This window comes from Malania oleifera, chromosome 5 (assembly GCF_029873635.1).
Source record: "Malania oleifera isolate guangnan ecotype guangnan chromosome 5, ASM2987363v1, whole genome shotgun sequence".
NCBI classification, from domain to species: Eukaryota; Viridiplantae; Streptophyta; class Magnoliopsida; order Santalales; family Ximeniaceae; genus Malania; species Malania oleifera.
Genome location: NC_080421.1, coordinates 57090492 through 57162580, shown reverse-complemented (window position 1 = coordinate 57162580; position 72089 = coordinate 57090492). Strand labels below are relative to the sequence as shown.

The 72089-nt window shown below is 34.5% G+C and overlaps 2 protein-coding genes across 4 annotated transcripts; both read left to right on the top strand.

Moving 5' to 3' along the window:
* The first annotated feature begins 9350 nt into the window (after positions 1-9350).
* Positions 9351-9827, top strand: LOC131155979 (secreted RxLR effector protein 161-like). The gene has a single exon (XM_058109433.1). The coding sequence runs from the start codon at positions 9351-9353 to the stop codon at positions 9825-9827; it is 477 nt and encodes a 158-aa protein (XP_057965416.1).
* Positions 9828-24957: 15130 nt separating this feature from the next.
* On the top strand, positions 24958-46263 carry LOC131155450 (thiamine-repressible mitochondrial transport protein THI74). 3 transcript variants are annotated; one of them, XM_058108602.1, is made up of 5 exons: positions 24969-25143; positions 25245-25944; positions 26044-26464; positions 45726-46046; positions 46190-46263. In XM_058108602.1, the coding sequence occupies exons 2-4, from the start codon at positions 25381-25383 to the stop codon at positions 46004-46006; spliced, it is 1266 nt and encodes a 421-aa protein (XP_057964585.1). In that variant the 5' UTR covers positions 24969-25143; positions 25245-25380; the 3' UTR covers positions 46007-46046; positions 46190-46263. The 3 variants fall into 3 exon arrangements, with proteins under 3 accessions (XP_057964584.1, XP_057964585.1, XP_057964586.1); XM_058108603.1 differs by having other exon boundaries at positions 25003-25131; XM_058108601.1 differs by having other exon boundaries at positions 24958-25143; positions 45726-46263.
* The last annotated feature ends 25826 nt before the right edge of the window (positions 46264-72089 follow it).

Below are 72089 nucleotides of genomic sequence, written 5' to 3'. Positions count from 1 at the left end.
CACATCATATATATATATATATATATATATTTGCATATTACAAAAATCATATTGTGGTTGAAATTTTGGGAGAAACTTATTGATTTAGATCTTTATAATATTCAAGATAATTTTTTTAACAAGATCATATTTGATATTTTTGCATCTTGTCTTCAAAGCTATTACTCATACAAATATTTTGGGAGATTTGATAAAAGAGAAATTTGGTGAAGCATATTCATTCATTAATGATTGCATCGTTACATACATATTAAGCTTCAAGTTTTATTATATGGATATGTGTTAGGAATTTCAATTGTACTCACTAGCTTTGTTAGAAGCAAATCTTGAGTTGTTTTGCAGATTTGATATTATAATTGTAATCACGGTTCGGATTGTGAACCATGTGAGGAGGAAGTTGTGCCTCTTCTAAGCAGCGGATGTAAGTGAAGCTCCGTCCCAATTTAGGGAGCACGGATTTTAGTGGAATCCTTGAGTGGGTTGCTCAAGGAGAGGATGTAGGCCGAGTTGATTGAATCTCGTAAAAACTGTGTTTGCCTTCTCTCTTCCTTTACTCCTTTTAATTTACGCAACACATTTCACTACTTACATTGCATGTGTGTTTGTTGAATAACCTCACATGACCTTGATAAGTAATTTTTTAAATATAGAAATAGGGACTAAGTGGTAAATAAGTTTTAAAGAATTTTAAAATACCCAATTCACCCCCCCCCCCTCTTAGGATTACACCTAAATCAACATTTGGTATCAGAGCGGGTTTACGTAGACGTAATTGTTCATTTGTAAAACGAGCACATGGCACACATCGGTGTAACTCCATTCGGTGAGGGACACTCATCCACTAGACAACCAATCTTTTGTGGTGTAAATTACACCTATTCGAAACATAGGATGAGCATATACCTGTTAAATGTAGGTTGAAAGGTATGGAAAATAGTTACTAAGGGAAATCATGTTCCTATGAAAGTAATTGATAAGGTAAATGTACATAAAACTAAAGATGAGTATATAGAGGAAGACTGGAAATTAGTACAAATAAATGCTACTGGGATGAACTTGCTTTTCTGTGCACTAGATGTAAATGACTTTAATAGGGTAATGACATGTAACTCAGCTAAAGAGATTTGGGAAAAATTAGATGTTACATATGAAAGTACTAAGGAAGTAAAAGATAGTAGGATAGACATGCTCACCAATGAGTATGAAGCATTGAAAATGACTACTGATGAATCTATTCAATCCATGTGCACTAGATTCACACACATCACAAAGTATTTAAATGCTTTTGGTAAATTTTACCCTACTTATGAGTTGATCAAGAAAATATTTCGGGGACTACCTCTAGATTGGGAGGCGAAAGCTACAGCAATAGCAGAAGGGAGAAATCTTAAGGAGATATCCGTTGATGAACTAATTGGATTGCTCATCACCTATGAACTTGCAATAAATGAGAGGAAGAATGAACAAATTAAAGCAAAGAAACTCACGGCACTTAAGGCGTCATCAAACAACTTTAGTGAATGAAGTGATTTCGATACAGAAGATGACAAAGCTTTGCTAACAAAGAAGTTTGGGAAGTTCTTGAAGAAGAATAAGAAGTTCAACAGAAAATTCCGAAACTCAAAATCAGAAAGACGAGAGTCAAGCATGAAAAAAAAGAAGGAAGATCCACCAACTTGCTACAACTGCAGAGAGGTTGGACACAACAAGCCTGAGTGTCCCAAACTAATGAAAGCTTCCAAGAAAAAGAAGAAGGCGCTAAAATTCGATTGGGATACGCACAACACAAGTAATTCAGGATCTGAATCCAGTGATGACGAGATTGCAAATCAGTGTCTAATGGCACATAATGACTTTGGGATATGCTTAAGATCATCCTCCTTAAAAGACAGATGGTATATGGATAGTGGATGTTCATGTCACATGACAGGGGATAAAGCAAAGTTCACATCCATCACACCCAAGGATGGAGGATTTGTCACTTTTGGGGATAATGTTAAGGGAAGGATCGTAGGTGTAGGTAAAGTTGGTAACGATTCATCACTAATTATAGATGATGTTTTACTGGTTTATGGTTTAAAGCACAACTTATTGAGTATAAGCTAACTGTGTGATAAAGGTTACAGAGTGTCTTTTGAACATGATAAGTGCATTGTTGAACACAAAACTGATATTAAGATACTATTCACTGCTAAGCGCCATGAAAACATATATACCACCAGTTTTGATAACCTAACCTCATAGAGTATGACATGCTTTTCTACTATGAATGAAATTAGTTTGATTTGGCATAGGAGACTAGGACACGCAAACATGGACTTAATATTTAAACTAGTTAAGGGAGACTTAGTTAAGGGATTGCCTAAGACAAAATTCATCAAAGATAAAATTTGTGAGGCTTGTCAACTAGGAAAACAAGCAAGAATGAGCTTTAAGAAGAAGAAAGAAATCTCTACTACTAGGCCACTTCAAATGCTACACTTAGATCTATTTGGTCCAAACCCAATTTAGAGTTTAGGAGGAAAATCATACGCATTTGTCATAGTTGATGATTATTTAAGATATACATGGGTACTATTCTAGGTCACAAAGATAAAGCGTGTGAACAATTCATAAACTTGTGCAAGAAAATCCAAAATGAAAAGGGATATACTATCACTAAAATTCGAAGTGATAGAGGTAGAGAATTTAAAAATCAAGGCATGGAAGACTACTGCATTTCATTAGGAATAGCTCATAATTTTTTGGCTCCTCGAACACCACAATAGAATGGTGTAGTTGAAAGGAAGAATAGGTCTATACAAGGAATGGTCAGATCTATGCTTAATGAACCTAAACTACCTAAGTACTTCTGGGCTGAGGCAGTAAACACCACCTTCTATGTTCTAAATAGAGTTTTAATTAGACCATCTCTAAATAAGACTCTGTACGAATTATGGAATGGCCATAGACCAAACATATCATATTTTCATGTTTTTGGCTATAAATGTTTTGTGCTTAGAGACAATGAACATTTAGGAAAGTTTGATGTGAAATCAGATGAAGGTATCTTCCTAGGGTATGCCTTAGATAGTAATGCCTATAAAGTATATGATAAACAAACATTAACTATTATAGAATCTATTCATGTAGTGTTCGATGAGTCAAATCCCTTCACTAAAAGGACTGATGAAGATGAAATTGAGATAAATATGGAATTTGAAAAACAGTCCATTAAAAATGAGTCAGAAAAGAGAAATGAAATTTAGGAAACATCTTCTGAAACTAATCAAATTGAAAATGAGGATAATGCACTACCTAGAGAATGGAAGCACATAAAGAATCATCCCATCGATCAAATAATAGGTGAACCATCACGTGGAGTAGCCACATGATCCTCACTTAGGAATATGATTAGTCATTTTGCCTTTCTATCTCAAGAAGAACATAGGAATGTGAATGAAGCAATTGAGGATAAATCATGGGTGTTGTCCATGCCAGAAGAGTTAAAGCAGTTTGAGAGAAATAAAGTATGGACATTAGTTCCTAGACCTAAGGATAAGACAATTATTGGAACAAAATGTATATATAAGAACCAAAAAGATGAACATGGGATAGTTGTTAGAAATAAGGCTAGACTAGTAGCTTAGGGATATAACCAGGAAGAAGGAATATATTTTGAAGAAACCTTTGCTCTTGTAGCTAGAATGGAAGCCATTTGAATGCTTTTAGCATATGCTGCTTTTAAGCATTTCAAGCTATATCAAATGGATGTCAAAAGCACATTTTTAAATGGCTACATAAGTGAAGAGGTATATGTAGAACAACCCCCAAGCTTTGAAAACCATAAGAATCCAAATCACGTTTATAGACTAACAAAAGCCTTATACGGTTTAAAGCAAGCTCCTAGAGCTTGGTATGAGAGATTAAGCATCTTTCTACTAGATAATGGATTTATCAAAGGAAAGATAGACACAACACTTTTAATCAAGTCTAAGAAAGATGACTTGCTCCTAGTTCAAATATATATGTAGATGATATCATATTTGGAGCTACAAATAAAGACTTGTGTAATGAGTTTGCTATCACTATGTAAAATGAATTTGAGATGAGCATGATGGGTGAACTAAATTTCTTCCTAGGAATTCCGATCAAACAAGCGAAACATGGAATGTTTATAAATCAATCGAAGTACATTAGAGATCTACTCAAAAAGTTTAATATGGAAGATAGAAAAATACTAGGAACACCTATGAGCTCTTCATTGAAATTAGACAAAGATGAACAAGGTATACCAGTAGATGTCAAGCTTTATCATGAAATGATTGGTAGCTTATCTTACTGCCGGCAGACTTGACATAATGTTTAGCGTATGTTTATGCGCAAGATTTCAGGTGGCACCAAAAGAGTCACATTTGTTAGCTGTCAAACGAATACTTAAATACCTGATAGGAACCGTAGAACTTGGGTTATGGTATCCTAAGTATACATCTTTTGAGATTATTAGCTATTCAAATGCTAATTTTTCTAGTAGCAAAGTGGATAGAAAAAGCACGAGTGGTACTTGTCATTTCTTAGGACATTCGTTAGTCTCTTGGTTTTCCAAGAAGCAGAATTCAGTTGTTCTTTCGACAACTGAGGCATAATACATAGCAGCATGTAGTTGTTATGCTCAAACGCTATACATGAAGCAACAACTGATGAATTTTGGAATAAGTTATGAAACAATCCCTATAAGATGCGACAATACGAGTGCAATAAACATCTCAAAGAATCCCATATTACATTCACGAACTAAGCATATAAAAATACGACATCACTTTCTTTGTGATCATGTGCAAAAAGGGGATGTGACACTTGAGTTTGTATGCATGGATGAACAATGGGTAGACATATTCATGAAACCACTTACGGAGGATAGGTTTATCCAAATTAGGCATGAATTAGGCCTGATGCATAGTCGAGAGGTTGCTTAGAATTACATTAGATGACTTAATTCGGGGGGACCAACGTCACTTAATATTCAAAATTGATTAAAACTTTCAATTTTGGCTCATTTTTTCTCATTTGGTATCACATTAGTTAACATTTGGTATTACACTCCCATAATGATGAGAGCATATTAACTTTCACATGTTAATCCTTACATAATCATTGAAGTTTAATGACTGTGTTTGCTTATACATTTATATGACATTTATCACATTGTGTATGTTCACATTGAAATTTAAATTCAACAACAGAGTTGTTTGCAGTAGCAGGGGGGAGAAGTAAATTAATGTAACACAGGGAGACATGTTTCATAGTACAATCCTTTCATAGATGCTGGTTGAATAAGTTCAAAACTTTAAGAGTTAAAGGGGGAGAAAAATATAAGCCTATGTCCACTCATGTTTTTTTTTTTTTTTTTTGTAACACACCTTTTTGTTGATGTCAAAAGGGGGTGAAGAATCAGGGCAAAAATGGTTGAAAAAAATGGTTAGCAAAACTAGTTGTGTAAAAAGGGGATAAAAATATCATGAATATCATTTTATAGCAAAAGGGGAGAAGAATATCATGAATATCATTTTATAGAAAAAAAAAGGAGAAGAATATCATTTTATAGCAAAAATGTATGGCCAAGCAAATTGTATAATCATGGGCATATTTTCATTTGCTGAATATTTGATGCATTATTTAAGGGGGAGCCTTGTTAGGCATAACCCATTATATATTTTTGCTCGTGTATTTGTCATCATCAAAAAGGGATAGATTGTTGACTCTACGAGTCCAATCCTATTTTGATAATGACAAATCACTTGGTATTTGATTTATGCATTGAGATTGTGAACAGGAACAATATATAGCATGCACGGAAGGATGACTAGTCATAGAAGCCATGAAGATTAAAGCATACATATCTTAGCACAATCCATGGAACTAAAAGAGTAGAAGAATGAAGATGCAAGCGGCAAGCTCAAGATCGTCATGGGAAAGGGTACTTAGAACTTATGTATTCACATACTTCATATGATTTAATTTAAGGCTCAACATATACCCCAGAATGACCTTAGGACTCATGCATCTCATGAACATCATTAGTGGATATTTATGATCTTAGAAATATTTTTAAAAACCTCGAAAAATATTTTTATAAAAGAGCCAAGAAAAAAAGCAAAGCAGATTTTTTAAACTAAAAAGAAAAAATCCAGAAATAGGTTCAGTTCAGAAGACTGAACTTCAAGTTCAGTTGTCTGAAGATTGAACTTTAGAAGACTGAAGTTAAGCTTAGTCATCTGAAGAATTTCTTCAGAAGACCGAAGATTAAGTTTAGTCATCTGAAGAATTAATGGTGAAACATAGAACCTGACAGAAGCACCTCAGAAGACTAAACTCAAACTTCAGCCATCTGAACCCGACACTTCAAAAGACTGAACCCTAAGCTCAGTCATTTGACCCTATGTCCAGGTTAATTTTTTCGAAGCTCTAAGGAACTTTAGTCATCTAGGCCCTAACCCTCAGTCATCTGAATCTGCGAGAAAGTTTAAAAAAATTTTAATGAGAGAACTCGCAAAGTATTTTTTGATCAAACGGTTGAGATTCATTCTAAGGGCAAGACACCTATATAATAAACATCTAAACCCTAGTGTTGGAGCTAAGATCAACCAGAATAGAAGAGAACGTCTTTTTGGAATAAAATTAAGAGACTTGAACATATTGCTATACTATTTCCTACACTCCAACTTATACTCTTCAAGCTTGGGCAAATCAACTCAGAAAAACGAAGGGATTTCATATACACATCTTGATTTCTATTTGGTATTAAGGTTTGGTAAATCCATTTATTATTTTCAAGAGTTTCTTATCTCATCATTTATTATTGAATATTATTAGAGAGATTGATCTTGAGTGTTCATATACATATAGAGATTGTTTTGACAAGATCACTACTTGAGAAAGGTTTTGCCATTGGTTAAATAGTTCTAATTCAAGTGTGTATTTAGTTAAAGACTTGATATTTTTATACTTCAAAACCATTTGATTAAATATCCTTAGAAGTTCATAACTATATATATTATTGAGGGATATTTTCTGAAAAATCTTATATTAGGATTTGATCTTTGGAAATCACATCATATATATATAAATTTGCATATTACAAAGATCATATTGTGGTTGAAAATTTAGGAGAAAGCTTATTGATTTAGATCTTTATAATATTCAAGACAAATTTTTTAACAATATCATATTTGATATTTATGCATCTTGTCTTCAAAGCTATTACTCATACAAATATTTTTGGGAGATTTGATAAAAGAGAAATTTGGTGAAGCATATTCATTCATTAACGATTGCATTGTTACATACACATTGAGTTTCAAGTTTCATCATATGGATATATGTTAGGAATTTCAATTGTACTCACTAGCTTTGTTAGAAGTGAATATTGAGTTGTTTTGCATATTTGAAATTGTAATTGTAATCACGGTTTGGATTGTGAACTGGGTGAGGAGGAAGTGTTGCCTCTTGTAAGCAACGGATGTAAGGGAAGCTCCATCCCAATTTAAGGAGCAGGGATTTTAGTAGAATCCTTGAGTGGGTTGCTCAAGGCAAGGACGTAGGTCGAGTTAGCTGAACCTCATAAAAACTATGTTTGTCTTCTCTCTTCCTTTACTCCTTTTAATTTCCGCAACACATTTCACTACTTACATTGCATGTGTGTTTGTTGAATAACCTCACATAACCTTGATAAGTAATTTGTCTAATATAGAAATAGGGACTAAGTGGTAAATAAGTTTTAAAGAATTTTAAAATACCCAATTCATCCCCCCCTTCCTCTTGGGATTACACCTAAATCAACAACTAGCATAGCACATTTCCCTTACCTCATTGACTGGAAGGCCTGATTCCAACTTTATTCTTACGCCTACAACATACCAAACTCCAAAATCCTGAAATAATGTACATTTCCTAATTCCATCAACCCAAACTCAGAATAATAATTATACTTGCCTTTTCCTCAGGCTCACATATCTCTTTTATCCATAAAATTCTAAACTACTAATTATTTATCAATGTTACCTAAGTTCTTGAGAAAATGCCCACTGGGATCCTCAACCCATGCCTATGGTGTTTGGAAACCCAAACCCTAAAATCACAACACCCTAGTTTAATCAACTCAAATTTCAGTATATTTTCATCTAACACAAGATCTAGGTTCAGAAAAGCCTGATAACCATGAAAATCCTAAAATAACCTACTTACCCTGATTTTGGGATGGTGCCTAAGGACTTCAAATCAACATTCTGCTTTAGAAATCTTGTAGAGAATCACCCCAGGATCAACGTGGTAACTTCTGATCATCGGAGCAAGAAATGAAGAGAGAAAGAGAAAGATCTGAAATGTAGAAAAAGAGAGAGAGAGAGAGAGAGAGAGAGAGAGAGAGTGATTTTCTCGCCAAAATCTAAATTTTTGCATATTTATAGATGGCTGGCCACGTGGCTTCGTCAACAAGACACATGGACTCATCGACGAACTTATGAAGGGAGTTCGTCAATAAAGGTAATGAGTTCGTTGACGAACCAAGGTGTGAAATTTTCCCCTCTCAATATCTTTTCATTGACGAGATACTGAAGCTCGTCCATGAACCATATAAGGGAGTTTGTCGATGAAACCAGGTGGTTCATCAACGAACCCTGACTTTGCCCTTTCTCAATTTTCCTTTTCCTCCCATTTATCTTTCTTTCTTTCTATTATGCAATTGCTATTATTTTTCAAGTCTCTATAATTGCTTTGTAGGAGTAGAGTTAATATAGATTTGCATGCTTTCATTTAAATGCTTTTCAATAGTTTGTTAGTAAATCACCATTGAAAAATACCACCTTTTACTTCTTTTTTATAATAATTTTGTGATAAACTAATTTGGAAGTGGTCTCATAACTGCGCTTTAAGTCTCCGTGGATCAACACTCGACTTCCCCACTTTCTACTGAACTTGGGATTGTTAGGTAGTATAAATTTTATCTTTGGTAGTTAAGGACCCAAGCCTGGGCGAGCCTACCAACTATGGTAGAGGAGATGTAGTTGCTGCATAAGAATCAGATGTAGGAATTGGTGGAACTTCAAATAAGGAAGAGGGCAATAGGATGCAAGTGGGTTACTTTTCTATTATTTTATGTGAATGACATGTTAATTGCTGGGAAGACTTTGACTGAGGTTAATTAGTTGGAAACTTTGTTGAGAAAATAATTTGACATGAAGGTTTTAAGTACAGTCAAGATGTTTCTTGGGTTGGAGATTCACAGGGGCAGAGCTGTAGGAAGATTGTGATTATCTTAGGGTGGCTTTACGAACAAAACTATAGGGAGATTGTGGTTATCATAGGGTGATTTTATGGAGAAGGTGTTGGAGAGGTTTGGCATAGTTAATGCAAAGTTGGTCACCAACACATCATTGGAAAATTATTTTAAATTGTGTACCACTCGGTTCCCATGGACGGACAATGAGGTTCATGACATGTCAAAGGTCCCCTATGTTATTGCAATGGGATGTTTGATGTATGCTATGGTTAGTACAAGACCGGGTCTGGCACAAGATGTTAGTGTGAGTACTTCAGACTATGGCATCATGTTCGGCATGCAACAAAGTGATCCATCAGTTTTGGGTTTTGTGGATGCAGGCTATGTAGGGGACTTTGATGACAGGAAGTCTACAACAAGGTATGTTATGGGAGGACCTATTTGTTGGAAGTCTAGGGTACAGTCTCAGGTTGCACTATTTACAACTAAGCTAGGGTATATGGCAGTAACCGAAGTTACCATGGACAAGTTCAAGCATTGCTTGGACTTGGTTAATGTCTCCAATTTCTAGATGAGAGGAAGTCCCAGCCTATTGTCCCAAGTGGAGCAGCAGGTTATGTTTTTTAGTTTTCTCCTAAAGGGTATTTATGTGCCAGAGTGGAGATTGTTGTAATATGTGGCTCATATGTTGATTTGAATGCATGCCCAAGGAGAAAACATAGCTAAAAACAGAGTTGTTAGCCATGCAAGAGGAAACCGTCGACGGTTTCTTGAAATCGTCAATGATTTTTCCAGGTGTAGAAGAAACATTCAACTATTTTTGTCCTATTACATCAATTGTTTGGTCTCAGCTTTAAACCCTCAATAGTTTTGCTTGGTTACTCAGAGTTGGTTTTCAAATTTTGAATTAGGAAGTTGTATAGGTTGGGTTTCGAGGGGGAAACCTCCAGCAGGGTTATATATACATGTTGTATGATGCAACTCTATGTATTTTGGACACAAGATAGTAAATTTCATTGTTGTTTGCTCCTGTGGATGTAGGCATTGTCGAACAATGCAATTCTTCGTATCATTGTTTTATTGCTTTCATTATAATCTGCATGATTGTGTTTTCTATATATTTCACTGTTAACTACTGCATTGTGAGATCATTTGTTTCCGCTGCGCATTGATTTGCATAACATGTTATAGTTTTAGCTAATATAGACAATGAAGTATTTGATCAAGCTTGTAACTTTAATGTAATTGAGAAGTTTTATCTTTAGGTCTTATATTGTACCTTCTACTTACAAATTATGATGCAATGCAATACTTATTCAGTAATTAATAAAATGCAAGTTTCTTTCATTTATTTGAGTCTTTTGGTATTATATGACTTTGTTAAAAAAATTTATTAATTTCAAATTTTCATCTAGACTATGGATGGACTTGATCCTTCAAAAGGGGTACATAGGCAGTCTATTGAATGAAATGATGGGTTCAATCAAAGCAGTAATAAATTCAGATTTTTTAGAGAAAATAACTTGCATAAAGACAAAGGTTTCGGGTCAATTAAAGAATTAGGATAAACATTCTTCAAATAGGTTGGATTAATGCATTTTTGGACAACTTTTGAAAATATTAACATTGGGGCTGTTTTTTGAAGGGATTTTAAGAGTTTCTTAAAAGTGTTCTCAGTATTCTTTATTTTTCTATCACAAAGAGAAGTAAAATATTTTCAATGCAACCAACAATAGTCTCGTTCTACCTTTCCTTCATTAAATTAAACGTTTTTCCAAGTCATTTTCATCCAAATACATAACTTGTTCAACAAAAATTGTGATTAATGGTGCAAATCTTAGAAAGGATGAAATGGATAAAGAATTTGGTAGTTATAGCTAAGTTCTAGCTCAAGTAATGATTGGAATCAAATAGGGCAGCTCAATGTATATATTTCTTCAAGGAATGATTAAAAAAATGACATATCAATTTTTTCCTATTACTTTTATCCTAAAAATGTTAGCAAAAGAGGAATAACTGTCGATAGTCATTTTTTACCTAATAAAATAAAGAGATTAAGTTGAGTAAATGAAAAATTACGGAAAAAATACAAGGAAATAGAATGCAGCATAGAGCGATCAAGAGGAAATTTTTGGGTTGTTGACAAACACCTTTTATTCTTCTATAATTTGGCGCCACTCAATAGTGGTCAATCGGCTCTTGCAGTCAGTTGACCGATCCACTCAAATTTTCAAATTTTGAGTTGTTGACGTGTGATTGGCTTATGGATCTAGGCATGGCCCATGTCTTGAGAATTGGTACATGCTAGGAAAAACCTAGGGCAGTTGGTAGTTCAAATATGAATTTTTGAATGTCAAATTCAAATGAAGTTTCCCTCCATCCTATTAAAGATCTATAAATAGACCTTTTTTAAGGGAGTTCGGGGCACATCCAAGTGGGGGTAAGGAGAGGAAAATTAGTGTTTTGTGCATTCTTTGGCTTAGAATAAAGGGAGATTTGGTTTGAAGATTGAAGAGAAATTCTAATTCTCTTATTCTTTTTTCATTGGTTATTTAGGATGTGTGCGATCAATAGCATACCCTCCATTTGATCTAAAAAATTTTCTACAATATAAAGACAATATCTTAACATTCTATCTCGTTAAGTTTTAATTTGATTTTTTGCATGTTTTGTGATATTAGAGTTTTTTTCATACATTTTTTTTAACATTTCCTCAAGTAGATTATGCATGCTAGGGATGTAAGAATGTGTTAGTGTTTAGGTTTCATGAAAAATTTTGATTGACATTTCAAAAATCATAATTTTTCTCAATGTTGACATATAGACAATCGATTGTCCTATAGGTGTGGTCGACCGCCCTCTCTGTATTTGAAAAATTAGTTGTTCGGCTACTAGATAGTGGCTCTCTGTAGATAGTTGACTGTTGGATCTTGAGATTGGATATTTTGGTCTTTTTTGGATTTTCTTCAAGATTTTATAGTTTTTGAGTCTAGACATTCTATGGAGCATGATTGGTAAGTCTAATTGCTTAATACTAAAGGTTTCCTTAGTTTCTCCATAAAAGGACCAAGTTTTCATTTTTGAAATGATTTAAAAAGAGTTTTCATCCATGATGAGACTTTTGGATGTTCTCTAAAACATTTTAACAAGATTTCAAGGCAAATATGTGGTTCTCTCACAAAAAAATCCACATCCTTTTCAAGTTTAAACAAACATCATTTTTCAAAATAATCACCTATAAAGTGGTTTGAGAATGGAAAAATAGATTTTCTTAAACTTAAACTTGACTTTTAATCTTTGTTTTATAGAGAACCAATTGGAAAATCAAAGTTTTCATTTAAAAACTAAAGTTTTTTTCAAAATAAACAAGTGGTTTCAAGTGGTTTTAAGTGATTTCAAGTGATTTTTAAAAGTCTCATTAAAATATTTCTAAAATCTCTTTTTGAAAATATTTTGATAAATTATAGATGTCTTGATTTCTCCACAGAGGATATATAGGAAATCTACATTGGTAGACTCAACCATAACTTTAGAAAACATAGTTTCTTTTCTTCTTTTCTCTTTTTTCCATTTTCTTTCTTTTGTGTGATTGTTTGAGATTTTTTAAAAAGCATAAAAGTAGTAGAGTTTCCGTGAAGCAAGTCTTCTGTATAAACTCTATGTAAGATTTTTCAAAAGGGGGTAGAGGGCTAGAAGATCATTTTGTAAAAAAAACTGAATAAGAAAAAAAAAAAAAAAACAACAATAGGTGATCGACCAACAATTGTTGTAAGAGGGGTTTTCCCCTATTTTTCAATATTTTTTTTAAGTTGAGCTTCAAAATAGGAGACACGTATACTCACACAAGGTAAGTGCAGTTACCATTCTTAGAATGAGTGTTTTAAGGTGTTAGGCCATTTAAACCTTCTTCAAAGAAGGTTTCAAGAGTCTATGAAATGAGGAATAGCTTCCCAAGAGGGGGAGGTAAATTGGATTCTTTTTCTATTTTAATGATTTTTAGACTTTTGATTTTAACAACTTAGAAAACAAGATATATATATGAACAATAATCACACTTAAGAATACTTAAATTTTAAATTCACAAGTCAATCAATGAAATCATAATAATTCAATCACCTAAACAAAATATAAAAACTTTTATTGATTTTCCTGAAAACTCATAGCATACACTTTACTTGATCAAGATTTCCGCAGATTAATCAACGTACTCCCTTTTTGGGTTTCCGCAAACGATTAATCAAAACGTACTTTCTTAATATCAAGTACCTTTGTTTCTTTCTCAATTCATAACCTGCAACCTGCACTTATAAATCATATAACAATAGCAAGTAAAAATTATAGAGTAAAGAAGAGAGAAAGAGACAAGAGTTTTTACGAGGTTCGGCTTCAACACAGCCTACGTCCTCACCTTTGGCAAAAACACCAAAGGATTCCATTATATCAGTTCCGTTACTTGGTGGAACAATACCAATTTACAACCACTCCTTCTACTAGGCTAGAGTCCGCCTCTCCAAACAATAAACCTTTGTTTGGTCCAACAATTCAACAGCTTTGAATCATTTTTAAGGATGATGATAATCAAATTATGTGTACAAAAGAGAACTCTCACAATAGAGCAAATTAGTACAATGATTAGCTCACTTATACTCCAAGGTAATTCAAATATAAGAAATTTGAAGCTCAGTACTTAGTATGAATTACCAAATAATTTTTCAAAGAAAAATAAAGATTCTGATTTTTGAAAGCTTTGTTTCAAAGTATAAATCAATAGTAGATCAAAATTTTAAGCACAAGAAAGATTTAGATCCTTTGAGAAATTTGAATACTTGAAGATCGCTTGATCCAAAAAAAAAAACTTTGAAAAGTTGCTTGATCGAAAACCTTTGAAGATTGCTGGATCTGAAAATTTTGCCGGATCTAAAAACTCTTGAGAATTGCTTGATTTCAAAAAACCTTTCAATATTGCCTCAATGATGAACATGTTAAACCTTTGAAACTTTTGACTATTTATAGATGTTTTAGAAGCCATCCATTACTCCCAAAGATTTCTAAAAATCATTCCCAAATATCTTGAAATAAATATGTTTAAAAACGTGATTTAAAAAATCTTCTCATTGAGAGAATTAATGCCAACGTTCGAGTGGTAGTCGCCTACCAGAACCAAGGCAGTTGCCTGGCTTGTACATGCAGACGCCTGGTTGGTTAGGCAGTCGCCTGTCTAGCTACTGACTTTTTGAAAAATCATTTTCTTAATGTGGCAATTGCCTGGCTTATCATGGTAGTCGCCTAGCCCTTCATTAAAAAAAATTTTCTCTTCTTAAGCCCTTTTTATTTATTGAAAAATACTCTTTAGAGTATATATGTTTAGAAACATATTTTTGATTTTCTATGAGCTTCAAACTACTTTATATTTGAGTTTAACTTTGAAGTACTTACATTTAGAATATCCTTAATATATCATTTTTAGTCTTCAAACTTGTTCTTCCATCAGCTTTGTGGTTGCAATCTTTCCTTTGAGATTTTCATAGTATAATTTTGTTCTTCATGTTCTTGATAACCCATAAGCTTTTCTTTGTATTCTTCAAAGATTCTTTGTACTTCATAAACTTCCTTCTGCACTTTAGCTTTACTGTTTTCCTGAAAACTTTTGCTAGAAACATATTAAACATATCATTTGATTTGTTATCATCAAAATAAGAATTGTAAACCTTTATTAGGCCAACAATCTCCCCCTTTTTGATGATGACAAATCGAGAGCAAAAATACTAAGCTTTTAATAATTATGGCTCCCCCTATCAATATGCATGATATATTTAAAAGTATAATTTATGCACATAAGTAAGTCCATAATCTAATCCTAGAATAAGCCATGCATATAAGTATAAAGAAACTTCCATGCATATAAGTACAAAGAAACTTCCATGCATATAAGTACAAAGAAACTTCCATCGAGCTTATTAAGTCACAAACCATAATAAAGATTTACAAACCATAAGTGTAAAGATTTGCAAACCATAAGTGTATCATATTTTTGCACTCACAACTTCCTCTTAAACATTTATCCCCCTTTGGACATCAATCAAAAAGGAGAAAGAGATACAAAAACAGAGAAATGCTGTAAGTCCAAATACTAGTTTTAGAACACCAAAGATAGCCTAGCCGATAGAACTTGAATATATAAAAACACATAAAAGTGGTAGGTAAGAGCACATCAGTCAGAGGCTTCCATATTTTCACTTTCATCAGCTTCTTCTTCTTGTTTTTTAGATTAATTATTTCCTTCCTCTTGTTCACTGTCATCTTCTCCTTCTTCTTCTTGTTTCTTTGTTTCTTTGAAAACTCACTGACAAGCCTTCTTTTGACCTCAAAAACACTTCAAACCTTTTGTATAAATTTTATCTTTTTAAGCTGAAGGTTTTCCATGAAAAATTTATTTCCTAGGTTCAATCTATGGTCATCATTGAGCTTTCCATCAGGTCAAGTAAGACATGCACATACAATTTAATTTAAATGCATTACAACTGAAATAATGAATGTCTTCACTCTTTACTCTTCAATTTTCCATGGAATGGGCCAGGTGATATGTGCTTTAAGTGCCTCATAGCTTCCACATTGCATTGACTATTTGTGCCTTCTGAAATAAAAATATGTTCATACACTAAATACACAAATGAGATGCATATGATTTGTCATTATCAAAACCGGATAAGACTCAAAAAGGCTACACTCTCCCCCTTTTTTATGATGACAAATATAAAAGAAACAATGAGGTTAGCCTGAAAAGGCTCCCCCTTGCAATATGCATAATTTCAAAATAGACAGTGCAATTCAAGCATATCTAGAAAGAAGACATTGAAATTTTCAAGTTGATAAATATTTTGTTTCAGCTTAATATGCATTTAGTTTTGGCAATAAAGCTTAGATATTTCTTCCCTAATTTTGCTCAGATATATTTCTCCCTTTTTGTCATCAACAACAAGATTAAGCTGGGCATAAAAACATTTAAGCATTTAAAGAATCCTTTAGCTTAAAAAAATAAAATAAAATAAACTCCCCTTTTTGACACAAAAATGGGCATTAATAGCAGTTTTATAGCTATTTTAAAGAAAATTGGCAATTTTGTATACAAAAATAGTATAACTGGCTTTTAAAGTTCAAAAATAGTTTCATGGAATCATGATTTTAGTCTAACTTCCTAGTCAACAAGTTAGCATGTATGTATTTGATTATTTAATTCAACATGCAACACCCGAAGAATTATGGTATTTAAATAATAAAATAGGGAGAAAAAGAAATTTTTAAAAGAGATCACAACAAGTTCTCATCGACAAACGCGAAACATTCATCGACGAAGTGAGTTATTGTGATCATCGACGGGGACATGTGTCTCATCAACGAGGAATTACCGAGAGGGCTATTTCAGGGCCTGAAATTCATCGACGAAGGTTATAAGTTCGTCGATGAACTCCCTTCTTGACCTCATCGACGAAGGTCAGTGTATAAGTATGCTAAATTCGGATTTTAGCAACAATTTTTGCATGCAAACCCTCCTTCCCTCTCTCTCCTTCATCCTCCACCCCTTCTCTTTAGAAATACGGCCCTGTTCTTTGGCGAATTGACGATCCGAAGCCGCCACACTACTCTTTGAAAGATTCTCTTCACATTTACTAGAGTAGATCGTCGGTTAGGCTAACTTGGGAACCATCCCAAAATTTGGGTAAGTTAGTTAATTTCAGTACTATTGGGTATTTGGTGTTTCTAGACTAAGGAGAATAAGTTAGGAAAGGAAATACTGAAGTTTTGTTGGGCAAAATGTTAATTTTAAGGTGTTGTGTTGGGAACACTACAGGTGAAGAATTGAGTATTTTGTGAGCTTCTCAATAAGCCAAGTAAAAGGATAAACTAAGTCAAAAATTTTCATGAAATTATTTATTATTTTACAGCATTAAATTTCAAGAAATTATGTATATTATATAATTATGTTTGGGAAATACTGTTATGAACAAGGATGTGATTTAAAAGTGTTTAATTAGAAAATATGATTTTGGAATAGATTTTACATTCAAGAGGTTACTCTAATTCCGTGTGGCATGAGTTTAATTTCCATATAATTGTGTATATCAGAACAAAATGTTTTTCCCAAATCAAGCATGATATGGTAGTTTTCATGGCAATTATAAAACAGTACAGGAATCATGATTTTACATATTTAAACAGTACATAAAATTATGTTCAATATATTATGTTATGCCGGTGCAGATGTCGTGATTCATGTTATGTTATGTCAGTGTAGATGTCATGATTCATGTTATGTTATGCCAGTGCAGTTGCCGAGGTTCATGTTGGCGCATATGCCATAATCAAGTATGATAAAATATAATTTATGAAATATGTACATGACAATTATTATTACGAAATATGAAACAACTACGTTCAGTATATAGAACTTATTATATGATATCAGAACTCGGATGGCATGGTTTAGTACATTTTCAGGAGCACGGTACCATAACTATATGTTTAGAATTCTGATAGTGCTACCACACGACCAGTAGTGTGGGAGATGGCAATCGATGTGGCTTAAGTGTAGAGTGGAGTAGTCCCCCTAGCAGTCCAAGACCAGGTGGGGCGGGCCCATCGTACTTATAGACTTATGTTTGATCTAGCATGGTCGGTCAGTCATTGCTAGGCCCCACCTTCGAGCTGCATAACCTAGTCATCTGGGGCCAAGACATGACATCAGCTAACTATCCATCATGGGTGTATTTCAGTATTGTATAGTTATATAAGATGATTTTCATGTTAGTAATTTAGTATGTTATATTATGTTATAAGCAATCATGTTTTATTCAAGTATGATACCCACAGTTTTTACCAAATATGATGTATGTATTATTATTATGTATAACACGAAGACGCTCATGTTGCCACACACTGATGTTAGTTTATTTCTCTTTACTGAGAGGTGTCTCACCCCAATTATATAAACATTTTAGTAAATCTAGGTAAAGGAGCAAATAGAGCTCCGCGACAGTAGAGACCGGTGAGGCTACCCTGTTTGAAGCGTGAGTTGTTAAGCTAGGGTCAGGTTTATTTTTGGGTTATGAACCTAGGGTATAGTTGGCCTTTTTGGTGGATGATTGTATATATAACAAGTTTAGTAGAACTCTGGTATTGTGATTGATTGTATGGTATGTTGTAATTTACATTCTTGTTGCTTAGGTATCTGAGTTGTATTTTGGGTATATCCCTTGTACCCATGGGTCCATGTTGATTATGCTATACAGTTGAATAGGATATCAGACTTATTATATTAAATGTTATTATGGAAAAAAATATATACGGTAAATTAGGCAGGTCGTTACACACATCACCTTTTTTCACATAATCACGAATGAAGTGATTTCTAATATTGATATGCTTAGTTTGTGAGTGTGAAATGGGATTCTTGAAGATATTTATTGCACTGGTGTTATTAGATTTATGGGAACAATGTCATAGTGCAATTTGTAGTCCATAAGTTGTTGCTTCATGTAGAGCGTTTGAGCACAACAACTTCTAGCCGCTATATATTCAGCCTTGGCTGTGGACAGTGCTACTGAGATCTATTTCTTGGAAAACCAAGAAACTGGAAATTGTCCTAAGAAATGACACGTACCACTCGTGCTCTTCCGATCAACTTTGCTACCAACAAAGTCAGCAACGGAATAGTTGACAATCTCAAACGAGGTATACTTAGGGTACCATAAGCCTAAATCAATGGTCCCGAGGAGGTATCTAAGTATCCTCTTTAACTACAAATAGGTGCGACTCTTTTCGTACAACTTGGAATCTCACACACATAAACACACTAAACGTGATATCTGGTCTACTAGCAGTCAGGTACAACAAACTACCAATCATACCTCGGTAGAGCTTAATGTCTGCTGGTATGCCTTGCTCATCTTTGTCTAATTTGGCGAAAGTTGTATGAAAAAATACAATTAATAAAAATAATAAAAGAAGAGAAAATAGAAGAAAGAGAAATATTTTAAAGGGTGTTAGCAAGAACTCGTCGACAACCTAATTGGTCTCGTCGATAAGTGTTCTACCTTGGCTCGTCAACGAGGGGTCATGTCTCATCGACGATGAGTTACCGATAGGGGTTTTCATATTACTGAAATTCATCGACGAGTTTTCGGTTTCGTCGATGAACAGTGTTCTTGAACTCGTTGAACGTGTCTCATCGACGAATCCCTGCCTATAAATAGAGATTCCTTTCATTTTCAGCGAGAGAATTCTACATGTAGCCTCTCTCTCTCTCTCTAGAAAAATGGCCCTCTCACCTTCTCTCTAGGTTTCTGGCCACGTTTCTCCTTGGTTCGATGATGAAAAGCTACCATGAGATTCCTGGGAAGATTCTCTGCAACATAGGCGGAGCAAAATTTCGATTTGAGAAGTTTGGGAAACATCCTAAAACCAGGGTAAGTGAGATAATTTAGGTTTTTATTATTATTTTGAGGTATGTGGAACCTAGAAAATATTAAATGGGTGTTTTCTGAGATTTGAGTAAGTTGGGATTTTTGGAATACAGGGTCTCGTGTTTGTTCGATTTTAGGCTGAATCCTGAGGAGCAGGTAAAGGGAAATACGTTATAACAGATTTTCATTAATTTTAAACTAGTTAATTTTTGGGTATAAAATTCTATTTATTTAGGTATAATTTTATAAACAGTGCAGGTATTGAAAATATTTTTTTTGATTATATATTATATTAGGAAAAACTGTGTGGCATGAAAACAATTTTGACAATCAAATGGTTGCGAATACTGCGAAATTATGTTTTATTGTGTGATTTTGAATACTATTTGGGCTGTGAATTTTGTTTGGTTGAGAATACTGGTTGGTTGTGGAAACTGTTTGATTGTGTATACTGTGGTAGATGTGTGGATGTATTTGAGTGGTTGGATTTGCTATTGATTCGTGTTGTGGTTCATGTAAATTGCGATATAACGTTGGTAGTGGTATGAGGAGGTCGTTATATGGATGTTTATATTTAGGGGGTAAAACATTGGCAGTGGTATGAGGAGTTTGTTTTACCTATTTACCATGAACAGGGTGGTTTGTGTTGTAATATGTTTTACGTAGTCCCATGTGGACCGTGTAGCCTGTGTGGTTGATAGTCCTATGTGGACATTGCATTCTGTGTGGATATGAACCCTGTGTGAGTATGATTAAAGACTGTGCGAATTATCCTGTGTGGATTGATTGTGGTATGTATATATGTGTGGAACTCTGTAAGATAATTGACCTTGGTTGTGTGTAACTTTAATTACATGAGTATTTATGGTAAAGTTAAATTCTCCACCCGAGGGCTTGCTGAGAAAGGCAAGTGCTCTGGTAATTAAATGTGGATACTAGAGCAGAGGGAAACCACTTGTATAGGCGGGTGACCTTCCCCATTCGGGGAGACTTTATCTAGATATATAACTCAAGGGATTATTGAGAAAGGTGAGTGTCCTGGTGTTAGCACTAGAACAAAGAGAATCTACTTGTATGGGCAGGTAGAATTCCCTATTTTCAGTAATTATCAGTAAAAATAATTATGTTTGTGTGTATGTGATTGGGAGACAAAGAAGTTGACAATGATGTGATTATGAATGTGATTTCTTGGCTGCTATTGGTAATGAAATACAACTGTATGTATATTTTGTAATTATTATATTAAACATTTTAGTCACGCACTGTTATAACTTTTTTCTTCCTTACTGAGAAATGTCTCACCCCGTCGATTTATTAATCTTTTCAGGTCTTGCAGGTGATCGAGCTTAGATAGCTCTAGGGCGGGGTTAGTTTTTGTGAGTTGGATATCAGAACAAATATGTATTTAGTTTTATGTTTTATATATTTTATTTTGGTTTTGTAATATGAAGAATAAGATTGTATTTTATGGGTCTGCATATGTAAATATAGAACTCTAGTATTTTGTTTGAAGTTATTTAATTATTTCGGCTGCATGAATGGTATCAGAGACATATGATTGGTCTTATAACACTCTGAGCCCCACGTGGTGGGTCCGGGGCATTACAGAAGTGCTCATAGGTGTCCCTTGAATTTTGGCATCTTTCATATTGAATTTCTTGAGCAAGTACTTTACATATTTTGATTGTTTGATAAAAGTTCCATGTTTAGCTTGCTTAATTTGAAGCCCTAGAAAGAAAGTAAGTTCACCCATCATGCTCATTTCAAATTCGTCTTGCATGCATTTGGCAAACTCATTACACATCTCTCATTTTTTGCTCCAAAGATGATATCATCTACTTAGATTTGCACTAGGAGCATACTTTCATTCTCAGATTTTATGAAGAGAGTTGTATCTATTTTTCCTCTCGTGAACATATTTTTTAGGAGAAAACCACTTATCCTTTTATACCAAGCTCTAGGAGCTTGCTTTAGCCCATATGTTGACCTTTTGAATCCGATCCCTGTTTTGGTGCTGACGAAGCACATGTTTCTTATGTGTATATTTAGTATGTGAACATGTCTTTAATTCAAACACACACATAAGGGGAAGTGGAAACTAGGAGGAACTTCAAGCTTATCATCATTCTGGCGCTTTCCATGGAGTCTTGAAGAGCAAAAGGAAGATGAAGACATTTGTTTTTAATTGTATATGCATTTATTTTTATTACTTTGGTCTGTAATAATGCATACATCTGCATGGTATGAATTTAATGCTCAGATGGCCATAGGTTGACCATGGGACACCTAACATTTCATCAAAAATCTTTTTTTCTAAAAAGATTAAAATCATACAAAGTTTTTGGAATAACTTTAGGGTCAATTTAGGTCTTACAAAGACTTCGGTCGACCGACGTTGGTTTTTTTGGCTTAGTTAAAAAGCCTCGGTCAACCGACCCACTAAGGTTATAATCACCTTGGTTGACCGAACACACTGTTGGCCAAAAAGTCAAATTGTTGACTGAAGCCTCAGGCGACCGAACCAAGAGGTATACTTTATGCTTATTGCTAAACACAAAGTTTTCATATTGATAAATATTATTGGGAAAATCTCATTCTTGCTTGTGAGTCTTCAGCATCTTCATTGCAAGACTTAAGAGCTATACTTTGTGCTTATTGCTATACAATTTCTTTTGAGCTATATCAAATATCTCTTGCACTTAATCTTGAAAATAATTTTTGGAGATAATTTTTTAAAGCACTAGATCTTTGAAGTGTTCTTGATATACATATTTTGTTAACTCAAATATCAATATCTCTCACATATATCATAAACTATATTTGGAGAGATATTTGCACATATTCTCTACTAAACATAAATCTTTATCATACTATAGTGCATTTGAGCTTATTGTGGTACATATTTGCTTAGTGTAGAAGCACCTATATTGTATGCAAATTTTTATATCTGTTATAATTCTCGACGTGTGATTGTCAGAAGAGGATTGCATTAGCCTATAACGTGCACCAAATTTCTTAGACCTGGTTAAGAAAGCACTAGATTGCTTAGAGTCGGTTAAGAATGCACCGGATGGTTTACACCTAGTTAGAAAAACTAGGTACACCTTTCTAGGGTGTGGTTGTAAAGGTTGGAGTCACCCTTGTGAATCTGAGTTGGGGTTTCCCTTACCCTGTAAGGAGAGGGTGTTGTAATCGGTGTCACTCCACCCATAAGCGAGCACTTAGTGGAATCCTCTTACTTATGAGCTTGAGGTGGGGATGTAGGCAAGTTTGGTTGAACTTTGATATCATTTCTTGTGTCTGATTTTAATTTCTGCAATTTAATTTCTGCACTCGAATGTTTATGCTTTAATTATTGTAAATGATTGAGATATACTAAGATTGCCATAACTACTTTAAATATTTTCTTAGTTGAATACCGTTGGGTTATTGGTATTTGCTTAGATAGACCCTAGGTTGAGCTATACTGATTGTTGATTTGAATTGAACCTAGGAAAAGAATTTTTTAAATACCCAATTCACCACCCTCTTGGGAATACACCAATTCCAACAAGTGATATATGTAATAAAAGTTTTGAAAGATCTTAAAATCCCTAAATGATATCTCCAAAAATGTTTTTCAAAAGTAGAGTGTTGGAGATGATAGAGTTTAGGTCACAAATAAATTTTTGCAACAAAAAGAAGATGAACTTTTGAATCTCGTAATGGGATGCTTAAAGATTCACAAGCAACAAAAGTTTCCCCAAAAATATTTATCAACAAAATAATATGGGCGAAACTTTAAACTTACTCTAAAAAATGATTCTCAAAAAATAAAATCAAGTGAGAATAAATATTTTATGATGATATGATAAATGCCCACAAAAATGAATTTTCAACAATCTTCAGGAGCAATAATATTTGCAAATGAAGAAACTAAATCAAAACTCTCTTTCACAAATGAAATTTCAAAGGAATAAGAGAAAAAGAGTAATGCTTGCTTGTATATGAGAGAAATAAAGCACAAAATATTTGAGAGGATTTTCAAGATAATCAAAAGTTAATAAAAGAGTTTTGAGTGAGCTATTTATAGAGTCTCTTAAAAAATGACCGTTAAGGACCTATTGGACATTATTAAAAAGTTTAATTTAAAATTAATGATTGCTTGTTGGCTTAAAAATTGTCCAACTCGAGAGGTCTAGTCGACTGGGAACAATGCCAGTCGACTGGCCTTAGTGCTTTTTCAAAAGCATCGAGGGGTCCGGTTGACTGGGGAGAGCATCAGTCGACTGGCCTTAAGTGATTTCCAAAGCTTCGATGATTTGGTTGACTGGGCTCGAGATCCGGTCTACTAGATCATATGGCCAGTCAACTGGCTTTTTTTAAGTATGTTTTGAGTTAGTCGGCTAGGGTCGGCGAGGCCTTTGAAAAATTTGCCAAAAATGTAGTCCAATCGACTAGAGTTTTCATGAGTAAAATGGACCGATCGATTGGGGCTTTTGAAAACAAGTTAAAACATCAGGCTAGTCAACTGGGACTTTTAAATGTGTAATGGTCGGTTGACTGGGCTTGGTTAAAAACAATGTTTTGACCCTATTTTGACCATAAAAGTTTTTCAAACCTATATGTATGATTTTGGAATTTTGAGTAGAAGGTTTTCCATGAAAATTGTAGTTCCTTAAGGTTAGTTTATGGTCCTTTATTTAAGCATTCAATTCTATCATGCAAGACATATGTATTACAATTAAATCTAATCTAAATGCATTATAAGTAAAAACATATGTCTTCTTTTTTCTTTTGTTTTTCACTTCTCCATAAAATAAGCCAAGTGTATACGCTCTTCAAAACCCTCATAACTTTCATTTTTCCTCTTCTACGTGTGCGATCTGAATTGTGAACCTGTTCAAGTACTAGACACACTCGTGAGATACTTTTGCTTTATCATTGTCAAAATGAGATCAGACTCAAAAAATCAATAATTGTTTAATATAAAATAATAATATAATAAAATAACCACTATAGCATTATATTTTATTATATAATAATATTTTATTATTTTTTGTATATTATATAATTAGTAAAATTTACTATTATGTATTTATATTGATGATATTAATAATATTAATTTTATCTTATTTTAAGGTTATACATAATAAATAATTTATTACATCATAGTATTTGATAATAATATATATAATATAATATATTAAATATATTTATTTAATGATGTCATAAATATTAACAAATTTCTCTTCCGCCAGTGCGCCTACCTAATATTTTGCAGTAGGCGTTCCGTAATCGCATTCAAATCCGCGTAATAAGAACTGAAAAATTCACGACAGAATCGTTTTATCATCCGGAAAACGCCACTCAATTCTACCTTTGCCTCGAAGTTCGAACTCGATTCCCAAAGCGGACTTGTGAACATCAAAACCTGTATCGGCCGAAGTACCATTTTTTTTTTTTTGAATTTTTAGATTGTTATGGCAATTTTTGATTTCAACTTTACTTCAACCTTCCTAGTTTCAATCTCTTTTTGTCGTTTCTAGGTGAGCCCAGGTGTGAACTACAATATGGGTGTGGGATTTTCCAGGGTGGAAGAGGGATTCAAGTGAGGGTTCTAGAATTGGAATTGTTGTAGACTTTTGAGTGTTTGTTGGAGATTTGGTATTGGGTGCGAAAGATATGAGAAGTGACGTTTGGAGATGGGTTTTAGGTCTGATATATATATTTGCTGTTGCAACGATTTGGATTGCTGCTAGCTTCGTGGTTCAATCTGTTGTAGATGCAGGTGTTTCACCATTTCTCATTACGTATATTTGCAATTCTTTATTTGTGATTTATATCCCCTTAGTTGAAATTGGGCGTTATTTGGAGGATTCCTATGGAAATCTATGGCTTTCAAGAAAAAAGAAGGATAACCATTTGCAAGAATTTGGGGATTCCGAGGATATCACTCTTCTTGGGGAAGGAGATTTAGGTCTGAAAGTTGGTTCAACTTCGTTGGTCGTGGAGCAGGAAAAAATAAGTCATGGGATGGGTATTGGTTCAGAAAGCAAATGCAAATCATATGAATTTGAAAGGCTTTCACAAGATCAAAGCAAAGTTTGTGAGGCTGCTAATGAGCAACTTGATGTGAAAGGCCGATGGACACGCACCAGAGTGGCAAAAGTCAGCCTGTTAATTTGCCCGTTTTGGTTTCTGGCTCAACTCACATTTAATCTCTCGCTGAAGTATACTACAGTCACGGTAAGCATCTTAGAAATTTGTACTCTTCTTCACTTCTTCCTTGTTTATATGTTCCATCGGTTTTGAATGTTCTAAGATTTTCTATCCTGTTGTCTACAGTCAAACACCATTCTAAGCAGTGCCTCCAGCCTTTTCACCTTTTTGGTCTCTCTAGCCTTCTTAGGGGAGAAGTTTACATGGGTGAAGCTTGTGAGTGTTCTTCTTTGCATGGGAGGAACAATAATTGTCAGCTTGGGTGACTCTGAAACGGGACTTAGTGCAATTGCTAGCAACCCTGTTCTTGGAGACATTCTTGCTCTTGTGTCAGCAGCCTTGTATTCTGCATATATCACCCTTATTCGCAAAAAGTTACCTGATGATGATGGAAAATGTGGTCATGCCAGTATGGCACAGTTCCTTGGATTCTTGGGGTTGTTCAACCTCTTGATATTCCTACCTGTTGCTCTTGTCCTTAATTTTACCCAGCTGGAGCCTTTTCATGCGCTTACCTGGAAGCAGCTTGGTCTAATTGTCGGTAAAGGTTTGTATTTACTTTACAACTTTTTATTTGCTCATCTACTATATTTACTAGTGTTTTTAGGTCTATAAAAATTAGTTGATGCCATAAAGTGGCCTTCCTATTATGGCTATTGATTTCTGATTTTCAGTTTTATGCAACGCTTACCATGTTATATTGATATTGGAAAATTTGGTGAGCTTTGGGCTGTCTTAAGAGTTCAAATCATTGAAGTGGATACCCGTAGCAGGGTGTTGTGCTAGGTGTCCTGGGAGTAGCTGGTCACTTCATGGTGACTCCTCCATTATGAATAAAAAGAAGACAAAAGCATCATTGGAGATGAGCCCAAAATGGTCAGCCAGTCATGTTCACTAGAAGAATGTTAAATTAAGAGCAAAAAAAGAAATATCAGCAGAATTTACTAAAGATTCATGATCAAAGCATAAAATCTTAGTCAGTGAAATGTGCAGTGTAAGACCATTTCACTTTTGACTTCTCAAAATCCGTTCCGCTCCCTTTAAAGGTATCTACGTTCCTTTCTCTCCAAAGTAATCAATCAGATAACTAGAGAAATGACATCCCAGACTTGCTTGTTCTTAGCTCTACAATGAGAAACCTTTCTAGGAGTACAACTTTTTATCCTCCTTTCTAAGACAATCACACGGATGCTAGTAGTTGTATATTCTAGAGACCAAAAACTTTATGCCTCATAACAATGATTGCAAATAGTGATTTGTGTACTTCATTTGTCTTGCTGACCGATCCTTTCCTTCTTTTCATCAATTTATTGGTGGTTAATATTCTCTCCTTGTTTCACAACAATGAAAACAATTGTGTGTTTATGCTAGTTTTTTTTTTTTTGGGGGGTGGGGGGGTGGGGTTGGGGTTGAGTTGGGACACTGCTGAATCTTTTTGCTTGCCCAACTACCTGTTGTATCTAACATAAAACTTCCTTGGGTCCCCTCTTGTCTGATGAGCTCACCTTCCACTCACAAATAGCATGTAGTGCAAGAGAATTAAACCCAAAGCTGTTATGGCACTAGATAAGTAGAGATATTCTTCACATTTTTTTAAAATTGAACATGAATTTTTTCCCCTATAATGTTTCATTTGTCAAGAAATTCTAATGGTTGATGAATTCATGGCTTCTAGAAGACTCTTTGAGGAGGAGCAGGTGAGTGGGGTAGTTTTTGGGGTGGACAGGGATAAGTCCCCGACTCTAGATGGTTTTAATCTAACTTTTTCTAAGATTACTGTGGTACTATTAAGGATGACTTGCTTAAAGCCTTTCATGAATTTTATGGGAATGGGATTCTAAGTAAGAGCATTAACTCTACTTTTATTATTCTTGTGCCTAAGAAATCAAAGTCCATTAAGATAAGAGTACTTTAGACCTATTTGCCTAGTCTTTAGTGTTCATAAGATTAGCACCAAAGTTCTAGCTAATAGGTTGACTGTGGTGCTGATAAGACTATTTCTACAACTCAAAGTGCTTTTCTAGGCGGTAGATAGGTAGTGGATGCCATTTTGGTGGCTAGTGAGGTGGTGGAGGATATTTGAAGGAGGAAGAAGAGGGGATTCATATTCATTTTGAGAAGGCTCATGACAGAGTTAGTTGGAGTTATTTGGACAATATTTTTGTGAGAAAGGGTTTTGACGAGTGGTGGCGCCGGTGGTTTAGGGGCTGTTTATCCAATGTATGGTTTTTGGTTATTGTGAATGGGGAACCTAAGTCTTGGTTTAGGGCTTTAAGAAAGATAAGGGACCCACTCTTCCCGTTTCTGTTTGTGCTAGTAGTTGATGTGTTGAGTAAAATGGTGATATGGGTGCGGATACGGGGTTGGTGAAAGGTTTGAAAGTGGGGAGAGAGGATGTCGTGGTTTCTTATCTTCTGTTTGCAGATGGTACTATTTTCTTTCTAGAGGGATCATTGACCTTCTTTCAGATGTATTTTGGTTATCCTCCATGTCTTTGAGAAGGTGTGGGGCCTTAATAAACTTGGGGAGAAGTGGTCTAGCTAATACTAATGTGCCCTTTGACCATGGTAGGGAGCGGGCTTCTGAGGTGGGGTGGTCTTTTAAAGTGGCCTTTGACTTATTTAGGGGTTCTTTAGGGGGCAATCCTTGATCCATGGATTTTTGGAATTTGGTGATAGAAAGAGTGGCCAAAAGGTTGGATGGTTGGAAGGGGGCGCTCTTTTCCCTCAACGGTAGAATCAGCCTTATTGAAGCTTGTTTATCTAGTATTCCCTTATATTATTTGTCAATTTTTAAAATTCTATTGGGGATTGCAAATAAGATTGAGAAAATAATGAGAGATTTCTTATGGTCAGGTGTTAGGGGTTTTTGAGATCATTTAGTTTGGTGGGAAGAGGTTTGTAGATCTAAAAAGGAGGGAAGGCTAGGTCTTTGAAATTTAGTGTCTAAAAACATTGCTTTGCTAGAAAATGGTTATGATGTTTCCCTTTAGAAGATCATTCCCTTTGGCAATAAAGTGATTAGAAGTAATCATGTGTTGGGTGTGAATCAGTGGGATACCTTCGTTTGTTTGCAATGTTCTTCAGAGAGTCCATGGATATCTATTTCTTAGATTTATCTCTTATTCAGTATTAACTTTGTTGTGGGAAGGGGTTCTCAGATTCGTTTTTGGGAAGATTTGTGGTTGGGAAATGATGTCCTATCCACATTTTATCCTCGCCTCTTCTGATTGATGTTAGGGCATGATAGTATGATTTCTTTTTTTGTGGTTGATTCTGTCTACGCTCTGGTTTCTTGGGACTTTCATTTGAGAAGATGTCTAAATGATAGAGAGATGATGGAACTCTCCTCGTTGTCATTATTAAACAATTGTCATCTTTCCTCAGCTAGGGATACTCAGTCTTAGGCTTTGGATCATTCGGGGGTATATTCTTTTAAATCTTTTTTTGAATTTTTAACCTGTTCCAACTCTTGTTTTCTTTTTCTCATGTATTTGAAAGGCCAAAGCTCCCCCAAAGATTGAGACTTTTGTTTGGATGACTCTGCTTAATAAAATCAATACTAGTAATTTGTTGCAAATCAAGAGACCTTTGAAGTATGGATCAAAATATTGAGCAACTGTTAATCCAAAAAAATTAAAACAGCATTTGGTTCTTGCCATCTTTCATCATTCCTGAGAATGTGAGGTCTATGGCATCCTATAATCCCATTCTCACGTTTGTTTTGGGGCTGAAATCTAATATGGTGGGAATCTCACATTCCTTGGGAATGAAGGATTTCCACATAACAAAGGAATCTCATTCTCATGCTCCCTTGGAGGTAAGTTTCATGGGAATTCCATTTTCTTGGAGTGTTATTTTTTGGACTAACTTCCCTTTCTATTTTGATGGGATGGACATTAATGCACCCATTATACGGGTTGAGGGTACAATAGTAATCCTTTTGAAACATCTACCCAGATCTCATGTTGAACCAAACAATGACAGGAGCATCCTATGTACATTCCTGGGAATCAGCATCCCTTTCCCATCAGTGATATTCTCGGGAATGTCATGTTGTGGCAATGATTCTAGGAATGAAATGCTACCTAAATGTGGATGAATTGAGAAAGTTCAAATGAATGAATGGTATAATTCTAAAAGATAAGGAGATAAGGAATGAACACATGGATATTATGCCATGGCTAGGAGTTGCATTTGTAGAAGGCACTAAGTGTGGCGAAGATGGTCTGAGCACCTAATGGAGAGCAAACAATGCTCCAATGAGAGAGTGGTTTAGTTATATTTGAGGGCTATATGAGGGGGAAGAGTTGCCCTAGAATAACTTGAGTGAGGTAGTGGGAAAGGATTTCTCAAACTAAAATCATTTGACAATATTGGTGTAGATTGTGTGGATTCATATTGCCAACACTGCCTAATGTGACTAAATGTTTGGTTTTTGTGTTTTTTTTTGTAATGCCCTTCTTTTAGATTTGGAACATGCTATTCAATTATTTTGGGGAGTGTTGGGTTTGTCCAGAGACAATGGAGGAGTTTTTGGCAATTTCTTCTCGGTTTTGGTAGGAAAAAGGAAGGTAAAGAATTTGGGGATTGTGCCCTCTTTGAAGTATTTTAGGGCCTTTGGGTGGGAATTAGACACACATATTTTCTCAGGGAAGAAGCTGTCATTTCTGTTGGTTTGATAGAAGATTCACTATTTGGCTTCTCTTTGGTGTGTGGGTAATGGGAACTTCAAGGGGATGTGTTTTTCTGATATTCTGCGTGATTGGCGTTCCTTATTGACTTGTTAGGGCTCGCTGATTACTTTGGGTAATTTTTTTGTTCTTTTTGGTTTTCCTTTTTTGCTTTTTCTAGGGTAACCCAGAGTTTGGAAAGGAGATGTCTTATTCTCCTATTTGTACTTTTTTTTTTGGGATAGAAAAAGAAATTCATTAGAAATAGAAAGAATGTATAATCAGGTGAGAAGACATCTCCTTAACGAAATCTGGGAATCCCCAATAAAACAAAATATAAAAATAAAAATAAAAGAAAACACAAAAAATAAAGGAAGCAAACTAAAATCAGCATGCCCTTAGAAGGAACTGCTAATCATGCTGAACAGATGAAATACACATCCCCTTGAAATATCTGTTGCCCACACACCACAAAGAAGCCATAAAAAGCACCTTTTCCCACACCAACCAATATGGTATCTTCTTCCTTGAAAAAATATGCATTCCTTCCACACGCCCCAAAACACTGCAAATAAAGCACAATTCCATAAAGCAATTCCTTCTTCCTCCCAAACCCCACAAAAGATACTATCAAGAACTCCTCCACTGTTCTAGGACAGGCCCAGTTTTCTCCAAAATAATTGAATAGCTTGTTCCAAACCTTCCATGCAAAATTGCAATGCAAGAAAATATGAGAAACAGATTCTGAACAATCAAAACAAAGCATACATATATCAGGAGAGAGAGCCTTTAAAGATCTCCTCATCTTCAGCAGGTCATTAGTATTTACTCTATTAAGCAGAACTAAGCTAAGAAATGCTTTGCTCTTTGGAGGGATTTTGACCTTCCGGATTACTTTGTAGAGTGGAAAGGAGAAACTGGTAACAACCAAGAAATCATAGAAAGATTTACAAGAAAAAACACCTGAGAAATCCAACAACTAAGATCGACTATCAGCCTCGGAAGATACCTTACAATTCAATAGTTTCTCTATCATTCAAGGCTCTCTTAGAATGAAAGTCCCACGAAGGTAGAGGACTGCCTGAATTTACACTAAACGAAGAAATGGGATCATTTTGCCCTGAGTTGAAACAAAATAGGTGAGGAAAAGAGGTGGCCAGAACAACATTCCCCAACCAAAGGTCTTTCCAAAAAATGATATTACAGCCCTTTAAAGAGAGAAATAGCTCTCCATGGGCTTTTTTAAGAACATCTACAACCCAAATTAGTGTCCCACCCATTCCTATCAGGTCCAAATTTACCTTTGATAACTTTATGCCACAAGGAAGAAACCTCTAATGGGAACTGCCAAAGCCATTTAGCCAAAAGAGATGTGTTCTTAGACACCAAAGTTCCAAGACCCAAACCACCCTCCATCTTAGCCCTACAAATCACCTCCCAACTCTTTAAATGATCCTTAAAACCGCCTACACTTGACCAAAGAAAATCTCTCATAATTCTCTCAATCTTACTAGTGACTCCCATTGGAATTTTAAAAGTAGGCAGAAAATACAACGGAATACTAGAAAAACATGCTTGAATTAGAGTAATCCTCCCTCCCAAAGAAAAAGGGGCTCACTTCTTCACTTCCACCCATTTAAACGCTTGTACACTCTCCCCACCACCAGATCCGCAAAACTGGTTACTGTAGGATTGCCCTCCAAAGAAACCCCTAGATAGGACTTTGACCACCCAAACTCAGCACACCCAACTTCCAAGGCTAATTCCCTAACACTCTCTATAGGCACATTAATAGCTGTGATACCATTCTTTCCTATATTAATCTTAAACCCCGAGAGCCTTTCAAAAATTTGAAGAAGCCCCAATACATTTAGGAAAGATGGCTTATGATCCGCTAGGAAATAGATAGTGTCATCTGCAAACTGAAGGTATGACACCATGATCACCTCCCTGCCCACTTTAATACCTTCCACTAAACCTCTATCAGCCGCCCTTTCAACCGACCTACTCAAAACATGAGCCACTAAAACAAGATCAGAGAAAGAGGATCTCCTTGTCTAATCCCCCTTGTGTCCCTAAACCAAGATTAGGCTCATGGCTTACCATTCATTATCATTGCAAAATTCACATTAGGCATACCACCTTTAATCCATCTGCGCCATCTTTCTCCGAACCCCTTTCTCACTAAAATCTTATCCAAAAAATTCCAACTCACTCTATCATAAGCTTTTTCAAAGTCCAATCAAGATTTAATCCACAATCTGTGTCCCTCCCCCCCACCCCCCCAAAACAAATGCTCTCTAGGCCTTAGAAATAGTCTTATCAATCAGCACTCTTAACCTATTAGCTAGCACTTTAGTGATTAATTTATAAACACTAGAAACTAAGCTAATCGGTCTATGATCATAAATCTTGATAGACCTACTTTTTGTTGGCACAAAAGTGATGATAGTAGAATTAATACTCTTACTTAAAGCCCCATTCCAATAGAATTCACTAAAAACCTTCATTAGGTCATTCTTCACCACTGTCCAACAATATTGATGAAAAGCTAAATTAAAACCATCCAGCCCAGGAACTTTATCCCTTTCCACCTATTTCTACATTCTTAATCTATCAATGAATTTCTTTTGTTACCCAAAAAAAAAAAAAAAAAAAACCTAAAAACTAAAAAAAAAAAAGCAGTGGCTGATTAATAATACAGTAATATTAATAAAACAAAACAAAAACAATGACATGAACTTTGTAACCTTTGTAGGATGCTACAATCTAAGGGGATGTTTGATAAATTTAAGCATTAATTGCTAGATGCTGAATCCAGTTCTGAATCTATGAACTGGAATTATAATAAATTAAACCCATGAATATTGAATAGTTTAGGTCATTTGGCAAAGATCTGAATATGTGTATTTTTAAAAAATATTTTAATCCTTAAACGTTTTCATTAGAACTTAAAAAAATAAAAAAAACATAAGAACGGAAAATTATTCAGTTATAAATAAAAAAAAAAAACAAATGTTTATAAATTTTCATGTATGAATTAAAAAAAACTAATATGTATAGTGTATATTGTAGAAAAAAGAAAAATAATCTGAAATGTATTGCTAGGCATCATCTTTGCAGGGGAAAAAAAACCAGATCTTCTTGGTAGAATTTATTTGTCTGGCTCAGATTTTCTCGCTAGAAAAATATTCTAGAAGTTATATATCTTTCTGCCCATCTCCCCAAAAAATTGCTAGAAGTTCCGGTTCATCCTTCAAAAAAATTCCTTCATCTGCCAGATATTCTTCTTCTTCTTCTTCTTTTTCTTCAAACTCAAATTCTAGAAAAAAATATTTCATGGAATTATGTAAAAATGACAAAATTGCTGTCTAATTGCAGCTTGTCGTGATCTAGCTCGTGGAATTGAGATGATATTCCTCGGGAGTTGGATCCATTGCTGGACTGGCAGAGACCATTCACGCTTCATGATCGAGAAAAGGCCTAGCCTGGTTGTCTTTGAGAGAGAGAGAGAGAGAAATGGTGAAGGAATACGGTGAGGTGAGAGGTTTTGTGTCGGAATGAAATTAAGCATCATTCTTGATGCTGATTGAATAAGAGGCAATCAGAAATATTTTAGATGTCTAGCCAAACACAATCGGTCTCTTAATTGAAAACTCATTCGGTGAACCGGCTCTATTTAGAGCCTATCCAGCACAAACATCCTCTAACTATTAACAAGCTTTCAATCAAGGGAATTAACCAACCAAGTTGCATTATAGTTTATACAACTTGACATGCCATACTTTTGACATGTGAGAACAAAGACAAAAATAAGGATCATATGGGAAGAAAATATTAAATCTCTTCAACCTTATATTGCAGGCTGAAGATAATTAATCAAGAGAACTTCAATTGCAACTAGCTAAGATTTCTACTGTTGTATCAAGCATAATTGGAAAGGGTACTTTCACCTCCTTATTCTTTGACAATCAGCATTGTGTGCTAATCCCTTTGTCACTATGTATAGGGTAGGTCTGGTGACTTCGATCTTTCTTGTGATGCTGTCGTTGCTGGAATTATTGCTAATGATTATTGGAGTTGGACTAGAAGATCCCCAAGTTACATTAATGATATCAAGAGAAGCTGTGAAAATGGGGTAAAACTGATAGGTCCTGTTTTATTTTATTTAATTCCCGTCCTACATCAACTTTCAGGGAGCATCTTTTCTTAGACTGTCTTTTCTCCTCCAAAATTTATTCTAAAACCTTCAGCAAGATGGGGGTTCAGATGTCTTCTCAGAGCTGAGATACTAACTTTTGGTTTGGTTTTCTTTTCTTGGGGGCAGTGACACTGCCTCAAGTATCTTTTGCCAGTTATCTTGGATCTCTGTCGTATACAATATATGGAGAGCAAGGAATTCTAAACACTATGGGCAATCTTCTTTGGAGATTAATCAAATTGTTCAGTGGATTTTTATTGGATATTAGGGGGAATTTTGAATAGTTTAAAACGTTTGATCCTCTTCTTCTTTGTTGTGAGCTAGCCTTTTGTTTTTTTCTTCTTCTAGTTGTATTTGACTGATGCTTAATATTTTGATGGTTTTCTTATTCAAAAACCCACACACACACACACACAAACCAACAATAGCAACAACAGCAGGAGAAAATAATGACTGTTGGCTGGATCTTAGTCTAAGATGCTTCTCATGGTATGATGTGATTAAGGTTTTCAGATCTGTAGACCCATTGAGATGAATTGTTCAATTCCCAAAATTTACTTGTCCATCTCTAATTTCAAGTGTAAAATTTGTCCAAGCTAATTTTATTAAGATAACCAGACACTTCATGAGAAATTATTTGTGGATTTTGTCATGCCATGCCTAGGATTCTCTGCTGAAGTTCCTAATACAATAACTAAGATTTATTATTATTATTTTTTATGAGAAACATCTCACATTAGGTCGGTAGCTATGCAAGAAAAACTGGAAAAACCTAAATACTTTAAGAACTCTCTGTAATGGAAATCATGGTTTTGAAAGCCGGACTGGCTATGTCAGAGAATCAAAATTTTTTGCAAGCTGGCGTTAACCTGGTCTGACTAGGGTGAATTGGTCTGATCTGGCCTGATCCGTTGAGTTGACTGGGTTGACCCAGCTGCCTGTATAATGTTTCTACTCTTTAAAAAAAAAAAAAAATTAAGTGGGATGCTCCCTGTTAAAATTGAACCCCCAACAACAGGGGAAAAGGAACAGGAATTTACCACCCGACCAACAATTCTTTTGTGCTAATGTTAAATTAGCAAATTTATATATTGTATGTATCTCAATACATACATAAGTAGTTGAATGAGTTTGTATATTATCTATATGTATATTTAGAAATATAAATTACATATCTCAATACATAAGTGTGTGTGTATAGTGTATATTTATATAAAATTCTGCTTCAAAATTGACCAAGTAATACTTAATGTATGATCTTAGATTTAGATTTGTCTGAATTTGGGTAAAAAATGAAATAGAAAATTGTTATTTTCATCCAAGTTCATAAAAATTTAAATATATGAGACATAATACAAAAAATTAAAATAGCTTTAATTGGATCAAATAATTTCTTAGTCTTATGTTATATTTAATTTCAAATATATAATAATACATATCACCAGTTTGACCACTAGTTCGAATGGTCTGACCAACCCAGTGGCTTTACCGGGTTGGTCACTGGTCCGATTTTTAAACCATGATGGAAATATTGCATGTCTGCTGGATATTGGACTTGGATAGTATTGACTGTGAAGTAGGTGACTATTTTAGTGGGAAATGTTGCACAATTAGGAAAGCTATTGCAATTTTTCACTTGGTGAAACTCTTCCTAAATGCAATAAAAGTCTAAGGGGCTTTCTGTTCTCTCTTAAAAGCCTCTGAATAGAGGCTATAGTGAAATGATTGCATTTGGAAATATCAATTAATTCTTCTGAACATGCTCTCAGCAAATGAGTGATTGAGTGGCATACTCGCATCTTATTCTGTAAGAGCTTGAATGAGAGATTTTAGATGAAAACACAACCTCTATCCTTCTTTCTTTTCTGGTAAAGAGGACAATTTGTTGCCCCTAATTTAAACCTCTCTCCATTCTTCTTCATCTCATTTGACTCTTTCTTTCTCTCAATTTCTTCTTATTCTGATGGCAAATGATGATAATGAGGAGTTGCCTCTACAGTGATGAGGATCTGCCCCCCCACTGTCCCTGCAATTATGGTAACTGTTACCTGCAATACTGCAATTCTGAGATTCTGATGACCAGCTATTCAATGCTGGGGTTCAAACCACCCATATCCTTGAGCCCTTTGGTGTTTTTCTGTCTGGGAAAATGTCGAATTGTTTAAAGCTCAAACATTTAAAGAACCAACCTAGTGGATTCAGTTGCAAAATCTTGAACTTAGTGAAGCATCAAGCTCTTGAGCCCTTCAGTGTTTGGTCATCTAGGTGAAATTTTAAATCATTTAACCATCCTAATGAATGAAATTGTGATTAAAGACTAATTATTCTTTTTTTGTAGATTTGTTTTTTGACTAAGTGTTTGGTCATCTAGGTGAAAGTTTAAACCATCTTGTGGGGAGGAGTGAGTTAGTTATTGTTTTCGACATGAAAAGGGGTAGGGGTAGGCCTAAAATAACTTAGAATGAGGTACTGAGGAAGGATTTAACAGCCCTTAATCTAATGGAGGAAAATGCTCTTAATTGGGCGAATTGACAGAAGGTGGCAAAATGATGGAAATTTCATTTTTATTTTAATTTTTTATGTGATCAGATTTTCCCTTATTATCTGTAATTTTTTTTATGCAATTTTTCTGTGTGAAATGTAAAATCATCTGCAGTTTTGGACTGGTTTCATGTTTTCTTTTCTTTTCTTTTTTTTTTTGTTTTTTTTGTTTTAAGGTTCTCAAGTAATGAAGTGAGCTAATGATGTTTAAAAATTTAACATGGTAAAGGGAGCTGCAAATATAGGGCTCAGAAAATGTTTCTCTCTCTCTCTCTCTCTCTCTCTCCACCCCCCTTTCTCTTTCCCTCTTGTCCTGCTACAATCCTCTCTCGCTTGTGCATGAGGGGCTATGGAGCCTTATGCTGTAGGCTATGGTGAATCATTCGATCTTGATTGAAGGAAAATCCTTTGATCTGCATCTGGACAAGATCGGGGAGATTTTTCCTTTCTCATATTTGAAAACAATGCTTGCTTGAAACAGATAGGTTAGGCTGTCTAAGGAGGCAACTTTTTGGTTCACTGATGGGTTGTTGATCTTCAGTCGGATGGAAAGGGGCTACTGTAGTATTCGCAAGGATATCATATAATATTGGATGTTGATTAGATGGACGAAGGATGAAGGTGGGAAAGTTTTTGGAGTTAGGGTTAGGGTGGAAAGGAAGGAAATTTGCAGTTTTCATTACTGGGGGTGCAAAGGGCAGCGGGTGGAGAAACTTTTCAAAGGATTATTGCGAGATTGATAAGGAATTTTGAAAGGATTCTGTTGGTGAAGGTGCAGATGACCCTTCACGTCCCAGGTCATGGAGTTAGGTGGTGCAGGAAGGCAAAAAAGATGAAGATGTGGAGCTTGTAGTCAACCTCTTTCTGAAAATCTGGATGTGATGGCTAGGAGAGAAGAACGATGCTGTCAGTGTGGAGGTATGATGCAGATGAAAGCCCATGGGGTTTTGAAGTCAGTTCCACCACAGACCGACTGGAATCAATTGATTAGAAGGTGAAGGAAGCTAGGTTTCCGACGGGAGTTATGCTTCTCTCAGATGCAGCTAGAGTTGCGTTCATGGAGGAGATTTCAAAGAGGACTGGGCTGGGGGTGTATTTCTTGTGTTGGATCTGGCCCAAATTATTGATAAAGGAAGCTTGGCTTTTTGAACAAATTGGGCCACTTATTTGAATAGGCTATGGTTTTAAATTGCGGTAGTAGGTAGCGTAATGTAATGGTAACGGGTGTAACGAGAAGCGGGAGTAGCGGATGTTACATAATGGGAAGTGGGTGTAACAGATGTGAATTTTTTTGAAGCACGCACAACTTTGTGCATATTAGCGTACTTGCATGTTTTAAGCTTTTAGCCCTTAGAAAGAGTTTTAGTGTATTTTGGATCCTTTAGTTCAAGTAGTAACTAAGTTATTTGGTAAGGGCAACAAGTTTACATTTGTTTTAAACCACCATTGATAGAAAAATTACGTGTGTATGCGTATTTATACTTCTCATTGTTCTTATTTGTGATAAATTCTTATGTCTGCTAAATTAATTAATAAAACAAAATACATTATACACCATTAATTTATTAGACACATAAGACATACAAATAATAAAAATATAAAATAGCTCGGAAAGAAAGAAGGTTGAAGTTGAAAATTATAGAACATAAATATCATATTACTAATATTATCAAAATAAAATATTTTCCTAACAAGTTAGCATTTTCAAATTGTTAATTAATGCATCTCTTGTGAGTATTTAAAGAAATAGTAAATTTTGTATTGTTGTCATCCTCATTATAATCTTTTCGCCCTCTCACCACATGCTATATTGAGAATGATCTATGAAATAGAGGGAAAAAGTGAGAAGAAAAAGTAAAAAGTAAAATAAATTTTTTGATGTAATAGTCTTGTAGCATTACATAACGGCTGTAGCGGCCTTTATGTAATAGTCACGGTCCGTAATGGCTGCTACAGTCGTGATTTTTATTCCTACTGATTTCACGGTGTGTAACGGTATGGGTAACCCAAAAAACCGCTACGTGACGGCGTTACGTAACGGTCGCGGCCTTTATTTAAAACCAAACAGGCCCAATGTTCAGGAAAGTCTGATTTGGATTTTAATGTGGAGACAGGGAGCTCTGCCTTTGGGCTCTATGCAGATGGGCCTTGGTGGAGTCAGGATTATGGTTTGTGTAAGAGGATCTAGGAACTTCCTTGCTGGATAGAAAAAGTGGGCAAGCCCAAAATACTTTTCTGGATCCTAAAATGTGGAGAGCAATTACTGGGAAGGAGGATCTTAGTCCCTTTGATAGTAGAATCCATTTCCAAGTCTACTACTCTCCTTATTAGTAGTCTAACTGATCAAGGTTTGGAACTAACTCAGAGTATTAGCGATTTAGATCTGAAACAAGATAGTGGGATTAAAAATGTGTCTAGTTTTGTAGAGAGATTAAAAGGTGGGATGCAAAAGAATTAAAAATATGAAGATGCCTTGCGGGAAAGCTGATGGTTTTGGTCTAAATAATAACAAATTTGAGGGAAACAAAGTTTATACTCATTGGAAGGCGGTTTCTATGGGTGTTGAGATGAGGAGGGTCTTTGAAGATGAGAGACAAAAATCTGGTGGGTCAGTGGCTAAGATATTAAGGAGGGATTCTAAGGGAGAGCGTACCATAGTGGAAGATTTCATGCTAAGGAGGAGGTTGGGTTAGTAATGGGGCAAGTAAAGAAAAGAAAAGAAAGAAAGAAATGGGGAACTTTTCATATTTGGAAAGTGATGATTTTAGTGAGCTTGACTGCAGTGGGCGGTGGTTGTTGGATGATTATAAAGAAAGAGGGGATTTATCGTATGTTCATCCATCCCCATTGGAAGGTTTAGAGGGAATTTCTATTTTTGATAATTATGGGCTAGATAGAAATACGCAGTGAAGGGATGGAATTTCGCCTACACCCGTGTCGAGGTTCCTAAGAAGGAGTTAGAAGCTCAAAATCTTTTGTATAAAATGGACTTAAAATTGACTGATATTGGAGAAAATGAAGTGCACATGGGTGGCATAAGTTGAAAGTTGAAGCATAAAAGGGAACTAGTGAATTTGAAGACCTTGGTAAATTATGATGGGAACAGGTTGAAAAGGTGCTTTCTTGGTTAATATTGTCTAATATTGGTATGGACACTTGCAATGTAGGCTGCATAGTGCACTAGCGAGGAAGAGTGAGTTAATTATTGTGGGGGGCAGTAGAAGGGGTAGGGGTAGACCTAAAATAAATTGAAGGAGATAGTGAGTAAGGATTTAATATCCCTGAATCTGTCAAAAGAAATGGTCCATGATCGCAAAAATTGGCGGAAAATGATTCATATAGCCAACCCCACCTAGTGGGATGTAGGCCACATATTGCACTAGTGAGGAAGAGTGAGTTAATTATTGTGGGGGGCAATAGAAGGGGTAGGGGTAGACTTAAAATAACTTGAAAGAGATAGTGAGTAAGAATTTAATATTCCTGAATCTGTCAAAAGAAATAGTCCATGATCGCATAAATTGGCGGAAAAAGATTCATATAGCCGACCCCACCTAGTGGGACTTAAGGCTTGGTTTTGTTGTTGTTGTTGTAGTGGTCTTTCAAGCATGAGTTCTATTACATACAAGGTATCGAACCCATAAATCTATTCTCTGTTTTTTTTTTTGGGTGTTTCAGCGGTTGTTTAAATTGGTTATTAGTTAACTAATTTAGAGTTCGAATGAATGTTCAAAACTTAACACTTGATCAAGAGCCACCTAATTTACAACATGTAGAATCCACAACCCCATCCCCACCCTCAGCCCACCCTTCCTTGGCATTGGGAAAATTAAAAAAACTTCAATGGTAAAGTGATTGTGAAAAATGACCAGATGTGATGTGTAATACCTATCCTAGATGTAAATTGCCTGTTCATGACTTGGAACTTGTATGATATAAAGTATGTAATGTGTAATACCTATCCTAGATGTAAATTGCCTTTTCATGACTCAGAACTTGTATGATATAAAGTCATTTTACAATCTTTCAAAAGATTCTCATCAACTTTAGAAACTTAGGCAGGCATTGATGATTACACAAAACTAGAAAAGGAAAAAAATAAAAGAGGTGTTTTTTGCTCTGTTGGATACTGAAGCTCCTGAATTAAACAGGTGGCATGCTTATATTTGGGCAAACCAACAACTATATGTTCCTGGCTAAAATATGTTAAGGCTTAAGCCAAAATGCATTGTATTACATGGCTCGATAATTTTTGGCCATCTAGTTTGTAGATTTGCTGATGGAGAACCACCAATGGAGAACTTAAGATATTTATTCGGTAGCTAGAACTTTTTTTAGTTTCTGGTCATTTTAGAAGTTTGGTTAATTTAGGTTTATTTTGTGTATTTAAGTAGTTATTTTGTGATTCCTTGTTTTATTGGGGTTTTTATGTCAATATGCATTAATAGTAGTAGTGGTATAAGTGCTGGATATGTAAGTTATTGTACTGTTATTGTTTGAATCAGATTGCAGTTCCCTCCTCTCTCTCTCTCTCTCTCTCTCTCCACAGGTTCCACTTTCCTTCTTCTTCCTCCTCCTTCCTTCTGTTTTCTCTCTTTTAATTCTGTCTCTCATGTCTGTTCTGTTCCTTCTCCATCTCTGTACTTATTCTGTTGCTGCTGCTGCTGCTTCTCTTCTTCTCTCAACTCTCTCTCTTATCTCTGAATTCTATTACTTGTCCTAAATCAAATTGGTATCAGAACAAACCAAAATCACCATGCAGCCGTTCTAATTCTGTCAATTCTCTCTCCTCTCTGAATTCAATTACTTGTCCTACAGAAAATTGGTATCAGAATTTCTGTCAATTCTCTTTAATGATCGCTGCGCAGCCATTTGAAGTTCAGAAATCGTAGAAATTGAAAAAGCACTGTTCATATGAACCTTCCTCCCAAAGATTACAGTAGCGCCCCTGATTTCAAAACCCTAATTCAGGGCATCAATTCACAGCACCTCCTTCACCATCACAGACAGAGACCACTGAAACACCCTCCCCTACAATTTCACCTTCACCCGACAAAGGGTGTGGGCCCATGTGCCACTTGAAAAACGTGTTCAACCGACCCCCTTGTAAAAGCTCAGATATGCCTGTATTCTCTTGACACATGACCACTATCATTCAATCCCAAGTCCCAATCCTTGATCTGCCACCTGCCAGAGTTTCATTGCTGGAGGAGCCTCGCTGGCAGTGCATGCATGCCACACTCCGACCTGCTAGTGAGAAATTTCTAGACTGTTTTCCTGCTTCCAAATTTGTGAGAAATTGCCTCCAGCCATGATAAATTTCGTTTTCCCTTGCGATTTTGAAGCAAAATTGAGGAAAATTGCAGTGTTAGTGCAAGTTACATGTTTGGAGGATAATTTCAGCAACACTGGATTCAAACTTAATTTCTTGCATTTTGTAGGTTTTTTTTTTTTTCGTGGAGACTTAAGAAATTGGGAAGCTAGATTGATCTTGGACTGCCAACTCAAATTTCTGAGTTTTAAAGGCTTGCCAGCATTCAGATTGAGGTGTGACTGCTGTATTTTGAGATTTACGGAGATGAATTAGTTACCTTCACAATATTTTGGTGTTGGTACGAAGGAATCAAACTTTGATTGTTTGATTCATGCCTTTGGAAGGGCAAATTCAGTGTGCCCACTCCATTCTTCAAGTTTGAACATCAATGAGCCTCTAAAGGCCTTTGGTAAGGTTGCGTAGACTTACACTACTCGGACTCCATAGAAATTGAATTAATGTTGCTTATCTCTATGGTACTTGTTTGAATTTCAATTGGTCCATATTAACTTTCTGGCTAAAAATAAAGTCAGATCCGTATATATGGGCCCTACCTAGCTGGCAATTCTCAACAATTATTGTTGGACCAACTTTGTAGTCTTAGACCACTTTCTTCTAGTGTCACAGATTATTACCTTAAATCTAGAGACCTTATTTATCCATGTGCTCTTAACAAGGAACCTAGAATGGTAATTTTGTTCAAGAAAGGGTAAGAGATCATGGAATCAAAAGGCATATAAATGTTAAAAAACGTCCCACTACTTTATTTGAAGCTTACCACATTGCTTTGGAAGCTGAGAGATTTCTCCAGCTACCAACCAAAACCCCATTTCCTATTTTAAAAAGTTTCATCAGTCTTGATCAATTTTTCCATGGTCACGAGGTATTCCAAGATCCTCATGTTCAAGAAAAAACTCAAAATTGTTGAGGGTAAACAATCAAATGTCATAAGTGCCCATGCAAACTGTTGTGTAATTGAGTATCATGAGTACATGAATAATTTGCATATTACTTGTGCACAATTTTTTGATTCTCTTGCAGACATGAGTTGTGAATCCTATAAAAAAATGAGGCTGTAGACTTGTCTTTAGTGGCCTTAAAACGCTGCTAGAGCCTCTAGGTCAGAGATGGACCTTGACTTGTCATCGAACTTGGTTGTTGAGACTTGCAATGAACATCAAGATGAGTTGCCAGCTACTAGGACAGATATGTTTGTCAATGACCTTGCTTTTCAACCTTATTTTTCCATTTCCAACCCAAAGAGTGAGGAACAATTGGTTGCTCCAGAGTTTGTTGAAAATTATGTAATCATGGAACATATTGTTAAAAATCCTCTTGAGATTATTTCTCCTCAATCCAGTAAACTTGTTCCTCCATCACTGGCATCTTCTCCATCTACATTTTCCTTATCCAATTCTAAAGAAACATTGTCCATCATCCTAGAATATGGACCAAATGCATATTTGCTCGAGTGGCCAATAGATTTGGATATTAAATTGATTTCTTGTTGGCGGACTTGATACTATATCAGAGGACATTGCGGCCTTCTATGGTACTTGCAGTTGAAGGATCTTATAGATACTCAGCAGTGGTGATTGATGATGAAATGCAGATCATGTATCCTCTTGATTTGCCTACATGTTTGACTTTGTTTCCACTCATGAAGTTAAAGCTACTAAAATGCCTTTTCAAAACTGGAGGTTGAGTTTTCTCTGACAAGGGGAGTTTGATGGAGAACCATTAATGGAGAACTTTAGATGTTTATTTGGTAGCTAGGACTTTAATTTTAGGTTGAGATATTTCTATTTATTTAAGAAGTTTGGTTAATTTAGGTTTATTTTTTGTATTTTATTTTTTGTATTTAAGTACTTTGGGGTTATTTTGTAGTCCCTTGCTTTGTTGGGTTTTTTATATAAATATGTCTCAGTTGTAGCAGTGGTATAAATGCTGGACATGCAAGTTATTGTACAGATATTGTTTGAATCAGATTGCAGTTTCCCTCTCTCTCTCTCTCTCTCTCTCTCTACTGCAGGTTCTTGCTATTCTTCTTCTCTTCCTCCTTTTATCTCTCTTCTTCTTCTTTTTCGTCTAATTCTCTCAATTCTCTCTCTTATCTCTGAATTATCGGTTGGCTCAGTATTTTTTAATGAAAATTCCTTTCAATTGATCCATCATACACTTCTCAAATTTCCTTTCGTCTCACTTCTCATCCATTATCTGGGTTCTTCGAACAGTTGATTCATGAAAAATATTGTCCCAAAGGGCAACCTGAGAGGGGGTGGGGGGTGAATTGGGTTTAGTGAATGGCTGCACTTTTTTGATTCTATTATTTTTCTTCTTTACTATCTCTTCATTTCTTATGCTCCTTGTGCATTCTGTCTTAGTGAAGTCTCTCTCTCTCTCTTCCCCCATATATATATATATATAATGTATGTATGTATGTATGCATATCTATATATCGTGGGAATACAAGTTGGAGATCAATATTTTTGGAATTTTTGGTTATGTTGTGTATGTAATTTTATTGAAGCCTGCATAATATGAGATGGGAGACCTGGACAATGGTCTTGTTTCACAAGAAACTGATCTTTCAAAGGCTCTGTTTTAAACCTCGGGGCAGTCATTAAACGGCAAAATTTGTTTTTTTTTTACAGCTTTAAAATGTACCTATACCCTACCTTTGACTTGCTTGAAGTCTATTTACTCTGAGGTCATTTTGAGATGCAGCCTACACCCTACGTTTTACTTGCTGGATGTCTATTTCCTCTGAGGTCAATTATTTACCCTGAGATCACTTCAGATGCCTCAGGATACCAGTTAATGAATTAGGCTTGTTGATAGACAGTTCATTTACCTCTTTGAACAAGCTGATCTTAAGTTTGTACGACAGGTTTGCTTTCCTTAATTATAGCAGGTTTTGTATGAATTTAGGGTTGTAATTTTCTTTTGAAATCAGTTGGAATCAAATCCGTTGCTGTTGTCTAGCATAAGATGTAGCTATTGTGTTGCTATAGTTCTAACCCTGTAAAGCTGGCAGTGTATTTTGCCTCTTCTCAATGCAAAAATTTTCCATCATGCTTCAGGTTTGTTGGATAACGTGCTGAGCGATTACTTGTGGGCTAGGGCCGTTCTTCTGACGTCGACAACAGTTGCAACTGCTGGTCTGACAATTCAGGTTCCATTAGCAGCAGTTGTGGATTCGCTAACAGGCAATGCCCCTCATCCTATGGATTACCTTGGAGCTGCAGCTGTCATGGTTGGATTCGCCGGTATCAACGTCCCTTCTGATGATTTTTGTCAATCAAAAGAAGTCAGTGTGGAGTCGGAAGATGGAAATAATAGTTCAAACGCTACTGCCAACTAGAAAATGCTGGTTGGCTTCGATAATACAGCATAATTATCATGTAAGGCACATTCTTTTTGTATAAATTGTTCTGTTTAGTGGAAATCATTTGGAAGTGTATACTGCCCCCATCTTCTGTTCGTAGAAGAGAAATTACTTAGTTATTTCACTAATGCACGCTGTTTAATGGCCAAATCATTTCAGAATGTAAGCCAGTGCCTTCTGGATTTCAATACTCCTTGATGAGAGAAACTACCGAAGTCCCATTATTACCAAAACTTGGCTTTTTCTTTTGGTGTTTGTATTTGTCTTCGTGTGCCAGTCTTGGACTGGTCGAACAAAGAACAGGAAAACTGCGAGCTGGTATAAAAAAGGGTCTGCACGCAATGTTTAAAAATATTCTTGTCATAAAATTGTTGTTCATTTCAGAGTATGCACAGAATATATGTTATGGTATTTTTTCAAAGATAATAATGTATTCAATTGTATAAAAATATTAAAATCATTAGGCCTAAAATGCAAAAACAAAATCAATGATGAGCTTATGTTTGATTCACAGATCTGTCCACTGATTCACTTAGCAGCCTAAACTGAGTATAATTATGTCTTGGTATCACTAAATTTACTGTTCCGTGAAGATGTTGGTTAATTGTATTGACGTTCCTTTCCTGTCAAATTGAAAAATACAAATTAAATTGTTTTTTTCCCTCTCCTAACACACTTCTAGGATTACAATGAATTATGAGCATTTAACCTTTAATTTTAATCTTGAATGTTAGCAAAATGCTGGGATGAAAAATTATATAATAAATTAGGTAAAATTATTAAAATAGATTCTTTTTTATTTTATTGTATTTTGTATTTAAAATAAATGCCAAGATAGTGTTTGCGAGTATATTTGGATTTGAATGGATTCGAACAAAATTTAAAATAATTTTCTATTACATTTTATCCCAATTCAAATAAATTGAAATTTAAAATTAAATTTTTTATAAATAAAAATAAGTATTTTGGGAACATCAAATTGAATAATATTTGAACATGACATTTTGTGGTTTAATGTGTAAATTCTAATTTTATAGAATTTTGGGTTTCTGCCTTCACGTCTCAAATGAAGAACCCTCAAATTGGAATAAATGAGGACATTATTTTCGCCAATTTCCAACTAGCTAACTAGTTGGAAACATCATGGTTGTGTGTGTGGGGCTTAGAGTTGTCTTTGGCTAAAATTTTTTAGTGCTTAATTTAATAAATATTATGAAAATCATAACAATTAATGACTGTTACTCCTTTATTTTCCACCTCCATAAATTATGTTCTTTGTTTTTTACCACTATAAATTATGTACTATACTTATTATCCTATAAAATGGTCATCTCTCCCTCTTATTTTGACATACACACACATATAAGACTTGAAGTAGGTATACGAATAGAAAATATGAAAGAAGAGGAGAGATAGAAAAAAGAGAGATATTTTCTATAAGGTCGGTTTCAAATTATCTTATAATTCCTCCCGAGATAGTGAAATTTTTTATCCCAATCGCTCGTGGAGTAGGCATAGCCAAACCACGTCATATTTCTGTTTTGTCTCTATTTATTTTTCTATATTTTTTACAACACGTTATCAACACAAGACTCTAACTATTTGAGATATTTTTTAAAATCTTATTTAATTTATTTCTTATCAGTTTTACTCCGCAAGAGTATAATATTCCACAGAAGAGAATATATCTTTTAAAGTTTAAAGAGTACCAATCTCCAGAAGAGATGTTATGATAGTCCTCTTGAAGAGACTATATATTTAAATCTCCCGCTTATATATTTAATCTCTCAAAGAGATAGACCTCTTGAATAGACTATATATTTAGTCTTCAGAAGATATGGTAAATATTTACCTCTTGAAGAGGGTATATTTTTAACTTCTCAAAAATATGTTAAAATCGACCTCCTGAAGAGATGAGACGTTTATTCTCCAGATGAGGTAATACATTTAACCTTCGGAAGAGGTGAGATGTTTATCCTCCAGATGAGGTAGTACATTTAACATTTGAAAGAGGTGGTAAATTATTACCCATTTTTTAAATCATACTCCCAAAGAGTACAAATTGAGGAAAAAATAATGTTCCTAAAGAAACATATTTAAGTACACTTGGAAGGGTGGAAGTAATATTATATCTATTATTATCTTTGAAATGAGCTGCTAATAAAATAAAATCTTTTTCTTTAGTTTTAAATTCAATCTTTAACCTAAACAGCGGAAGGCTAATCATATAAAATAAAACCACATATAATACAATGCCAGAGTGTCAAATCATCCCACAATATACAAACATTGCTGTTCTCTCGAAAACTACCCTTACAAATACCAAGGGTTTACAAAACATACCACTCAAAAATAATACTCACTCTCAAAAGGGTAGTACAACAGCCCCTCTACTTGCGAGTCTGCTCCGCTCGCCTAACTGGTTCACCTGAAAAACAATTCAATGCTGGGATGAGCCAACGCTTAGTAAGACGAAACAAGCTATTACTAGTATGTGACTACTGAGTTATATTTTTGTATTTATAATCTGATTTATAAATAATATCTTGGATAACTGAAATTGTAAATGTTGATATAAACAACATATATTAAAACTATATAAATTTACTTTTCATAATACTATTACTATTTATGGAAATCTACTTATAATTATAATATTTGAGAAACTTCCTGGATGGCTGTATGTCATGATTTAACCCCTCATGACAGGGTTGTGCGGCCCGAAGGCGGGACCTATCCTAGCTAGCCTATCGGGGCAAGTCAACTAAACTCCGACAGTTTGATCGGCCCCCTCAATCCATAGCTGATGGAGAGCCTGTCCCGACGTGGGCACGATCGACCTCATACCACTTACTATCTGAGTAAAGTGGTTGCACTTTGAATTGAATATCTGTAGCTACGGTACCGTGCTCTGCTGTCTAATCCATCAGGGTCTGATACTATATAAGTAGCTGATATCTGTAATATATTGTTTTTATTGTGTTTTCTAAAATAACCATAACCCCATAGAATTTATCTGAAATTCTAAATAAATTGACTGAAAATCCGTATATTGTATAACTGAACTGCTGTCTGAATATCTGTATATTGGGGCGTTATGGTACTGATAAACATGTTATTCTAGAATTACTGAAAATGCATATTTTTGAGTATATTGTTCACTGAAAAATTCGTCATTCGATATCATGCAAATATCATGGTATTTCTGTTAATAACTATAAACACGGTATTCACAAATTCTCTAAATATAATACTGTTATGTTATCAACTCAAGCCACACAAATAAATATTAATATTATCAGGTTTTGGAAACTATAAATAAATAAATAAATAAATATATATATATAATCAAAATAATAATTTGATGACAACCTATATTTTGTACTGAAATCATAATGAGATTTCCTAGCATAGCAAGTTCCCCTTACCTGACTACTGGAAAAGCCCCTATGGTATACTGGTCCAACACCCGCAGGCCTTCCTATTCAACACCCTGAAAACAACATTCGCTAGAACAGAATATCATTATTTATTTGTCTCCATCATTTCCTATAATTGCCAGAAGGCCAAAAACTGAATAAAAGGCCTTATCTTGATTCTAGGAAGAAATTCAACTCGATCCCACCAACAATCCGCCCCAGTAAACTTGAAGAGAACTCCGCCAGGAGCATCGTGGTGGCCTCAGATCATCAATTTGGCATCTGATGAGGCTGAAGTCAAAGAAAGAAGAGGGAAGGACCGTAGGAGAGAGAGAGGGGAATATTTTCGTTGATTTTTCTGCGATTAAGTGAAGTTTAGGATTATTTATACTGTGGCCTTCGTCGATGAGCCACGTCATCTCGTCGACGAGTCTAATAGGAAATTCATCAACGAGCTCTCCCCTTTGTCGATGAAATTCAGAATCGCTTAAAACATTCTCTCGGTATCTTCTCGTCGACAAAACATACCCTCGTCGATGAGACCCTCTTGTACCCTCGTCGACGAATCCCTTGTGTTCGTCGACGAGACCATTAGAAAATTCCTTGGGTTATTATATACGAAATTTGCTACTTTCTTCTGTTTTTGTTTCCATTTCCCTTCCTCTTTACTATTTAAATATCATTATTCTTCGGGTCGTTACAATCTTAGTTTTATTTCAGTTTTATATTTTGTTTTTCTAAATTTTCTTATTATTGTTAATTTATTCACATGTCGAACCTAAGAAAAGTTGAATTTGTTCCCCTTAATATCAAAGGAAACAACTATTTATCATGATTCTTGATGTTGATATTCATCTAAATGCAATAAACTTGGAAAATATTATTTTAGATGAAAATACCGCATTCCTGCAGGATCGCGCAAAATTTATGATATTCCTTCATCATCATTTAGATAAAGATTTAAATATTGAATACCTCACTATCAAAGACTTACTTATCTCATGAAAAAATTTAAAGAATAGATTTGACCATCAAAAGACTATGATTTTACTAAATGCACGAAATGAATGGTTGCACCCAAGGTTGCAAGATTTTAAAACAGTCAGTGAATATAACTCATCTTTGAATAAGATTAGTTTGAAGGTAAAATTATGTGGTAAAAATAATACTGATGAAGATATGCTTGAAAAGACATTTACTACTTTTCATCCCACTAATGTGCTCCTGCAGCAACAATATTGGAAGAGGAAATTTACTAAATTTTCTAAACTTATATCATGTCTTCTTGTTGCCGAGTAAAATAACAAGCTTTTGATGAAAAATCACCAAACTCGTTCAGCTGGTTCAACTCCATTCCCTGAAGTGAATATTGTTGGCCTTACAAGGCTTAAAATCTTGTTTTGATGATAACAAATCAGAGAAACTTAACATATTTGGTTAAGTGATGATATTTCAGGATTTAACTATGAGAAAGAAATGTCAAGTGATCAGAAGGATTTATGAAAGTTTATATTTCAAAGAAGGATGATCATATGAAGCTTAATACATGGATTCTAAGAGGATCCATTAAAGCTTGAAGAATATGAGAGCATGAATATTAAAAAGCTTAAAGTATATCAAAGCTTGAAGCAAAGCAAGAGAGCTCAAAGAAAAACAAGCATGAAGACTAAAGCACTTAGAATGTCAAATGTCCTAAGAAGTCTTTATGTAAGTGCTTCATATTTTAAATATCTCTTGAAATATGTTGAAAATCATTAGGATGCAGCAACAACTTAGAGACCAGTTTTTAAAAAATCCTGGAAAATAATTTTGAAAAGTCACATTTAAGTTTTTCAAATAACAAAAGGATTAACATCTTAAAAAATAGAAGTTTTGGAAAAAATTGACTGGTCAGCCGACTGACTAGAATGCTCTGAAATTTCTCAGCCAACTGACAAATATAACAGTTGAATAAAATGCCCAGCCAATTGACCATTTTGACCTATGATCAGTCAGCCTATTGACAAGACTAGCCGATTGACACTTTTGAGCTGTGTTCAGTCAACCGACTAACAATTTAATGGAATTAATTTCTGGAAAACAGAAAGGTCTCAGTTGTCTGTCCAACTGATTGACCCTGTATAAAATACTTACCCAGTCGCTTGTCCAACCGACTGACCCTAGGAGAATTTAAATTTTGAACTTCAACAGGAAAATTCTAAAAATTGGTTCTTCAAATGTGAATGTTATAAAAACTCAGGGACACTCCAAGCAACTTGGGAAACAAGGAAACTCACTCTAAAAACTCTATAAATACTCCTTTAACCCAAGGGATTAATTACCTAAGCATAATATCAACATTCAAGCTCTCTAATTTCAATCTTCTCTTACTCACTTATTACAAAATTGATTTGGTGAGATAATTTGAAGTGCTGAATCCATCATACTCTGGTCTTTACTACTGATCCTCATCTAAGAAGGAACCTTGGTGAAATATAATCTTGAGTTTCATCTTATTTCACTTTGATATTTAAATTTTGAAGTGCATAGTGTTTGAAATTGTACTAATCTACTTTGTGTGAAAGAATTATTGTACACAACTCTTGTTTCTTTTTTTTGACGATTCCAGGTTGTTGGATCATTGACCAAGCTTGGGGTATCACTTGGAGAGGTGATCACTCTAGCCTATTGAAGGAGTGCCCAAGCGTGGGGTATCGCTTGGAGAGGTGATCACTCTACGATCACTCTAGCCTATTGAAGGAGTGCCCAAGCGTGGGGTATCGCTTGGAGAGGTGATTACTCTAGCCTACTGAAGGAGTGTGTAACGGTTTTGTTCCGACCGAAAAGGAACTAGTATAGTGGAATCCTTAGGCGGTTTGCCTAAGGCGAGGATGTAGGTTAGGGATAAGCCAAACCTTGTAAAAGCCTTGGTCTCACTCTTTTTATTTTCAGCATAGATTAACTGCGTGGATGATTTATATTTCTCAATCATAAAAACTACGTGGATTGGATTTTAAATAAGCTGAAGTTTACTTTGTTTTTGGGATTTCGGAAACCGAAAGGGAGTACATTGGTTGATTAATAATTAGAGAAAATCTCTAGGGAGTACGTTGATTGGTTAACAACCCAAAACCTATTAACTGAAGGATTATTTGAAATATGATTTTTGAAAGAGTGTGGATGTTATATTGATTATCATAAATAAAGATCAATTACATTAACCATAGGGCTTGAATCAAATTTCATTTAATACAGGGCTTGCAATAATTATACACATAGGGTTGTCTATAAAAGTTGAGAATTGTAAAAGTGCTGAATATTGAATTTTGTGGATTGAACACTCTGGTTGATTGATTGGTTGAATGTTTAAGTTTTGATTTACTTGAGTTGTGTTGTGATTAGTTATGGATTGAATAAAGAACTAAGGATTGGTTGTATGATTTTTGAAATAACAAGAGGTTAAGAATTCACGAAAAGAATTAAAAGAAAATTTTTAAAACCTAATTCACCCCCCTTTTGGGACTACACCTTGGTTTTCAATTGGTATCAGAGCAGGGTTGTAGTAAATCCTAACTTATAGCTACATAAAGATCTAGATGATACAAATAGGAGTAGCTTCCTTTGGAGAGGGTCAATGCTCAACTAGGCCACCCATCTTTTGTGGTTTAAATTATACATTTTGGAAACAAAGGATGATAATTTATCTTCAAATAATGGATTGGAAGGCTTGGAAGGTTGTCACACATGGTGACTTAATTCCTACTAAAATTGCAGATGGCAAGGAAATACCCAAAGAAGAAAAAGAGATGACTGACAATGACCATAAGATGTTTCAAATAAATTCTAGTGCCATGAATGCTTTATATTGTGCTCTTGATATAAATGAGTTTAATAGGGTCATGACATGTAAATCAGCCAAAGAGATTTGGGATAAATTAGAAGTTACTTATGAAAGAACCATTGATGTTAGAGATAGTAGAATAGACATGCTCACAAGCGAGTATGAAGCTTTCAAGATGAACTCGGATGAAACTATAACAAATATGTATACAAGGTTCACACATATTATAAACTCCCTCAATGCTTTAGGAAAAACATATTCAACCTATGAGATGATCCGGAAAATACTTAGAGGACTTCCTCCAATATGGGAACCTAAAGCTATAACAATTACGGAAGGAAGAAATCTCAAAAATACATCCCCAGATGAACTCATAGGATCCCTTCTTATATATGAAATGTCTATGAATAAAAGAAGTGGAAAATCTAAAACCCAAGAATCAATTGCTTTTAAAACTTTAAACAAAATCTCTAGTGATAAAGATAAAGATGAAATGGACGAAGATAAACTAACCTTCATATCTAAGAAACTTGCAAGAATACTAAGAAGGAAAAATAAATTCAAAAGAAAAATCCAAAACTCAAGTTCAGATGAGGAAGAAACTAAGAAGAAAGAAATAAAGAAAGAACTACCTACATGCTAAAATTGCAAGAAAGTTGGACACTTAAAATCGGATTATCCAAAACTTAAGAAAAACTCTAAAATGAAAAAGAAAAAGGCAATGAAAGCTACTACTTGGGACAGTATGGGTACAAGTAGTTCCTATAATGAATCAAGTGACCAAGAGTTTGCTTGCTATTAGGCTTGGGACGATGAGGAAAGCACCTAATCCAAATCCTTAAATAGTTCTTGTGATGATTTTGCAGAAGAATCTAATGATGAGTGTATACCCTCTTATGAAGAACTTCAAAATGATTTATTCAAGGTGCATAAGAAGTTAGTTAATGTGACTAAACGATTCACATAATTGAAAAACAAGAATGAAGGAGTTATGAAAGAGTTAGAATCCCTTAAACTTGCTGAAAGAGAAAAAGATTTAAAAATCAAGAAAATAGGAAATAAGAATGAAGCTGTGATAAAAAAGTTAGAATCTAAAAATCTTGCTGAAAAAGAAAAAGATTTGAAAATCAAGAGATTAGAAAGCAAGAATGAAAAGTTGATGAAGGAATTAAAAGACTTAAGATCCCAATACTCTATGGAAAATGAGAAAGATCAATATATTTTTGAATTAGAGAATAAAATCAAAAAAATATCTCAAAATCAAGAAAAGGGAAAAAGTATATAAAATTCAAAAATTTATGATCTTAAAAAAGAAATTGAGGATTAAGCCAAAATCATTTATAATTTCACAAAAAGAAAAGAAAATTTTGACAAAATGATTGGCTCACAAAGAATGTCTTTAAATAAAGAAGACATACGATTTAATAGGACTGAGAAAACAAAGAAAAAGAATCTCTACAAGGGATACTTTACAAATGCTTCTAAATATTATGCTAACAACTCTTCAAATGCTTACACTCACACCACATGCTTCCTATGTAAGAAAAAGGGACATATAAAGTTTGAATGTCCATTAAGGAGAAATGGTATGAAAAATAAACAAGTTTGGAAAGTAAAAGAAACATCCCTTGTTAAACCATCCGGACCCAAGAAAGTATGGGTACCAAGATAAGAAACTAGTTCTCTTGTTTGGAATTGAGAAAGCTAAAATCATGATAAAAATGGATTAGTAATAACTCAAAATGAAAATTCTCCTTGTTCAAATCTATGGAAAATTATTTCTTAATACAAGGATATTAAACTAATTGAAAATCTCAAAGAAAAGTTTAAGAGCTTATTTAAAACTATAACATTGAGACAAATAAAAACAAAAATAATATTATTGGCCTTAATCGATGAATGAACCATACAAGGCTTAACTTAGAAAGTATTAAGATTTGAAAAGCAATATGAATTTTGGGTGTTCATATGAAATCAAAAGAGAAGAAAATCTAAAGCAAATTGAACTTATTGCATGAGTATTTTGATAAAGAAGAAAGCTTGGTAGAGAAATTGTGAAAGAAACAAATTTTAAAAGAAAACAAAGGTCATGTGATTGATTATAAGTTCAGCCGACTGACTAAACAACACCTTAAGGAGAAAGGATAGGTCAATTGATTGACCATAAGCTAAGCCGACTGACTGAAGGTAAAATTTTAAAATAAGTTTTAATAGAACTTAAATTTAATATGAAATATATTTTAGAATACACATAATAAAGTGTAGTACAATACACATAATAATGATATACTCCATGCTTATATGAAATGTTGATATGCTATATACTTCTATGCTATATGCTTACATGCTGATATCTTGATAGTTCCAAAGATATGAAAATGATTTGACTTATATTAATGATTTATGGCTCACTATATATTGAAAATTTGAGCATGAAGTTATTGAGCATGATTTTGAAGCACGAATTTTGATATGATATTGATATATGAATATGAAATTAATTCTTGACCATACATGCTAATGATGGATCTCATGGATAAACTTATTTGTCTTGTACTAGGCTACATGTGCTTATTGATAATCTTCTTGATGTTACTAATGTCAAAAAGGAGAGAAAGTTGAATTGAAAAATTGGCATCTAAATAATTTGGTATCCATGAGCAGTGCATGATGTGACATTAGCATTGGTATCTATGAAATATATTGGTAACCATGAATATATCAGTTGGTATTTAAGCAAGACAACATAATTATATCTATGAGCATGTTATGATATTGATGATATTGACATGATATTGGTATTCGATATTAATATCCATGAGCACATACATGATATAAATCAATATTTGAAGCATGGGATGTTAAATTTAAAAGCTCAATTGGTATCAAATCTGAATCAATATTATGACTCATTGTTTGTATTATGATTTTTACCTAATTTTCAATTGGTATCATATGAAATTATAAAATTGGTATCATGAAATAAAAAATTGGTATCATGAATTATTGTCAAAGAGGGAAAGAATGTTGAAAGAATGAAAAATTATGAAAGACAAATATGAATTTTGAAGTATTTTTAGCTAATATGAATGTTGTGCAATATATGTTTGATTGTGAATTTAAAGATGTCACAACACATATGCAGTATGAATGAAAAATATGAAATATGCATGACTATTTGACTATTGAAGCACACTACATAGGCTATATTGTAATATATTGGGAAGTGTGTATTCATGTGATATACTTGCTTGATGTTCATATGCTTAAAATATGATTTTATTTGAACTTAATCATTTTTGATATCTTACTTTTTTCTATTAATGCCAAAAGGGAGAGAAGTTTTGAGCAAAAATTGAGCACGATATTGAAAAATTTGAACATGATATATGTATCAATAGGGGGAGAAGTATTTGATATTGAATACTCTTGAACTTGAATGATGTAATGAGCATGATAGTAAAAGAGTTTTTGAAATGGATCTTGATATTGCCAAGTTTGTTAAGATGATGCTTATTGTAAAGGGGAGCTTTTTGAAGGTTTACTCAATTTTTTGCTCCTTATTTGTCATAATTAAAAAGGGGGAGATTGTTGGCCTTACAAAACTTAAAATCTTGTTTTGATGATAACAAATTAGAGGAACTTAACATATTTGGTTAAGTGATGATATTTCAGGACTCAACTATGAGAAAGTAAGGTCAAGTGTTCAGAAGGATTCATGAAAGCTTATATTTCAAAGAAGGATGATCATATGAAGCTTAAGACATGGATTCCAAGAGGATCAATCAAAGCTTGAAGAGTATGAGGGCATGGATATTAAAGAGCTTAACGTATATCAAAGCTTGAAACAAAGCAAGAGAGCTCAAAGAAAAACAAGCATGAAGATTCAAGCTCTTAAAATGTCAAATGTCCTAAGAAGTCTTTATGTAAGTGTTTCATATTTTAAATATCTCTTGATATGTTGAAACTCATTAGGATGCAACAACAACTTAGAGACCAGTTTTTAAAAAACCCTGGAAAATGTTTTTGAAAAGTCACGTTTAAGTTTTACAAATAATAAAAGGATTAAAATCTTAAAAAATAGAAGTTTTGGAAAAAAATTGACTAGTAAGCAGACTAACTAGAATGCTCTGAAATTTCTCAACCGACTGATAAATATAACAGTTGAATAAACTGCCCAACCAACTGACCATTTTGACCTATGATTAGTCAATTGGCTGACAAGACCAGCCGACTATCACTTTTGAATTGTGTTTAGTAAGCCGAATGACAATTTAATGAAATTAATTTCTGGCAGACAGAAAGGTCTCAGCTGCTTGTCCAACCGATTGATCCTACGGGAATTTAAGTATTGAACTTCAACAGAAAAATTCTAAAAATTAGTTTTTCAAATGTGAACGTTATAAAAACTTGGGGGATGCTCCAAGAAACTTGGGAAACAAGGAAACTCACTCTAAAAACTATATAAATACTCCTTTAACCCAAGGAATTAATGACCCAAGCATAATATCAACATTTAAGCTCTCTAATTTCAATCTTCTTTTGCTCACTCATTGCAAAACAAATTTGCTGAGATAGTATAAAGTGCTGAATCCATCCTACTCTAGTCTTTATTGCTGATCATCATCTAAGAAGGAACTTTGGTGAAATATAATTTTGAACTTCATCTTATTTCAATTTGATATTTAAATTTTGAAGTGCATAGTGTTTGAAATTGTACTAATCTGCTTTGTGTGAAAGCATTATTGTACGTAGCTCTTGTTTCTTGTTTTTGATGATTCCAGGTTGTTGGATCTTGACCAAGCGTGGGGTATCGCTTGGAGAGGTGATTACTCTAGCCTATTGAAGGAGTGCACAAGTGTGGGGTATCGCTAGGAAAGGTGATTACTCTAGCCTACTGAAGGAGTGTGTAACGTTTTGTTTCGCTTGAAAACGAACTGATATAGTGGAATCCTTAGGTGGTTTGCCTAAGGTGAGGACGTAGGCTAGGGATAAGCTGAACCTCGTAAAAGCCTTGGTCTCACTCTCTTTCCCTTACTCTCTTTATTTTCAGCATAGATTAACTGCGTGGATGATTTATATTTCTCAATCATAAAAACTACGTGGATTGGATTTTAAATAAGCTGCAGTTTAATTTGTTTTTGGGATTGCAAAAATAAAAAAGGATTACGTTAGTTGATCAACAATTGGTGGAAATTTTAAGGGAGTACGTTGATTGGTTAACAACCCAAAACCTATTAACTGAAGGATTTTTTGAAATATGATTTTGGAAAGAGAGTGGATGTTATATTGATTATCATAAAGAAAGATCAATTACATTAACCACAGGGCTTGAATCAAATTTCATTTAATACAGGGCTTGAAACAATTACGCACATAGGGCTGTCTATAAAAGCTGAGAATTGTCAAAGTGCTAAATATTGAATTTTGTGGATTGAACACTTTGGTTTATTGATTGGCCGAATGTTTAAGTTTTGATTTACTTGAGTTCTGTTGTGATTAGTTGTGGATTGAATAAAGAACTAAGGATTGGTTGTATTATTGCTGAAATAACAAGAGGTTAAGAATTCACGAAAAGATTTAAAATAAAATATTTAAAACCCAATTCACCCCTCTCTTGGGACTACACCTTGGTTTTCAAATATGAATACATCTCGTGGTTGAGGACGAGGATGTAGGCATGGTCGTGGGCATGGTTGTTGCCGTGGTCAAAATAATCACTAACATTGATGTGAAACTGCAATCCTCCAGAAGAGGGATGACCCCCAAAAGTAGGATAATGATCAAGCTCAACAACCCAAACATCATGAAAATAAATGTTATAGATGCGGAGGAAAATGCCATTGGTTGCGTACCTATCGTATGCCCAGACACTTGGTAGATTTATACCAAGCCTCTATAAAAGAAAAGGAAAAGAGTAAAGAAGTTGAAACAAATTTTGCGGATAATGTTGTTCTAATAGACTTTGATGCTGGACCATCCAACTTTGTTTATCTTGATGTTGAAACAAATTTTGCGGATAATGTTGTTCTAATAGACTTTGATGGTGGACCATCCAACTTTGTTTATCTTGATGTTGCCGATTTCCTTTCAAATCAAGACGAAAATATTGATGTAATATTTTAAGATATAAAGTAAGAAATATTGTATTTGGATTTCAATAAATAAAGTATAGTATTTATTTTTGCTATAATTAATTAAAATAATGGAGTTTTAAAATATGTATTGTAGCGTAGATTGTACTAAATCTTTGATTAATTCTAAGATGTCTATGGAAGAAGTTTATTTAGATGATAGTGTTATAACACACACAATTTTTTGAGATAGAAAATATTTCCATTACTTGAATATATCTTCAACAAATGTTAATACAATATTTAGTTCTACAAATTTGATTGAAGGTTTCAGAAGAGCTAATATAAAGTTACCCAATGGTACTTTATTACGAATTGATGAAACTTTATTTTCTAGTTGATCTAGAAGAAATCTGTTAACCTTTAAAGATTTAAGACTCAATGGATATCACATTGAAGCTACAAATGAAGGCAGTAAATAATTCTTTTATATTACTTCTATTGTTTTTAGGAAGAAACAAAATTTAGAAAAACTGTCAACTTTATCTTCTAGATTGTATTATACAAAGATAAAAATAGTTGAATCATATAGTATCTTGCACCAAAAGTGTAATGACCCAAAATTATTTACACTTTGGCATGATCGTATTGGACATCCTATAGATGTAATGATGTGAAGAATCATTGAGAATTCACATGTTCATCCACTAAAGAACCAGAAGATTTTTTTATCAAGTGATTTCTTGTGTACTGCTTGCTCTCAAGGGAAATTAATTGTCAAATAATCTATTTCAAAGATAAGTCTTGAATCTCCTAGTTTCTTATACAAAGAATTCATGGTGGTATATGTGGACCAATACATCTTCCATATGGACCATTTAGATATTTCATGGTCTTAATTGATGCATCTATTAGATGGTCACATGTTTCTCTTCTTTCTACTTGTAATATTGCATTTGCTAGACTTCTTTCTCAACTAATTAGATTACGAGCTGATTTTCCCAATTACGTAATTAAATCAATTTTTTTGGATAATGCTGGTGAATTTACATTCCAAACTTTTGATAACTATTGCATGTCACTTGGAATAGATGTTGAACATCCCGTTGCTCATACCCATACATAAAATGGTTTAGCTGAATCTTTTATAGAGAAACTTCAACTCATTGCTAGACCTATGATTATGAGAACAAATTGCCTTTATCTGTTTGGGGACATGCTATTCTTCATGCAACATGTTTAGTTTGTATAAGGCCAACTGCTTACAATAAACTTTCAACTATGCAATTAGTTTCTGGGCAACAACCTGATATTTCTTATTTAAGAGCTTCTGGTTATGCAGTATATGTTCTTATTGCCCTTTCTCAAAGAACTAAAATGGGTCCTCAATGTAAGATTGGTATCTATGTTGGTTTTGATTCCCTCTCTATTATTAGATATCTTGAACCTTTAAGAGGTGATTTTTTTAAAGCACGGTTTCAAGATTGTCATTTTGATGAAGCAGCACTCCCTACACTAGGGGGAGTAAAATTAGTCCCTGAAACACAACATGAAATCACATGGAATGTTATGAGTTTATCCCATTTAGATTCTTACAAAAATCAAAGCTTGAAGTTCAAAAGATTATATATTTTCAAGGGATTGCAAATCAGTTACCAGATCCTTTTGCAAATACCAAGGCTATACTAAAATCTCATATACCTATTGCAAATATTCTAGCACGTATTGATGTCCCTGAAGGAAAACGACCAAATAATAAACCTAAACCGCAAGTTAAGCATGGAAGGCATGTTGGTGAAAAAGATAAAACTCTTAGAAGGAAAAAAATGAAATTTGTAAATACTCTAGAAGCGATTATAGAGGTGGATAATCCATTCGACATTCACAAACCCGTTTCTCCTAAAAATGAAATCCCTATTATGGAACCTCTTGAAAAGGAATCTCTTGAAGACAAAACTCCTAAAGAAACATCCCTTGAAAAGGGACAAGTACTTGGAAATAATATTGAGATCTCAATTCATTACATAAGAGAAATGTGGGATAGAAATAAAGTTGTTGTCAACAACCTATTTGCATATGAAGTAGCTACTGACATTACTAGAAGTAATGAGGATCCTGAACTTAAATCTATTAATGAATGTCGATATAGAAGTGACTGGCCAAAATGGAAAGATGTTATCATAACAGAATTAAACTCTCTATTAAAAAGAGAAGTTTTTGGACCTGTAGTTCAGACACCATAAGATGTCCAACTCGTTGGATACAAATGGGTATTATGCGCAAGCGAAATGAAAATAATGAAATTACTCAATATAAAGTAAGGCTTGTGGTACAAGGTTTCTTGCAGAAACCCAGAATTGATTATGAGGAGACATATTCTCCTCCAATGGATGTAATCAGTTTCAGATTCTTAATTGGGCTAGCAGTCATTGAACGACTGAGCATATGTCTTATGGACGTAGTAACAATATACCTATATGAATCGTTGGATAGTGAAATTTATATGGAAAATACCTGAAGAATTTAAGTTGCTTGAAGCAAAACCTATAAATTTATATTCAATTAAACTCCAATGTTCTTTTTATGAATTAAATAAATCTAGACGCATATGGTACAATCAATTAAGTGAGTACCTTGTGAAAGAAGGATTCATAAATGATCCAATTTGTCCATGCATTTTTATTAAAAGATAAGAATTTGGATATATTATAATTTCTGTTTATGTTGATGATTTGAATTTAGTTGGGACTTCTGAGGAGCTCACTTAAGTTGCTAATTATTTAATGGCGAAATTTGAGATGAAAGATTTAGGAAAGACAAAATATTATCTTAGCCTACAAATTGAACATGTAAATGGTAGAACTCTTATTCATCAATGTAAATATATTGAAAAGATATTAAGGCAATTCTATATGGACAAAGTTCATTATTTGGGATCTCCAATGATGGTGCGATCACTTGATGTTAAGAAGAATCCATTTCGACCTCATGATAAGGGGGAGGAATACTTGGTCCTGAAGTACCATATTTGAGTGCTATCAACTCTTTGATGTATCTAACCAATTGTACAAGACTCAACATTGCATTTTATGTAAACCTACTAGCAAGATATAGCTCTACTCCTACTCGATGACACTGGAATGGAATTAAGCACATTCTACGCTATTTTAGAGGTACATATGATTTGTGTTTATTCTACTCATTTGATTCCAAGTCTCAACTAGTAGGATATACAGATGCTGGATATCTATCTAATTTTCAAAATACTAAATCTCAAATTGGATATGTATTTCTTTACGAAAAAACTCCTATGTCTTGGTAACCAATAAAGCAGATGGTTACAGCAACAACCTCTAATCATTCTGAAATACTAGCCATCCATGAAGCTAGTAAAGAATGCATGTGGTTAAGATCAATGATTTCTTATATCCAAGAAAATTGTGGCTTCAATCAATCAAGGGTACTCCAATAGTTTTATATGAAGACAATGCTGCATGTATAGCTAAACTAAGAGGAGGATATATAACAGGTGACAGAATGAAGCATATCTCTCCAAAATTCTTCTATACATATGAAGTCCAGAAGAATTGTGATATAGATGTTCAGCAAATCTGATCAAGTGACAATCTAGTAGATTTGTTCACCAAAGCTTTGCCTACTATAACATTCAAAAAAATGGTTCATCTTATCAGAATGAGATATCTTAAAGTTCTTAGTAAAAGGAGTTAATATATGGGTGACATCCAAGGGGGAGTGTTATGAAAACCATAAAAATTAATGGCTGTCACCCTTTCATTTTCCACCTCCATAAATTATGTCCCTTTGTTTTCCACAACCATAAATTATGTGCTATCCTTATTGCCTTATAAAAGGGCCCTATCTCCCTCTCATTTTGACATACACACATAAGGCTTGGAGTAGGCATACGAAGATAGAAAGAAGAGAGATATTTTGTACAAGGCTGATTTCAAATCACCTTGTAATTCCTCCTGAGATAGTAAAGTTTTTTTATCCTATCCGCTCGTGGAGTAAGCATAGCCAAACCAAGTAAAATTTGCGTTTCGTCTTTATTTATTTTTCTACATCTTTTCCAACAATAAAAACGTAGTGTTGTAGGGCAACAATAATATGTAGATCTTTTTACATTTTGATATCTTCTTGCTAATTTAGCACTTAGTGAGCATTTCTACGGACAAGGTAATGTTCGAGATGAAGTTTATCTGCAAGTGAGCTAATAAAACTATAATGGTAGTAATCTCTATCTAGTATAATATTATATGAAGTTTTTTTCCTAAATTAATATTATTTTATTGTAAATTATTTAAAAGTTATTTGAATTGAACTTTTTTTCCCTAAAATGATGTGACACATGATTTTTAACAAAATCTCACAACTTTATACCAAGAGTTTTGCATGACGTGCGTACATGGCACGGTTTGGTAATGACGTGGCAACCAAAACTTGCTAGATGATGTAGCGAGATATAATTGAAACTTGTTGGACCATTTAGTGAGATTTAACTAAACCTTGCTTGATGGTGTAGCGTGATTTATTAAAATTTTCTTTTTGATCTATGAGATTTAATTAAAACTCACTGCTTTATTTAGTGAGTTTTGCATGGTTCATGTACAACACCCATGCATGTCCCCCCATCCCACTTCCTCGCTCTTCGTCTCCTTTCCTTTATCTTTTCATCAATAAGTCTTTCCAAAATTGTTGTTTGGATGAAAAATACTTGTTTTTTTTTTTTTGACGAATCTACAAGTTTTTTGAATCTAGCGTCATACTTGAAATCATCATGAAGGTGTGTTCTTTAGGGTTCCACACTTCCACACATAAGACTTTCAATTTCTCATGGCAAAAAAAGCTTAGATTTAGGATACAATATTTGTAAATTTATCAACGAATTCTGAATCGTTGTGCATTTGTTTTAGTGGATAAAATTTATGATGCTAAATTGGATTCATTATGATAAATATTACGTCATATAGATTGTATTTTAAGAGATATGAGAATTCAAAGTTTTATTTAAAAGGTTAAATACTTTTGAATTTGTTTGTAAGCTCAAAGTTTGGACTTTGGATTTGTATTTATGGTTCAAAATTGATGTTTTAGAACACAATCGTTAAAAAAAAAATGCAAATTAAAACTTCATTAATTTAAACATAAGCCTCAATTCTCATTTTTGTGAATGGTTCTGTCTCACTTCTTATTAGAACAAGAATTATGGAACCTCTTCATCCTACACGGGACTATCTGACACACATTCACGAAGTCATCATGAACAAGTTTGGACTCTATGAATTCTAGCTACTTTCACTTGACTTGTGATGATTCTATGAGTCTAATCTCGTTTTGATAATGACAAATCACATAGTATCTTACTTGTGTATTGAGATTGTGAACATGATCATTACCTAGCATGCACAAAAGGTAAGGATGTCATGGAAGCCATGAGGAACTTAAAGCATATACAAGTTGACTGTTAGTTTTGGTGTATTCCCAAGAGGGGGGAGGGGGTGAATTGGGTGTTTAAAAATTTCTCCCCTAGGTTCAACTAGTTCAACAACAGTATATTCACAACCTAGGGTTAGTCTACTCAAATGCACCGATAAGCATAATATGTGGAATTTAAATTATGCGCATCATTCAATCAATAACATACACGTGCGGTAAATATAAAGTATGGAAATATAAACAGACACACGATATGTTATCGGGGTTCAGCCAACTATGCCTACGTCCCCGCATCTAGCTCGTAAGCCCAAGGATTTCACTAATGCTCACTTAACAGGTAGAGCAACACCTAATACAACGAGGTCAATTAGCACAGGGCTAACCTCAACCTTTACAAACTCTCCTTGCGGGGTGGAGAAGGCCCTAGGTCAAATTCACAAGGCTGACCCCAACCTTGACATAATCCTTACTGAGCTGGATTACCGCCCCCTTAGTCCACGCCTAGAAATACAACAATATGTTCACTCAAATGGTACAGTGATTATGCTTTCATGTAAAGCAAATATGTACCCAATACGCGCAATCACATACGCATCAACAATGTAGGTCATGTAAGCTTAGTGATGCATATAGTTGTGCTAACAACACTCAATATGGTATAATTAGTGATATGCTCAAGAGTATTCAAAACAAGCAGTATCTTGGAATCTAAGCAAAGCATAGTTCAGTAACAAATCAATATCTCAAAGATATGAATATGATAATCAAAATAGTTCAAGAAGATTTTCCTCAATGAAATAAGCACAATAATAGTTTGAAAATATTTTTCTTGTTTGAAAAATCTTTGCATAACAAAAAACCAAGCTATTGGACACTTGCAATAATAATGCAAATATCCTAAACTTGCTAGTTTATCCCAACACAAAATTTATAATATTGAAATCTATGGGATAAAACTAAGCCAAACTTACCAAAAATAATATCACAATCAACCAATCCAATGGGAGTATTATCACTATCTAATAAACACAAGACAACTCAATAAACTCTCACAATATCAAGGTATATCAAGGGAATAAATATTTGAGAGTATTTTGGGCAAAATGGGATTTTGAGATAAAGAGGATTTTTACTAATTATTTTGGCTAATCTCCCACTAATCCTCTCAAATGAACCCATATTTATAGACAAGGTAAAAAAATATAACCATTTGGGACCTATTGGGTATTATTATAAAATTTTAAAAACACTTAGGAAATATTAACCCCATTTAATAAATTTAACCTTGGTTAAAATATTTTTAACCCGCCGAGGTTCGGGTGGCTGAATTGAGGTTCGGTCACCCAAACAGTCACAATAATAAAAGTAATTTAAATGAGTTCGGTTGCCCTTGTCATGGTTCGACAGCCCAAATCAAAGTTAGTAGCATTGCTTCGTAACTTCGGGTGCTCGGTCCTATATTCGGTGGCCCGAACTCATGTGTTCGGTCACCTGGGGCTCTTTTTGAACTAAACTACTCGGTAGCTCGAGTTGTTGGAATGTCCCTTTCAAAGGGTTCGGGTGCCCGAGAACAGTATGCATAAATATGTTCAGTCGCTTGAGAGCCTAAGTCAACTGTTGACTTCTCAATAGTTCGGGCACCTAAGGAGTTTTGAACTCCTAGGGTTCGGTCACCCGAGCTCTCTTAAATTTTCCTATATTATTCAATTTTATTCATTTTTAACATTCATCAATTTTGTATGATATATGTGCATGAGTGTTGGGACCTAGAGTCATACTAGGGTCTTACTGAGGTCATTTTGAGATAGTCCCAAAAATTCGGCGTCAGTCGACCGAAGGATGCACTAAGGTCATTCGGTCCCTATGGTCATTCTACGGTTATTTTCTAATTATATATCCTATATGCATAATATGCAAGTAAGTAATACAGACCACATTCCTAATTACTATTACAGACCCATATTACATTAATTGAATTGGTAATACAAATTAAAATTTTCAGGGTCTTCATGTTGCTTCAAGCGTCATTCCTTAAGATGCTCATCTAAACTTGCACAAACACTTGAAAACCATCAAATACCTAAGTATTTGTCATTATCAAAATTGGGTGTGACCTATAAGGTCAACACTGACACACTTCATGTAATTAGAAGAGTAAAAGAATGAAGAAGCTTCAAGTTTTTCAAGTGTAATGGGTATTTAGTATTGCTTGTATTCACATATCTTATATGATATAGTTGGGAGCTCAAAATAACAAATAGATGTACCTTAGGATATATGCATTTTTTTTCTGAAAATTTACATTTACTTATCCTAGGTTGAATCGGGATGAAAATAAGGCAGCTCGGTGATGAATCCTTGGCCTCGTCGACGAACGCATGAAGGCCACTCGGCGACAAACTTTTTGTTCTCGTTGACGAGAAAATACTGAGACCTCTAAAATTTCAGATAGGCCACTCGACGACAAACCTATGGTTCCATTGATGAACAAGTGTAGAACACTCGTTGATGAACGTGCGCACTCATCAACGAGTATGTCGGGCAAAACGACGCTCTAGTGCGCAACAGGAAAAATTTTTCTTAACAAAAATATACCTAAATTGATCCAACGATCAAGATGCGCCCATCTGCCGACCAAGCACATATATTTAAACCCATTTCAACCCAAAACCCTAGTTTTTGTGAGAAGATCAAAGAGAAGAACAACAAGAGCTAGAAGAGAACAAGAACTAAAGATTTTTTCTGTGCTTGAACCTCTTGCCTACACACTATTGCATTTAGATTTTTGGGCATTCATTACTCTCATGATCAAATGTTCTTTCACTCATATTTTTGTAAGCAAGATCGTGTCTTTGAGGTTTGGTAAATAGAATATTATTTTTGATATATAGATCTTTATTTTCAAAGTGCTTATACTCTCACAATCATATAGTTATATATTTTGAGAGCAAGAACGTGAGTTATTTTTTATATATTATTTGAAGATAATAGAATATTATTTTTGATATATAGATCTTTATTTTTAAAGTGCTTATACTCTCACAATCATATTGTTATATATTTTGAGAGCGAGAATGTGAGTTGTTCATATATATATATATTACTTGAAGATATCTTTACAGGGTTTATTAAAGCTTAAATCTTTGAAAACATTCAAGTTTGTATTTTATTCAAAGATTTTATCTCAGTTTCATTATTGTAAAATTGATTTGATTTAGATCGTTGGAGCAAAATTGTTTTATATATACTTTTATAAAGATCATATATAGTTGGATTAGATCTTTGGAACATATTTGTTATGCATCTTTTCTTATACAAAGATCATTCAATTGTTATTACTAAAGATTTCATCGAACATAGTACATACATTCAACTGAGCTTCGAGTTATATCATCTGAGTATGTATTAGGATTTCAATTATACTCATTAGCTTATTAATGAGCATTTGAGTTTGCAGAAAATGGTAATCATATTATTATATTGGCAGTTCGGGTTGTGAACCAGAGTGAGAAGGAAACTATGCCTCTTGTAAGCAGCGGACTGTAATGGGAAGCTCCGTCCTAGTTAAAGGAGCTATATTAGTGGAATCCTTGAGTGGGTTGTTAAAGGTGAGGACATAGGTCGGGTTGGCTGAACCTTGTAAAAACCGTGTTTGCATCTCCCTTTCCCTTAAACTCTTTTAATTTCCACTTGCACATAATTATGTGGGTGTTATATATATGTCGTTTGTTTAGTACGTCGGTAAAGTAATTGGGTAAGATTGATTGATCAATAAAATCACACATTAAAATTGGTAAGTTGAGAAATACTGAATTGCTTGTCATCTAAGTTGTACGTGTATGGTTGTAAAGTGTTCAAAATTAGAACTTGAGTAACACAAATTTAAAAATATCCAATTCACTCCCCTCTTGGGATTACGCCTAAATTAACATTTGGTATCAGAGCGAGTTTACACTAGATTTAAACGTTATTTTTGTAAAAGATCAAGATGACACACATTGGTGTAACCCCATTTGGTGAGGGACACTCATCCACACAACCACCCATCTTTTATGGTGTTAACTACACATATTGGAAACAGAGAATGCGAATCTTTCTTCAAAACGCTGATTGAAAAGTATGGAAAGTTGTTTCTAGAGGAAATCATATTCCTATGAAAATTGTAGACAAAGAAAATATATCTAAGACTGAAGATGAGTGTTGGAATTGGTGTATTCTCAAGAGGGGGGTGAATTGGGTATTTAAAAGTTCTCCCTAGGTTTGACTAGACATTTGCAGTATACACAACCTAGAGTCTATCTATGTAATCTCAAATGCATAGAAAAGTATAATATGCGGAAATTTAAATCAAGTGCATCATTTACACAATAACATACATGTGCAGGAGTATAAATTTCGAAAATATAAACAGGCACATGATATGTTATCGGGGTTCAGCCAACTATGCCTACGTCCCCACCTTTGCTCACCAGCACAAGGATTCTACTAAAAGGCTCACTTCACGGGTGGAGCAGCACCAGTTACAACCTGATCAATTCACGAGGCTGACCTCAATCTACACCTTACTAGGCTGGTGCACCTAACTTTCTTAACCAGGTCTGAGCCAAATAGGGCTAGTCTCCCTCTTCAAGACCACGCCTGGAATACAACGAATATAAAATTTATGTATATGGAAATGCTTCTTACACAAGCTAATATGTACTAATATAATCAACACACTGCCAAATGATAAGATATGATAAGCTCAGTGTAGTCTTAATGTCTACTCTCAAAGATTAATGCAAATATGACAATTAGTTCGTGAGAGTGTATGTGAAAAGATCTTTGTATCAAAATAACACTATCAATCACAAGGTAGCAACAAAGATCTCAAGCACACTTCAAATATCTCAACAAATAATTTTCTCAAAATAAACCACACGAGATATTTAAAAATGGTTTGTAAAAATTATTTGATCTTTGTGTTAAGATGATAATATCAATTAAGAGATATAGCAACAGGGATCTTCACAACACAAGCAAATATCCCAAAAGTATTTTTCTCAAAATATGCACAAGGGATAATTGAAAACGGTTTGTAAAAAAATCATTTCACAAACAAAAAGCAATACGAACTCTTGAGTATTGCAATGATGATGCAAAACTCAGAAGCTCTAAGAAGTTTTCCTATGGAAGACTTATTTACGAAGCCCCCTAGAAAAACTAGAAGCTTATTCTCAAAGAAAAATTAATCTTAATCAAAATGAGCAAGTGCGAGTTTAAGCTTGGTGAGATAAACACAAGAGCACTCTTACTAAGTGTTATTTGTAATATGGATGAGTAAGAATGAGAGTATGAAGCTTGAATATGAAAAATAGGCCTTTTGAAATTCAAAGGATATTTGCTAATTATGTTTGCTAATCTTTCCCTAATCTTTGCAAATGAGGGGGTATATATAGAATTCCCCAGAATTATAACCATTCAAGACATATTGGTCATTTTAGAAAACATTTAAGTGAGGTTAATAAAATTTTAACCGTGTTTAAACCTTGGTGAAATTCGTCAACTCGAGAGCACCGGTCGACAGTACTTAAGGTTTGGTTGACCGAGTATCTGGGTTTGGTCGATCGAGAGTATTTTTAACTAGAAAGATGGCTGACCATACTTGAGGGTTCCAAAGGCGATTTTCCAAATTAGCGCGGTTTGGTCGACCGGATCATTTTGAACTAGGAGTTCGGTCGACCGGGCGGTTGGGCTTCTACCGAGGATGTTCGGTCGACTAGAGTGTTGGAGTTCATTTTTTGGTCAGTCGACCGAAGGGTCAACTTTTGACCCTAGGGAGGTTTGAGGACCAAGCTATATAAGCTTGGCTAGGTTCGATCGACCATATTGTGTTTGAGGAACAAGCTATATAAGCTTGGCTAGGTTCGATCGACCATATTGTGGTCAAATCATTGACCACTGACCAGTTCGGTCGACCAAGCTGAATAAGCTTGGTTGGGTTCAATCGACCGAACATGCCTATTTTGGGCATTTCAGTCCTTTTCTCTTTATAATGTTGTCCCTATTCATATGATGATTATTTTCAAGACAATGAGGAACATTTTTATGCAATATTTAGGGTCCTAAAGACAATTTATGGCCTTAATGAGATACCTCCAAAAATCTGGCATCGGTCGACCGAAGGGGATCCCTAAGGTCATTCTATAATCCTTTGAGCTTATCTATCCTATCATGCATGTAATGCTGAATATTACAGACCATTTCCTATTTACTATTACATACGAGAGTAAAAATCAATTAAATTACAACAAATAAATGTTCTGGGTCTTTATTTTCTTCAAGTCCATGTGCATGCATCAGATGATACTTCTAATTGATCCTGCACACAGACTCATCAACCATTAAATACAAAGAGTATTTGCCATTATCAAAACCGGGTATGACCCATAGGGTCAACAATGAGTACACGGATGAGGACATGAAAGCTCTTCAAATAAATGCTACTACTATGAATCTGCTTTATTGTGCTTTAGATGTAAATGAACTTAATAGGGTCATGAAATGTACAACTGCTAAATAAATATGGGATAAATTAGAAGTCACATATGAAGGCACTGAAGATGTAAAAGACAGTAGAATAGACATGCTAACAAGTGAGTACGAAGCCTTTAAAATGTCTTATAGTGAATCAATCCAATCCATGTACACCAAGTTCACTCACATCACGAATTCATTGCATGCTCTTGGTAAAACTTACCCCACTTACTTATGAAATGATCAGGAAAACTCTTAGGGGATTACCACCAGTCTAGGAGGGTAAGGCTACAACCATAGTAGAAGGAAGGAACTTGAAAGCAATGACACTAGATGAGTTAATCGGGTCACTCATCACATACGAGCTAACAATAAATGAAAGACTGAGTGAGCATAATAAAACTAAGAAAGTAACAGCCCTCAAAGCATCATCTAGCAATTCCAGTGAAGAAAGCTGTTCAGAATCAGAAGATAACTCGGCTCTTCTAACTAAGAAGTTTGGAAAGTTTCTGAAAAAGAACAAGATGTATACCAGAAAATTCCAGAACTCAAAAGTAGAAAAAGGAGAGTCAAGTAGAAGGAAGCAAAAGGATGATCCTCCAACGTGCTACAACTGTAGAGAAGTTGGGCACATTAAGCCAGAATGTCCACAACTAAAGAAGGTGTCCAAAAAGAAGAAGAAGGCTCTAAAGGTCGGTTGGGACACTCACAGTACCAGTAGTTCAGACTCTAAATCTAGAGACGACCAGATTGTAAATCTATATCTAATGGCT

Bases quoted from the DNA above. Each gene is read 5' to 3' on its own strand.
- LOC131155979 (XM_058109433.1), top strand. From the start codon at position 9,351: ATGGAGAAGGTGTTGGAGAGGTTTGGCATAGTTAATGCAAAGTTGGTC.
- LOC131155450 (XM_058108601.1), top strand. From the start codon at position 25,381: ATGAGAAGTGACGTTTGGAGATGGGTTTTAGGTCTGATATATATATTT. The intron at 25,945-26,043 runs GTAAGCATCTTA...TGTTGTCTACAG, and splicing joins TGAAGTATACTACAGTCACG to TCAAACACCATTCTAAGCAG. The intron at 26,465-45,725 runs GTTTGTATTTAC...ATCATGCTTCAG, and splicing joins TGGTCTAATTGTCGGTAAAG to GTTTGTTGGATAACGTGCTG.